Consider the following 72,089-nt stretch of genomic DNA (forward strand, 5'->3'; position numbering starts at 1 on the left):
AGAAGAATAGGAAGGTATAGTTTACCTTTGCCATAGGCATGCAGGACATCATTAATGTCTTTGGTGACAGCTGTTTCAATACTATGTCAGGGACGGAAACTATCAGCAGAGATTAAAATATCGATCTCTGGAAATAATGAATGGGATATTTGGGATCTGAAAATATACTCAATGACTTTGGAGAGGAAGATTAGAGATCTGATGGTAGGTTGCAAAGATGGTCACCATCCTCCACTGTCTTTACTCACCTCTTTCTTGTGCAATCATGCATGGGAAGATTTTTGAAATAATTTACTACCATTAAATTCGCAATAATTAATCCCCCGTCAGCATTTATTCTTCCTTGACAAGCATTTTATTCCTTCATCATTGATAATTTGGTGGGAACTTCATGACAAAATACAAGATCAAACAAAATGTAACCTAATCTATAAAAAAGATCAATTATGCTTCCAACAAGTACTCACTAACAAGTTATAACTTAATCTAATGAGGTGCAAAGGATTATTTAAATACATTATCCTAGTTATTAAAGTTAACTATCTTGTTCATGCATGCCAAAATAAATGAGGGGCTGAATTTATTTTGAAATACTGTAATGACAGAAAACTCATTCAACCAATGCCAAGCGTGTTGTATTGATCATTCTTTGAAACACCGCTCTATTGACACTGAAGGTTTGTCTATAAAAGAATCACAGTCTTCTTTGGAATTTCAGAACTTCACCATTTCAAAGAAGGGTTCATAGAACAGAATAGAAAATGCAGAATATAATGTTATAGCTACAGAGATGGTGCAGAGAAAGATCAGCTCAAGTATAAAAGATAGTTCACAAGTTTGATAACAGAGGGGAAGAAGCTGTTCTTAAATCTGTCAGTATGTGTTTTCAAACTTTTCTATTTTCTGCCTGGTAGAAGAGAGTGAAAGAGTGTATAACCAGAGTGGGAGGGGTCTTTGGTTATTTTGGCTACTTTCCTGAGGCAACAGGAAGTATAGACAAAGCCAATGGAAGGAAAGCTAGTTTGCGTGATGAACAGGGTAATTTTTTGGGCAGAGCAGTTGTCATACCAAGCTATGGTGCATCCAAGTTGGATGCTTTCTATGGTCCGCCAGCTCGCGGACGCCTCCTCTTATCGCCCCCTTGACCACGACCCCACCTCCCACCACCAAACCATCATCTCCCAGACCATCCAGGACCTCATCACCTCAGGGGATCTCCCATCCACCGCCTCCAACCTCATAGTCCCACAACCCCGCACCGCCCGTTTCTACCTCCTGCCCAAAATCCACAAACCTGCCTGCCCCGGCCGACCCATTGTCTCAGCCTGCTCCTGCCTCACCGAACTCATCTCCCTATACCTCGACACGGTCCTGTCCCCTTTAGTCCAAGAACTCCCCACCTACGTTCGGGACACCACCCACACCCTCCACCTCCTCCAGGATTTTCGCTTCCCCAGTCCCCAACGCCTTATTTTCACGATGGACATCCAGTCCCTGTACACCTCCATCCCCCATCACGAAGGACTCAAAGCCCTCCGCTTCTTCCTTTCCCGCCGCACCAACCAGTACCCTTCCACTGACACCCTCCTTCAACTGACTGAACTGGTCCTCACCCTGAATAACTTCTGTTTTCAATCCTCCCACTTCCTCCAAACTAAAGGAGTTGCCATGGGCACCCGCATGGGCCCCAGCTATGCCTGCCTCTTCGTAGGATATGTGGAACAGTCCATCTTCCGCAACTACACTGGCACCACCCCCCACCTTTTCCTCCGCTACATCGATGACTGTATCGGCGCTGCCTCGTGCTCCCACGAGGAGGTTGAACAGTTCATCAACTTTACTAACACCTTCCATCCCGACCTTAAATTCACCTGGACTGTCCCAGACTCCTCCCTCCCCTTCCTAGACCTTTCCATTTCTATCTCGGGCGACCGACTCAACACAGACATCTATTATAAACCGACTGACTCCCACAGCTACCTGGACTACACCTCCTCCCACCCTGCCCCCTGTAAAAACGCCATCCCATATTCCCAATTCCTTCGTCTCCGCCGCATCTGCTCCCAGGAGGACCAGTTCCAACACCGCACAGCCCAGATGGCCTCCTTCTTCAAGGACCGCAGATTCCCCCCAGACGTGATCGACCATGCCCTCCACCGCATCTCCTCCACTTCCCGCTCCTCCGCCCTTGAGCCCCGCTCCTCCAACTGCCACCAAGACAGAACCCCACTGGTTCTCACCTACCACCCCACCAACCTCCGCATACAACGTATGATCCGCCGCCATTTCCGCCACCTCCAAACGGACCCCACCACCAGGGATATATTTCCCTCCCCTCCCCTATCAGCGTTCCGCAAGGACCACTCCCTTCGTGACTCCCTCGTCAGATCCACACCCCCCACCAACCCTACCTCCACCCCCGGCACCTTCCCCTGCAACCGCAGGAAATGTAAAACTTGCACCCACACCTCCACACTCACTTCCCTCCAAGGCCCCAAGGGATCCTTCCATATCCACCACAAGTTCACCTGTACCTCCACACACATCATCTATTGCATCCGCTGCACCCGATGTGGCCTCCTCTATATTGGTGAGACAGGCCGCTTACTTGCGGAACGCTTCAGAGAACACCTCCGGGCCGCCCGAACCAACCAACCCAATCACCCCGTGGCTCAACACTTTAACTCTCCCTTCCACTCCACCGAGGACATGCAGGTCCTTGGACTCCTCCACCGGCAGAACACAACAACACGACGGCTGGAGGAGGAGCGCTCATCTTCCGCCTGGGAACCCTCCAACCACAAGGTATGAATTCAGATTTCTCCAGTTTCCTCATTTCCCCTCCCCCCACCTTGTCTCAGTCGGTTCCCTCAACTCAGCACCGCCCTCCTAACCTGCAATCCTCTTCCTGACCTCTCCGCCCCCACCCCACTCCGGCCTATCACCCTCACCTTGACCTCCTTCCACCTATCCCACCTCCATCGCCCCTCCCCCTAGTCCCTCCTCCCTACCTTTTATCTTAGCCTGCTTGGCTCTCTCTCTTATTCCTGATGAAGGGCTTATGCTCGAAACGTCGAATTCTCTATTCCTGAGATGCTGCCTGGCCTGCTGTGCTTTGACCAGCAACACATTTACAGCTTTCTATGGTGCATCTATAAAAATTGCTAAAAGTCATTGTGGACATGCCGAATACAGACAAAGGGTGGTAGATGCTTGGAATTCTCTTTCACAAACAGGAGTGGATGCAAGACCAGTTATTAATTTTATTTCTTAGGTGAGATAATTTTTTGTTAAGCAAAGGTATTAAGAGATATGGGCTAAAGGGAGGCAGAGGGAATTAGGCCACAGATCAGCCATGATGTCATTGAATGTTGGAACAGGCTCAAGGGGCTAAATGGCCTACTCCTGTTTCTATGTTCCTAACATTTCCACATCTACCCAGTCAGGCCACCTAAGAAACAGACAACAATTGCTTCTTTTAATATATAAAAACAAAAGAGGCTACTGTAAATATAGGCCCCTTAGAGAATGAAGCTGGGGAAGTAATAATGGAGAATCAGGAAATGGCAAGAGAACTGTATAAATGCTTTGCACCAATCTTTACAGTAGAGGGCACACACATTTAAAAATACTAAATAATCAAGAGGTTAAAGAGAGGAGGAAATAAACTACAAGTCAATCATTAAAGACAAAGTATAAAGGATACTAATGGGGCTAGTGGCCAATAAGTGCCCTGGACCTGATATTTTGGAATGTAATTTTTAAAGTAAGGAGCTACAGAGATAATGGATGCTTTGGTAGTAATCTTCCAAGAATCTTTCAGACAAATGGAAAACATGCCAATGTAACACCCATATTCTAAATAGGAGGGAGACAATACATATGGGTCAATTATTTCAACATCTGTTGATAAGAAAATGTACAAATCAATGAAATACAAATAAATAGATCACCCTTGCTTTGTTTGCATATCACTACATCTGTGCCCTCTTGTGCTTTGTTTTCTTTTACAGTTTCTTCTTATCTATTCTATTCTGCCCACTCATGATTTTGAAAACCTCAGCCAAAATTCCCCTCAGCCTTCTCCTCTCCAAGGAAAACAGTCTGAACTTCTTCAATGCATCCTCATAACCAAGTTTCTCATTGTTGGAACTATTTTCGTAAATCATTCTGCACTCTCTCCAAAGGATTACATCTTTCTAATAATGTGACACCCACGGCTGTAGACAATGCTCTAGGTAAGGTCTAACGCATGTCTTGGTACAAGTTCAACATCTCCTTACTCTTGTACTCTATTCCCTGATTAATAAAGATGAGAATACTCTATGTTTTATGAATTGCTTTCTTTGCAATTTTGTTTATTACCTGCAGTTTATATTCATTGCATTAATTCATAACATAAAGCTAATGACTAATTCAGTGAAGTTGAATTGTGATGTCCATAACAAACCCACGGTAACTCCATGGGATACTTTCCAGAGTGCATTTAAATCAATAAGCAATTTTGCTCGCTGGTAGAACAGTTCAATGATTCCAGTAAGAAAAATGTCAGGATTGCTCTAATATTGTGGCATTTTACTCAAGAGGAGATTGGAGCTGCCAACACGTAATTCAGCAAGATCTGCTTATTTACATCATTTCATAGAACCCCTACAGTGTGAAAGCAGGCCATTCAGCCCACTACAGGCAATTTACCACAGCCAATCCACCTAGCATGTACATCTTTGGTCTGTGGGAGGATACCAGAGCACCCAAAGGAAACCCACGCAGACACAGGGAAAATGTGCAAACTCCACACTGACAGTCGCCCATGGCTGAAATCAAACCTGGGTCCCTTACATTGTAAGGTTGCAGTGCCAACCACTGAGCCACCATGTTGCCCAATTTGAATGTGCCTCGTCTGCTTTTTCAATGAGCAGAAGCACTCAATAAATGGAAAAGTGCAGAAATGAAGTGAGTAGCAACTTTTAATGCAATATTATTCTATTAGGTGCAAATTAATTTTAAAAGCAGATAAAGGGAAGCATGGCAAACATGACAGGAAGAGACATGGGTAACGCAGGTACCTCTCAGGCTGAAATTACATCTACTCAACTCAACCCCAGCTAACCTAAACAGCCCTCGACACTCTTAAATAAGTGAATAAGTAGAAAATGGTAAACAGGGGAAGCAAACCAGTGCAGGTAGTCAATGTGCTGGATCACATCGTTACCCGGCATAAAGAGCTGCAGAGAAACAACTGAAGAATTGAGAAATACTCTTATAAAATTTCAGTATTTGGAGTCCAGTTGCACCATTCTAGTGTCATAGAGTCATAGAGATATACAGCATGGAAACAGACCCTTTGGTCCAATCCGTCCATGCCGACCAGATATCCCAACCCAATCTAGCCCCACCTGCCAGCACCCAGCCCATATCCCTCCAAACCCTTCCTATTCATATACCCATTCAAATGTCTCTTAAATGTTGCAATTGTACCACCCTCCACCACTTCCTCTGGCAGCTCATTCCATATGCATACCATCCTCTGCGTGAGAAATTTGGCTCTTAGGTCCCTTTTATACCTTTCCCCTCTCACCCTAAATCTATGCCCTCTAATTCTGGACTCCCCCACCCTAGGGAAAATACTTTATCTATTTATCCTATCCATGTCTCTCATAATTTTGAAAACCTCTATAAGGTCACCCCTCAGCCTCCAACGCTCCAGGGAAAACAGCCCCAGCATGTTCAGCCTCTCCCTATAGCTCAAATCCTCCAACTCTGGCAACATCTTTGTAAATCTTTTCTGAACCTTTTCAAGTTTCACATCTTTCCGATAGGAAGGAGACCAGAATTGCACACAATATTCCAACAGTGGCCTAACCAATGTCTTGTACAGCCGCAACATGACCTCCCAGCTCCTGTGCTCAATACTCTGACCAATAAAAGAAAGCATACCAAACGCCCTCTTCACTATCCTATCTACCTGCAACTCCGGTGTTGTTATAATGCCAGGAGCCAATACTGGACAATCCTTCTCCACCAAGGTTCAACTGAACACAGTTTATATCTGTTTTCATCATCAATTACAACTTAATGCTACTACTTAGGCAAACGACACAGCACAATGGCTTCTGATGGGAATTGTGTTCTTGTCTAATAAATGAATTGCAGAAACTTGGCATTGTCCTTTTAAAGACAGTAAAAAATATGTGTTCATTCTGCGTGGAAGGTTATCTTGTGCATTGTTTATGTGTCTCCCGTTTCTTAATCAAGGCATCCTGTATCTTTGGTGTGTATGTTTTAACACCCCAGCTAGCAGCTGGTCCTGACTGACTTTTTTAAGATTAATCCAAATTTTGCACCTTCACAGCTCTGTCAAAAATCTGTCATTGAGGAAAGCAGACTGCTTACACCATCTGCTGTGGTGGGCCCCCCAGAACATTATTTGGATGTCTGGATTAACAGTCCCATGATAATACCACCAGACCATTGCCTCCCTATTAATAACGTCAGAAGTAAGGATGTTGACTAATGGCTGGTAATGTTCAGCACCATTCCTGACTCCTCTGATACTGAAGCAGCCCAAGTTCAAATGCAACTAGATCTGGATAATATCAGGTTTGGGCTGACAAGTGGCAATTAACATTCATATGGCCAGGGAGGACGTAATGAAGGGAAAGTACCCAGTGAGGAAGTTATGGGTGGAATTGAGGAACTGTAAAGGAATTAAAACCACACTAGGTGACATATATAGATCATCTGATACCAGCTCAGAAGTGCCTGATTGTGTAAATGCTGAAATTAGGCAGCTATGTAACAAAAGGGAGAGTCATTTAAATGGAGGATTTTAGTCTTAACATGCACTGGGAGAGATAGACAAATGCCTGGTTGTGAATTTTTCGAGTGTGTCCAGGATTGTTTCCAAAAGCAACTTGTCTTGGTTGCAAAAATGGAACAAACAATATTAGATCTAGCAATGAGCCTGATTTAATGAGTGATCTAGTTGTTTATGAACGTTTGTCACATAGTGATCATAACATGATCGAGTTTCATGTAGTTTTTGTAAGAGATAAGCCAAGACTGGATAGTGAATTTTGGAATTAAGTAAGGTAGACTCTAATAGGATGAGGCTGCAACTGCACACAGCAAACTGTGAAGTTCTCCTAATAGGTAAAACAACTGAGGAACAGTGCAGGGTGTTCAAAGCAACATTTAATTCCATTCTGAGGTGGTTCGTATTCATGAGAAGGTAAAGCTCCAAATCACAGAAGAAATACAGCCATGGAAAAATAAAAATGTAGAGGACAGCATAAAGTTAAAAGAAAGGGCTTATAAAATGCAAATAACAGTACAACTCTCTCAGAATTGGACAAATACAAAGACTAACAAGGGCCACAAAGTGCCTTATATGAGCAGTTAAAAAGGATTATGAAAGGAAACTTGCAAGGGACCCAAAAGATAATAAGTGATTTTATATTTACATCAAGGAAAATCAACTAGTTAAGAACGCTACTGGACCAGTTAGGGAGGGGAAATTGTTACTGACCATGGGGAAGTGGCAGGCATGCTGAATGCTGCTTCAGTATTCACAACACAGAAGTCCCAAAGAAATGAACAGAGGATCAGGGACAGGGTCTAAATAAAATTAGCTTAAATAAATCATCAATAATGGAGAAATTAATGGAACTGAAGAGTGATAAATCCCCAGGATCTGAAGATTTCCATCTACGGGTGTTAAAGGAGTAGGAGAGCACATTCTGATGCCCTTATCCTGATCCTTCCCAGTTCCCTTGATTCGGGAGTTGAACCGTTGGATTGGAAATTTGCTCATGGCACTGATGCCTGACAAACTTCAGAGACATTTTTGAGAAGAAGTTCATCGAATCCCTACAGTGCAGAAAGAAGCCATTTGTACCATTGATCTGCACTAACACTCCTCAGCATCCCAACCAATTATCAATATCCCACATTTACCAGGAATAACCCATCTAGTCTATACATCCTCGGTCACTATGGAACAATTTTGCGTGTACAATCAACACTACCTGTGCATCTTTGACTTGTGGGAGGAAACTAGAGCATTCTGCAGAAAACCACACAGACACAGGGAGACAGTCACCCAAGGCTGGAATTGAACTTGGGTCCCTGGCACCAGGAGGCAGTAGTACTAACCACTAGGTTGGGATATCTGCTCAGCATGGATGAGTTGGACTGAAGGGTCTGTTTCCATGCTGTACATCTCTATGACTCTAAGTATTCAAATTGGCAGGATGTGACCAATGGTATCCTACAGGGATCAGTGTTGGGGCCTCAATTATTCACAATATTCCTTAATGACTTGGATAATAGCATAATTTTGGGTGGCACGGTGGCTCAGTGGTTAGCACTGCCGCCTCACAGCGCCAGGAACCCGAGTTCAATTCCCACCTCAGATCACTGTCTGTGTGGCTTTTGCACATTCTCCCTGTGTCGGCGTGGGTTTCCTCTGGGTGCTCCAGTTTCCTCCCACAGTTCAAATATGCAGGTCAGGTGAATTGGCCATGCTAAATTATCCATAGTTTTAGGTGCATTAGTCAGGGGTAAATGTAGGGTAGGGGAATGGGTCTGAGTGGGTTACTCTTCAGAGGGTCACTATGGATGGGTTGGCCAAATGGCTTGTTTCCATACTGTAGGGAATCCAATCTAATCTAATGATATGTCAAATATGCTAATAATACAAAATTGGGCAGTATTCCCTCCATTACTGATGCTCAATAGTAACAGACACCCAAGGCACAACCTTCCAAACCATCACCACTTCCATCAAGAAGGACAAGGCAGCAGATAAATGGGAACACCACCACCTGCAAGTTCCCCTTCAAGCCACTCACTATCCTGACTTGGAAATATGTCACTGTTCCATCAGTGTCAAAATCCTGGAATCCCCTCCCTAAGGGTATTGTGGGTCACCTACAGCACATGGACTGGAGTACTTCAAGGACACAGATCATTACCATCTTCTCAAGGGCATCTCGGGATGGAGAATAAATGTTGACTCAGCCAGCAGTGCCCACATTCTCTGAGTGAGCAATTGAAAAAAATACCATTATCAAATCTTTAACTATCGTTGAAGTTAGCCTTGGCAGAAAATTGACTGGACCTGTCATATTAGTACTGTGTCCATAAGAACAGGCCTTAGGAGTGATTATGAGATGGTAGGATGTTCATGGTAAATTCAGCTGGTGTGGGAGTTGAACTCAGCAGAAAATTGACTGGACCTGTCATATTAGTACTGTGTCCATAAGAACAGGCCTTAGGAGTGATTATGAGATGGTAGAATGTTCATGGTAAATTCAGCTGGTGTGGGAGTTGAACTCATGGTGTTGGTATCACTCTGAGTTGCCAACAATCTTGTCTAGCCAATTAATCTAAGTGACCATCTCTTCCTCCCATATCTTCAAAATGCACTGCAGCAACTCAGCAAGATTCCTTTGACAATACCTTCCAAATCTGCAGCCTCCACCACCTGGAGGAGTAGGTCAAGAGCAGTAGATACATAGGAACGTCAGCAGCTGCAGGTTTGCCTCCAATACATACAACATTCTGACTTGGAACTTTATTGCTTGTTCCTTCATTGTTGCTGAGTGAGAGTACTCCTTTCCCAACAGCACTGTGAAAATACTGATACCACATGTACTGCAGTTGTTCAAGAAGGCAGCTTACCATCACATTCTCAAGAGCAATTACACTTGGAAAATAAAAGTTGATATATCCAACAACACCCATGTCCTGTGTGTAAATCTATGGTATGCTATGACCAGGTGAGCAGGGTGAACCAGCTTCTTGCTTTTCAGCCTCCTCAACTGGCAACAATAAAGATTTTGAATTATTTTCAACTCTCAGCTCACTCCATTTAAAATCCATCAGAAACAATAATGAGTGACTTACAGGAATTTCTTGAGTATAAAAGATAAGCATCGTTAGTACTTGATAATGCCATGAAAAATAATGATTATGTCAGCTCAAACAGACCACACAACAGCAATTAGAGAAGTTAAAAAGGAGATGGTGTCTGGGTACTAGAAGAAAGAGAGTAGTATATACAGTTTAAATTCTTCAGAGTATCTTTTAAGATGTCAGATTTTAACTTGAGACCCCTGTTGGTCAGAAATGTTCTGGATGCATGGCAGCTGCAAACACCAGAGATACTTTTGAATTTGGATTGTTTCTCCAATTTGCCCCATCACTAGTTTTGCCTTTCTTGAAAGAGACAGAGAGCCTCCTCCCGTTTCAGTCACAAACTGGATAAATGTGAGGTGATACACTTGGGCAGGACAAAAATGGAATGGGAATTCATGAATAACGATAGGACTCTGGGAAGCACTGGGGATCAGAGGGACTTTGGTTTGCATGTCCATTGACCAGGTAGACAGGGTGGTTAAGAAACCATGTGGGGTACTTGCTTTTATAGGCTGAGGGAGGAAGTTTAAGAGCACAGAGTTTATGCTGGAACCATATAAAAAAGTTGATAGGATACAGCTCGAGCATTGTGTGCTGTTCTGTAAGTTGCATTATATGAGGAATGTGATTTCACTGGAGAATTTGCAGAGCAATATACCAGAATGTTGCCTGGCCTGGAGACTTTTAGTTCTGAAGTGAGATTGGATAGACTTGGATTGTTTTCTGTGGAACACAGAAGACACTGAGTGGGGACATTATTAATACATATAAAATTATGAGGGGCATAGATAGATTGACTAGAAGAAACTTTTCCATTGTTGTAGGGATCAATGATGAGGGAACTTGAATTTTAAGATAAGGAGCAGGAGATAGAGAGGGACTGTGAGGAAAAGTTTTCACCCAGAAAGTGATAGGTATCTGGAACTTACTAACTGCATGGGTATCAGAGATAGACATTTTCTAACATTGAAGAAATATTTAGATATGCACTGGCAATGCCAAGGCATTAAAGGCTATGAGTTAAGTGCTGGAAGGTGGGATTAGAATAGTTGTTAGGTGGTTGTTTTGAACTGGCATAGACTTGACAACTCAAAGGGACTTTTTTCTGTGCTGTATGACTCTACAAACTATCTCCTTCAATCTGCCAAAGTAGTTCCTTGAAATACAACTCACCTATCTATTCCCACGTCTTAGTTCATTTTTATCATGCCTGGATAATTGTAGGCAATCTTTTATGTCCAACATACACGTTTCTCATTCAGATGTAAATCAGTTGGAGATATAGGTTTCTTCGTGCCTGACTGACTACACTCTTTTTAAGATGTCAGTTTCAGTTCAGACTGTTATTTTTTATTGACAATTTCATGAAGTTTGTCTCAACTTATGGTCAAGTGATTATTGCATTTTTAAATCAATTTGTTTTCCTTTTTGAACCCACTTCAGTCCATCAAAGTCCCAGGTATAAAGTTTAGTTGATGGAATTTGAAAATCAATAACCAATATTTTATCACAAACATCACAATTCAAACACTGATTATTGCTACTTCAAAACCAATAATCACACCCAAAATACTCACAAACCAATTTTTTCTAAAAGCAATGGTTCATGAAAAGAAATTGAAAGTTTTCTTTTTGGAATAATAATACAGACAAATAAAACTTTTCTATGTGGGCAAATGCTTTTACAGTTCAATGAAGTGAATGATGTGCCATAAGTAATGTAGCTCTCCTAAAGGTATTGCAGGGTGTAACTTGTCTGTTGTAAACCCTGGCAGTTGTCAACATGTCAGTAGAGTTTTTATGTTTTCCTATGCATGAGAAGCAAGTTAAAACATTTGGCATCACTACCAGAAGGATGTGGATGCTTTGGAGAGGGTACAGAAAAGGTTTACTAGGATGTTGCCTGGTATGGGGAGTGGGGGTGGGGGTGGGGGGGCAAGGTTTAGCTATGAAGTAAGACCGGGCTTGTTTTCACTGGAATGCAGGAGGTTGAGAGAGCAACCTGAAAGAAGTTCATAAGATTGTGAATGTCATGGATAGAGTGGAAAGTACAAGGCTTTTTTTCCTAGGGTGGAGGGGTCAATTAGTCGGAAACACAGGTTCAAGGTGCGAGGTGGGAATTTTAAAAGAAATGTGTTTTTCGTACAAAGGTAGGGAGTCCTTGGAACCTGCTGCCAGAGGAGGTGATGGAAGTAGAAACGATAACAGCATTCAAGAAGAACCCGGACAAATACATGAATAGAAAGGAAATCGAGGAATGCAGATCCTGTAAGTGAAGACAGTTTTTGTACAGAAGGACAAAATGTGTCGGCGCAGGCTTAGAGGGCTGAAGGAGGAGTTCCTGTGCTGTATTGTTCTTTTGTTCTTTGATAGCACAGAAAAACATCATTGATCGGATAATGCAAATTATTGATTGAATTAGTAGAACAACCCCTAGTTGTACCACTGTTAGGCAAAGTAGGCTAAATATTGCTGCTCTTAGGCTTATTAGATCAACTGGATACAGATTATAGAAGAACAATGGGCAGTTTCTTCCTTCAGCTGTACAAAGGAATAGTTTTGACCATGTTTCTTCTATCCATTGATTACAAAAGAAATAAAAAAACGAAAAAAAAACTGCAAAAAAAGATGTAAAAGAGATGCTGGTTTGTCATCAGTCATTTTACAGTCATGTGCCGAAGTCCAATTCCTCTATCTGGGCCAAATGCAAAAACAGAAAAATTATATCCATCATAGATTACTTTGCACAATTCATTGAATGTAATGGAATTTCAAACCTGTTTAGAAAGAATACGGTTATGATTTTGTGACTTCGCACACAAAGGAAATTGTCCCTTATGTGTGATCTTGACATTGAAACTAAACATTCTGCATCTGCTCCTTGGAAGTAATGTTCCTTCACAGTCTTTAGTTAAATATTAAAGAAAAGAGCTGTAATCTTCTGAACCAGATGGAACATTGACACAACAACTAGTAATGAAAATATGATGGGTAGCACTGCACAATCCTCAAGGCATATTAAATCCGGTGTTTCTGCCCTTCGACACAGACCTTATTTACATACAGCCGAAAGAGGCAAGATTATATAAGAACACAGATGTCCATGAAATGTGTCATCCAATATGGTGTCCTTCGCAATCCTCAGAAAAAGAGCAATGTACTCATCCACTATTATGCCCAATTCCTCCTTCCTCTTAGAAGGACTCTCAAGCCGGATAGAACATACATAGATAAAGAGCTTTTGTGGTGCAGTGGTAGTGTCCCATCCTCTGAATCAGGAAACCTGGATTCAAAATCCTACCTGCTCCAGAGATGCATTAATAACATCTCCGAATGAGTTGAAAAGAAAAACATACTAGAAACATGACAGGTTATCTCCATAGATTCTTTCATATAGTGACTGTAGTTCAGATTATTGAATACAGCGAGAAGGTTTCCTCCAAGTATCTGATGGTTTTAAACATAAATTGACCATTTTGTTTTCTTGACTGGAAGTCAAAAAATTGCATTATTCTTTCATGCTACAATGTTTGATGAAACATGTAAAGACACATCCTTGAAAGCAGTTATAGATTATCTTTCTGCCTCATTCTACTCATCAAGTGTTATTAAACCTAGTAGGTTAAATACTTTAAATCATAATAACATTTGCAATGAATATAGATAGAGATGCTGAAATTATGGCTCTTTAGGTATTCATATCAGTGCAGCATTTCCAGAAGCTATCTCAACCATCCTTCATTTTTACTTGCTGATGTTTTCCCAGAACGATTTTTTGCATTATTAGATTAGATTAGACTAGATTAGATTCCCTACAGTGCGGAAACAGGCCCTTCGGCCCAACCAGTCCACACTGACTCTCTGAAGAGTAAACCATCCAGACCCATTTCCCTCTGACTAATGCACCTAACACTATGGGAAATTTAGAATGGCCAATTCACCTGATCTGCACATCTTTGGAATGTGGGAGGAAACCAGAGCACCCAGAGGAAACCCACGCAGACTTGGGGAGAATGTGCAAACGCCACACAGACATTTGCCCGAGGCTGGAATTGAACCTGGGACCCTGAGGCAGCAGTGCTAACCACTGAGCCACCATGCACAACTTATGCACAACTTGTAATTGCCCCAGGAATAACTTTTTCAAAACCTGAACCTTTAGAATCGGCTAAACATTGGTGATCAAAATCCAGCTGCAGGTTAAATAACTTCTGTGTGTCTATTCTGTATAGCTTAATGTTTATACATAAAATTCTATGCATCCATGCAATTTCTAACCATTAAAAAAAGTCAGAGCCCACATTTTTGCCACATGTTTTAACATCATGATCCCCTGTTTCCAAGTTTGAGTGTTGCTTATAAAATAACTTGCCATACTATAGCAATACCTCACTGCACTGGAGTCACTGCAGTATGAAGCTATCATTTTGGACCCCTGGTGGACAACCACTGATGTTGAGCCTACCTTGTCCATCTAGCCTGATGAATTTGGGAGTTTGCTTGTTGGTGTCTATACACTTGTATTCCCTTTGGCCCCAGAATCACTATCATGCTCAATCGTAGAACATTTTTTGAAAGGCTGGCCTCAGCAAAAATGTTCAAATCTCAAAAGGTTCAGAGAAAGATATATTAGGTGGAAAGGAATGGTAACAAATAGAAATTAAAGGGGTATGGTTGTCAGCAGATTTTGTAAGGATCCGGGGAAGTGGAGTGAGGTAACTGGGATGTTGGGAGGGGAAAATCACAGCGAGAGGGACAAAGAGCACAATGAGGCTGGAAGCTGCATATTTTAGGGTAGGAAACACAATGGGATCATCGTGGGGAAAGAAAGAGCATGTGTTTGAACAATAGATGATATAAGGCTCAGGCTGGGCATAACAATCAGAATGGGAACAGAATTGGAGGAAGAAACTGGAATATTAAAGGAGGTAGAGAAAGGGCAGATAGATAGATAAACAGGAGACTTCAAGAAGGACAGCAGAAGAAAGGAGAATGTATGGGAAGGAATGTGGAGTGAGAAGGTATGAATGAAAGATTTTTAAAAAATCCATCTCCTAAGTCATTGTATAAGAAATCCATACAGAGAATGCACAGTACAAATGGGAGGGACCAGAGATCTACCTGCACAAGTTCCTGCACAGAGCAAACATATCCAACTGAGGAAATTGAAACTGAAACAGAAATATACTGTTACCTGAGCACTCAGTTAATGGCTCATCATTGAAAAGAAGCACTCACTGCAAAATAAAGGTGAAAAAGCACATTCAGCTCTTAACGTCAACATTCCAACCATGTCCCATGATTCATTCCTTCTGAGAAGGGCTCACAGGATTTGTCAGTAGTGGTAATAATGATGGTGTTGGTCGTCAAGGTAGGGGAAATGTTATTCCATGTGCAGCCATGCAGAAGCATTCACAGACTGAGACACCTGAAAGTTAAGAACATGGTGGGGTGGGGGGTGGGGAGTTGTTGAAACCATTATACATGCTGTGGATTCCAAGGTTGTAGAGGTGCATATGGATTCTGAAGGCCACTAAGAGTCAGATCGAGTTGCTTGCTGCATACATAACAGCAGTGTAAAGGTGAAGGCTACAAGCATTCTTACACATGGCAGACATGAATGGAGATGTCAGTATTGGTCTAGGGTGGACAAATTTAAAAGTCACACCACACCAGGTTATAGCACAACAGGTTAATTTAGAAGTACAAGCTTTCAGAGTGCTGCTCCTTTGTCAGGTAGCTAGTGGGTTAGAGGAAGGGGAAAACCAGGCAAGGATCATTGAAGACACACCTAACCAGGTAGAGATGGCCAAGAGCAGGTTTTCAGCCAACACATGAGGAACCTCATAATGGCCCAAAGGGCAGCTTGACTGAATCAAGACCTTAAAAAGGAAGTAGAAAGATCTCATTTCAGATCTTTCTTGACAAAAAATAACTTCCATGCGTGTATTTGACCAAATTAACCCAGCAGCTGTACTAGCAATCCTGAGGTTAAGAAGGAGGAGAAGAAGAAGGAGATATGCCCAGCACCAACATAAGCAGAGACACAGGGTTCAGGGACTCCAGCTACAGAGGAATAAGAAGTGCTTGAAGTGAAGCTCCAGGGTTTTCAATGCCATCAAGCAGTGCATCAAGCGACAGTGTACTGACAGCGTTACTGCTACCTGCAGATGGGTGAAATACAGTACGGGAGCCATCCTCACATGACTATGCATGCAGTTACCTATATCTTCCATCCCCTGCAGATTGATCTGCAGTCACATGGCTTTAGAAGCTATGTTATGCCTGAGCAACTGAATAACAGAATTGTCACAGCATAAAAGGAGGCCATTCAGTCCATCATGTTTGCACGGGCAGTCCAAATATGCATCATCATTTAGTACCATTCTCCTACCTTTTGCCCATATTCTTTTACATTGCTTCTCTTCAAATATTCATCTGATGTTCTCTTGAATGGCTTGGCATATCCTGCCTTCTTCATTCCTCTAGGTAATGCACTGCAGATCTGAATCACTTGTGTGAAAAAGATTTTTTTTTCCCCTCACCATAGTTGCTTCTCTGAAAAAAACTCTTTAAATCCATACTCTCTCATTCTTCATCCTTTTATGAGCAGGGTCTGTTTATCCTCACCAACTCTATCCAGCCCCTCATGATTTTGAGAACTTCCAACAGATCTTCTCTTCTTCTCTCCAAAGAGAACAGCCTCAGTCTCTCCAACCAATCCTCAAAACTGCAGTTACAATCAAATTCTAACCTAAAAAATGCTCATAAAAAATTTTGAATATTTTTAAAAATACAATGTATTGAGAAATGACAGATTCGAGGAACTTTAACAAGCACATTTGCAATGGGGCGGTTTTGAGTTCAAAGGAATTCTAATCTGCCAATCCCTTCAGAAAATTTAAGTTAGAAAGCAATTTATTAAAATATATCCATGAGTGAGTTATCATCTATACAGAGAACTTCACACTCTGCAACATACTGAAGGTATATTGAATGTCATTTTGCTAACTTACATGGATCTTGTCTGCCCTCAGCTGGACTTGGAACAATGATTTATTCAGCAAAGGTTTGCTCTCTAACCAGTTAATCAGGGATATCAAATTGGAATTGCATAGTAATGGTCTGTCATGTCAGTATATTGAAAGTAGTCTGAATTGGGCGATAGTTTGGAAATATTATTAACATGAACTGAAATTGTGGCATTTGGATTGAATGTGCCCATTTTCTAATGGAAAATTGGTGCATAAGCATACAAGACCTGTTTTCTTATTTAATGTTATGTTATCTGGAAGGAAATAACACTTTGCTCATCATTGGTGTCAACCGTGCTTATAAGTAGAGTACAACAATAGATGGCATATTTTATTAATTTCTCCACACCAACCATTTTCTAAGATGGTCAAAAAAAGTTAGAAAAGTCACATAACTAAGGTCCAGAGCATCTTGCTCTGGTCATTATTAAGATTAAGAAAACAAAATGATTGCTATAGAACAGTAGAAAAAACAAAACAAACATGATCATTTCACTCCACAAATCTAAATGCCACTCTGGATCTTTGTTATGACGTCACCCAGAATAGCCAGCTGATTAAGTGAGAGTACCATTTCAATTATTTAGTTGCAGTAGTGTTCTTTTTCATCATACTTCAATAAATTGTGTGCATATGTTAATTTTATGTTGATACATCAGTAAGGAAATTTCACAAATAGTGCAAGTTGGAGAGTTTGAATACTTCTTTTTCTACAACCAGTGCAATCACCAGATAGAATCATAGAATCGCTACAAACATGACCTTCAGACCAAGAGCAGCACGGTGGTCAGCACCACTACATCACAGCGCTAGGGACCCAGGTTCAATTCCAGCTTTGGGCAACTGTCTGTGTGGAGTTTGCACATTCTCCCTGTGTCTGCAGGGTTTCCTCCCACAGTCCAAAGGCATGCAGGCCAGATAAATTGCTCACAATGCTAGGTGCATTGGGCAAAGGGAAATGGGTCTGGGTAGGTATCCTTCAGAGGGTCAGTGTGCTCCACGTTGTAGGGAATCTAATAGGTCCACACAGACTCTCTGAAAAGTATCCCACCCAAACCCATTACAGTACCTTTTACCCACTAACTAACACATCCCTGAGCACTATGAGCAATTTAGCATGGCCAATTCACCTAACCTGCATGTCTTTGGACTATGGGAGGAAACCAGAGCACCCAGAGGAAATCCATGCGACACAGGGAGAATGTGCAACCTCCACACAGACAGTCACCCAAGGCTGGAATTGAACCCAGATCTCTCGTGCTGTGATGCAGCAGTGCTAACCACTGAGCCACCGTGCTGCCCTAGATGGTGAGGAATGAATTTGCTTCCTCTTCTTAGTCACTTCAGTTGGTTACAACACAGATTCTTAATTCTTTTCAGTACATAGCTATATTATTCTTCAAAAAAACATATTATGAGTCAAAATAGAGACACTTGAAAGGTTTAATTGCATGAAAGAAATGGAATTTTGAAATAATAATAAGTGGGGCATCAAACAAACACCAGACAAACATAATGTCTTGTACAAAAAAGCAAATCAAGGATAGTTAGTTAATAATGTCCTTAGAGTCCTTGACGCAGTAGAGTCACAGCCATAAAGCATAGAAACAGGCCCTTCAGTCCACAACAAACACCAAACTGCACTGATCCCATTTACCTGCACTTAGTCTATAGCATATTGTGTCCTGGCATTTTAAGTACTCATCCAGATGCTTCTTAAATGTTGTGAGAGTACCTGCCTCCCCCAGTCTCCAATTTCCATATTTCTCGAAGTGAAAACATCTTCTCAGATTTCCTCTAAACCACTTATTCTTCACTTTAAATTTATGCCCTCTGGTCTTAGGTATGTTCACCACAGGAAAAAGATTCTCATAGTCTACTCTGTGTCTGCTTCTCATAATTGTGTATACCTCAATCAGATCGCATTTCAGACTCCTTGGCTCCAATGAAAGCAAACTTGGCCTATCCAGTCTCTCCTAATAACTGAGACTTATTGCAAGCAACATCCTGGTGAATTTCTTTTGTATCCTTTCCAGTGTAACTACATCCCACTGAGAGCGTGGTGACTATAACTGCATACAGAATTCCATCTGTGCCCTCACCAAAAGCTGTAACAAATTCTCCATGTTCCTATATTTCATGCCCTGGTTAATGAATGCAAGCCTCCTGGATGCCTTCATCACTACCTTGTCTACCTGTGCTGACACATTCAGGACTTTATGGATTGTATTCCAAGGTCCCTTTGTTCCTCACTACTCCCTAGGAACTAACCATTCATTGTGTATATCCTTTACTTGTTGGACTTCCCAAAATTCATCACTTCAAACTTAACAGAACTAAATTCCATTAGCATTGCCCTGCCCAATTTACCTGCTGATCAATATCTGACTGCAGTCTGAGACCATTCTCCTCACTATCAATACCATTAATTTCCATGCTATTTGCAAAACTGACAAATTATGCTTTCTACATTTACATCCAAGTCATTATTGCATATAAACAAGAGTGCCAGAGCAGGAGTCCCAGACCCAATCCCTGTTGGATATTACTGATCACTGGATTCTAAATACAGAAACAATCTTTCACAATTACTCTTTGCCTCCTATTTGGAAGCCAATTTTGGATTCAGTTTGTCAACTTGTCTTGGATGCCATGGGCTCTTAGCCTTTGGGCTAGCTTTCCATGTACGACCTGGTCAAAGGCCTTAAAGATGTTCATGCAAATCATTCAACCGCATTACCTTCATCAATATATTTAATCACCTTCTCAAAAACTTCAATTAAATTAGTCAGATCAGATCTCCCTATAACAAAACTGTGCTGGGTATCCCTGATCAATCTCTGCCTTTCCAAGTGTTAATTAATTCTGCCCCTCAGAATTTTTCCAATCATTTCCCTACCACTGACATCAGATTAACTGGTCTATAATTACCTGACCTATCTTGAACAATGAAACCATCTTGCAGTCATCTGGTGCTTCATTTGCGACTAGTGAAATATTAAATGTATCAACCAGGGCCCTAGCAATCTCCTCCCTGGTCTCCCATAGCGGCCTGGGATTTATCTCATCAGGGGGAAAGTGAGGACCGTAGATGCTGGAGACCAGAGTCAAGATTAGAGTGGCGCTGGAAAAGCACAGCAGGCCAGGCAGCATCCAAGGAGCAGGGAAATCGACATTTCGGGCAAAAGCCCTTCATCAGGAATCCTGATGAACAGCTTTTCCCCGAAACGTCGATTTCCCTGCTTCTCAGATACTGCCTGGCCTGCTGTGCTTTTCCAATGCCACTCTAATCTTGACATACAGCTCATCAGGCTCTGCGGATTTATGCACCTTTATGCCTGCTACAGCTTCTACCACTGCCTCCATATTAATTTTAAAGTGTTCTAGAACTTCAACACCCCAATCAAAATCCCTAGTTACAATGTCTTTCTCCGTTGGTTGAGAGGGTTGAGAATGTCAAGTTCCTTGGAGTGACAATAGCTGACAATCTGTCCGGGACTTCCCATGTAGAATGCAACAGTCAAATAGGCACAACAATGCCTCTTCTTCCTCAGGAAATTTGATATGTTCAGAAGGACTATCACCAACGTTTACAGATGCACAATAGAAAACATTTTCTCTAAGTGCATAACGGCCTGCCCAGGTCCGTGAGAAACTACAAAGGTCATGTGCACAGCCCAGACCATCATGGAAGCCAATCTCCCATCCATGGATTCCATTTACACTTCTTGTTGCCATGGAAAGGCTGCCAACCATAAAAGTCCCCTCCCACCCTGGTACTGCTCTCCTACAACCTCTTCCATCAAGTAAAAGATACAGAAGCTTGAACACACACACACACACCAGCAGCTTCAGGAACAGCTCCTTTCCAGCCGTTAACAGACTGATGAATGGACTTTCTCATTTCAAATAATGTTGATATTGTTAATGTTGATCTTGCTTCATGCAGCTCTTGTACAGTGTAACCTGTATGCCTCACTCTGTCCAAGCACCCTATGATCTGTAAGTCCTTGCTTACTATGATCTCCCTGTACTGCTCGCAAACAAAGCCTTTCATTGTCATTAGGTATATGTGACTACAATAAATCAAATCAAATCATTGTGGACACAGATGAGAAGTATTCATTCAATATCTCAACGACATCCTCAAGTTGCTCCTTTGGTCTCTAATAGGTCCCTTCTTTCTCTAGTAAGCCTGTTCCTCTTAACATACTAGACAAAGCTTTAAATCAGAGTTTCTTGATAGTATCTGCCAAAGATATTTAAAGGTCTCTGTTTTCCCTCCTAATTTATTTTTTAAGAAACCCCCTACACTCTCCATACTTTTGAAAGGCCCCTCTTGTTTTAATGCACTGTACCTGATATATGCTTCCTTCTTTTTCATTATCAAATTCTCCATGTCCCTAGATATCCAGGTTCCATAGACTTGTTGCCCTTGTCCTTCCCTCTTGGAAGAACATGCAGCCCTCAATTCTCACTATACTGCTTTTAAAAGATTCCCACTTTCTAAATAAAGACTTATCTGCAAGTAGCTGCTTCCAGATCCTGGGAGATTGTCAGATCCTCTCTCATGATGTTAAAATCAGCCTTTCCCCAATTGAGACACTTAATTTATACAATAGACTTGTCCCTTTGCATAATAACTTCGAAACTCACAGATTTATAGTCAATATCCCCAAAATGCTCAAACTGAAACTAAACTACTTGACCAGCTTCATTCCCTTGGATTAGGCCTGGCACAGCCCATCTCTAGTAGGACTATCTACATTCTGGCACAGAAAGCTGTCCTGGATGTATTGTAAAAATACCACCCAATCTAATTCTTTCACACTAAGGTGATCCCAGTTAATGTTAGCAAAGTTGAACTCATGTACAATTATAATCTTGATACTCTAACACTTCAATGTGATGTGCCTACATATCTGCTCCCCCATCTCCCCCTGACTGTTGGGAGGCCTGTCGTATAATCCCAGTAAAGTAATCATGCTGGTTTTATTTCTTAGCTCAACCAGATGCCTCATATGAAGATCCTTCTAAAAAATCCTTCCTCATGAATGTTGTAATAATTTCTTTTATCAATAAAATAATGCCCTACCTCTCTTACATGCCCCATTTTGCCTGAATCTTCTGTAGCCTGGAATGTTGAGGTGCCAGTTCTGTCCTTCCTTCAACCATGTCCCAATGGTTGCACCAAGATCATATTCCCACATGTTGGTCAATGTTACATAGAACATAGAACATTACAGCGCAATACAGGCCCTTTGGCCCTCTATGTTGCGCCACCCTGTCATACTAATCTGAAACCCATCCTAACTATACTATTCCATGTACGTCAATATGCCTGTCCAATGACGACTTAAATGCACTTAAACTTGGCGAATCTACTACCGTTGCAGGCAAAACATTCCATATCCTTACTACTCTCTGAGTAAAGAAACTACCTCTGACATCTTTCTTATACCTATCTTCCCTCACTTTAAAGTTGTGTCCCCTCGTGTTTGCCATCCCCATACTTGGAAAAAGGCTTCCCCTGTCCACCCTATCTAACCCTCTGATTATCTTGTATGTCTCTATTAAGTCACCTCTCAACCTTCTTCTCTCTAACAAGAACAGCCTCAAGGCCCTCAACCTTTCCTCGTAAGACATTCCTTCCATACCAGGCAACATCCTAGTAAATCTCCTCTGCACCCTTTCCAAAGCTTCCACATTCTTCTTATAATGCGGTGACCAGAACTGTACACAATACTCCAAGTGTGGCCATACCAGAACTGCAGCATAACCTCCTGGTTCCGGAACTCAATCCCTCTATTAATAAAGGCCAAAACACTGTATGCCTTCTTAACAACCCTGTCACTCTGGGTGGCAACTTTCAGGGATCTGTGTACATGGACACAGATCTCTCTGCTCATCTGTATTCCCAAGAATCTTATCATTAGCCCAGCACTTTGCATTCCGATTACTCCGGCCAAAGTGTATCACCTCACACTTGTCCACATTAAACTCCATTTGCCACGTCTCAGCCCAGCTCTGCATCCTATCTATGTCTCTCTGCAACCTACTACATCCTTCATCACTATCCACAACTCCACCAACCTTAGTGTTGTCCGCAAATTTACTAACCCACCCTTCTAAGCCCTCATCCAGGTCATTTATAAAAATGACGAACAGCAGTGGACCCAACCCCGACCCTTGCAGTACGCTACTAGTAACTGGACACCAAGATGAACATGTTCCATCAAGTACAACCCTCTGTTTTCTTTCAGCAAGCCAATTACTGATCCAAACTGCTATGTCTCCCACAATCCCATTCCTCCGCATTTTGTATAATAGCCTACTGTGGGGAACCTTACTGAACGCCTTACTGAAATCCACATACAGCACAGTAACCGGTTTACTTTCATCTACTTGTTTGGTCACTTTGTCAAAAAACTCAATAAGATTCGTTAGGCACGACCTACCTTTCACAAAACCATGCTGAATGTCCCTGATCAGATTATTATTTTCTAGATGGTTATAAATCCTATCTCTTATAATCTTTTCCAACACTTTACAAACAACTGAAGTGAGACTCACTGGTCTATAATTACCAGGCTTGTCTCTACTATCCTTTTTGAACAAACGAATCACATTTGCTATCCTCTAGTCCTCAGGCACTATTCTGTAGACAATGAATGATTTGAAGATCAATGCCAAAGGCTCGACAATCTCTTCCCTTGTTTCCCAGAGGATCCTAGGATAGATCCCATCCGATCCAGGGGACTTGTCTATTTTTTACACTCTGCAGTATTTCTAATACCTCTTCCTTGTGAACCTCAATCTCTTCTAGTCTAGATGCAAGTATCTCTGTATCTTCCTCGCCAACATTTTCATTTTCTATTGTGAACACTGTCGAAAAATATTTATTTAGTGCTTTCCCTATCTCCTCTGACTCCACACACAACTTTCCACTATTTTCCTTGATTGGCCCTAATTTAACTCTCATCATTCTTTTATTCCTGACATACCTATGGAAAGCCTAAGGGTTAACCCTGATCCTATCTGCCAACAACTTCTCATGTCTCCTCCTGGTTCTTCTGAGCTCTCTTTTTAGGTCTTTCCTGACTTCCTTGTAACCCTCAAGTGCCCTAACTGAGTTTTCATATTTTGTCCTAACATAAGCCTTCTTCTTCTTGACCAGGGATTCCACTTCCTTAGTAAACCACGGCTCACGTGTTCTATATCTTCCTCCCTGCCTGACAGGTACATACTTATCTAGGACACACAGGAGCTTTTCCTTGAATAAGCTCCACATTTTTAATGTGCTCATCCCCTGCAGTTTCCTTCCCCATTCTACGCTTCCTAAATCTTTCCTAATTGCATTGTAATTTCCCTTCCCCCAGCTGTAACTCTTGCTCGGTGGAGTACACCTATCGCTTTCCATCACTAAAATAAACCTGACAGAATTGTGATCGCTGTCTCCAAAGTGCTCACTTACTTCCAAATCTAACACCTGGCCAGGCTCGTTACCCAGTACTAAATCTAAACTGGCTTCGGCCTGTCTACATACTGTGTCAGGAAGCCCTCCTGCACACATTGGACAAAAACCGACCCATCTATAGTACTCGTACTGTAGTGATCTCAGTCAATATTTGGATAGTTGAAGTCCCCCATGACAACTACCCTGCCTCTCTCACTCCTATCGAGAATCATCTTTGCTATCCTTTCCTCTACATCTCTGGTACTATTTGGAGGCCTAAAAAAAACTCCCAGCATGGTAACTTCTCCTTTCCTCTTTCTAACCTCAACCCATACTACCTCAGTTAACGAATCCCCAAACATCCTTTCTACAACTGTAATATTGTCCCTGATCAACAATGCCACACCTTCCCCTCTTTTACCATCTCCTCTGTCCTTACTGAAAGATCTGAATCCCAGAACCTGCAACAGCCATTCCTGTCCCTGCTCTATCCATGTCTCCGTAATGGCCACAGCATCGAAGTCCCAGGTACCAACCCACTCTGCCAGTTCACCCACTTTATTTCCAATGCTCCTCGCATTGAAGTACACACACTTCAAACCAGGTTCTCGCTTGCCAGTATCAGATACTTGATTTTGGAACTCCCTACTCTCACCGTCTTCTGTACCTGTCCTACAATTTTGGTTCCCATCCCCCTGCTGTATTAGTTTAAATCCACCTTAATAGCTTTAGTGAATTTTCCACCCAGGATATTGGTACCCCTCTGGTTTAGATCAAGACCATCCTGCTTGTAGAGGTCCCACCTACCCCAGAAAGAGCCCCAATTATCCAAAAACCCAAAACATTCCCTCCTGCACCATCCCTGTAGTCATGCATTCAACTCCTTTATCTCCCTATTCCTCACCTCACTAGCACGTGGCACAGGCAGCAAACCAGAGAAAACAACTCTGTTTGTCCTAGCTTTAAGCTTCTATCCTAGTTCCCTGAATTTCTATCTTAAATCCCCATCTCTCTTCTGACCCATGTCGTTGGTGGCTATGTGGACCACGACTTGGAGCTGCTCTCCCTCCACCCAAAGGATCCCAAAAATACGATAAGTTTATCCTTCTCACAGGTCAAGCCCCTTGCATTTAAGTAGATGTAATCTAGCTTTCCAGACCTCCCATGTGCCTTATCCTGCCCATGCCTACTTCACCTGTTGGTCTGTTCTAGCAGCCCTTCTATATCTGATTGGACCATGCTCCCAAACCTACATCTACTATGTGCCCTATCCTCCTGCCAAATTAGTTTAAAACCTCCCCAAAAGCATGAGCAAACCTTTGAGCAAGGATATTGGAGCCATTTTGGTTCAGGTACAACCCATCCTACTTGTACAGGGGCCCCACCTACCACAAAGGCTGTCCCAATTATTCAAAAATCGAAATCCCTCCCTCCTATACCACCTCTTTAGCCATGTGTTGATCTGACTATCTTCTTAATCCCATACTAATGCATGGAAGTAATCCTGAGACTACAACCTTGAAGGTAGTCCTTCTCTTTAACCTACTATCACCTCTCTAAATTCAATTAAAGGATTATTTTAGTCCATGAAAACGTCCCAATTTTAAACTCAAATGTTTGAAGTTGAAAACTGACAGGTGTTTTACACCAGTTTAAATCAATTTCATTTGGGTAGGAATTCAATCAAAACATTTAAGCTTTTTTCTTTGTATTTACAATGTACCACATTCTTAAAATATCAATTTTAGAATGAATACAAAGCCAGATACTCTATTTTGAGGTAAAGCTGATCAAAATATTTTACAAATAATTAAATGAACATCAGATCTATATATATATATGTCACTATTGATAGCCTTAACCTTACAGCTTCCCAAGAAAGGCATCTAGGCTTCTTCAATGTCATCTTCCAAACCCATGAGCACTTCCAGCTAGAAGGACAAGTGCAGCAGGTATGTGGGAACACCACCACCAGCAAGATCCCCCCCATACCACTCACCATCCTGACTTGGGGCAATATATCACCATTCATTCACTGGCTGGTGTAAATATATATATATATAAACACACTTAACTTACCTGGAAAAATAACTTGTCGGGCCTGGGGGGGGCGTGTCCTTGGCTCGGAGGTCACGTGGTCCTCCAATAGTTGGGCATGGGGGCGTGTCCTCGACTCGGAGGTCACGTGATCAGCCGTTTCGCGCCCCGGAAGTGGGTGAGACTGCCATTTCGCGCTCGAAAGGAGGCCGCATGGTGGTCCTTTGTCTTCGAAAAAGGGAAGGTCCCGTGAGGTCAAACAGCCGGAAATGCGAGCAGGCGGGGAATGGAATCGGAGCAACGGCCAATGAGAAGACAGTTTCACTTGAGTGATGGTATGATGTTTTGTAGAGTATAAAAGACTGTGGTAGGGAGAGAGAGGGGTCTTTTCTCTTTGTGAACTGACTGACTTAGTAGTTTGTCAGGGACGGAAAGGTTTAGACCCAGAGCTCTGTATACTTTATCCACTTATTGTTAGAATAAAACTAAAAGTGCAAGATTAAATGTTTTTCCTTACTGCTTTATTTTAAAGAGCACGCAGGACTTGGCTCATACATAAAAGATAATAAGTTTGTAGGTTGAGCCAGTAAAGTCCACACTGGTTAAAGGTCCTGGAACCCCTTCCCTAACAGCACTGTGGGTGTACTTACGTCAAGTGGACTGCAGCAATTCAAGAAGGCAGCTCATCACCATCTTTACAAGGGCAACCAGGGAATGGACAATAAATGAAGGCCAGCCATTGAAGTCCATATCTGCTAAATAATGTGTAAAAATGTTACTGTGTTTTGATGATGGGCTTGCATTTAACATACTGTCATATGAAGTAAAGAATGTTGTACTCAAATTGCATCCTTTTTGACCTCATGATGTCCAAAGTGAAGTATTTTGAAGTGCAGTCATTGTTGCTGTGTATGGAAATATAACAGGCAAAAGTGAGGACTGCAGATGCTGGAAATCAGAGTCTAGATTAGAGCGGTGTTGGAACAGCACGGCATGTCAGGCAGCATCTGGGGAGCAGGAATATCGACGTTTCGGGTAAAAGCTCTTCATCAGGAATGAAGGCAAGGAGCCTCCAGGGTGGAGAGATAAATGGGAGGGAGGTTGGGCTGGGGAAATGGTAGCAAAGAGTACAGTAGGTGGATGGGGGTGGGGTGGAAGGTGATAAGCCAGAGAGGAGGGTGGAGTGGCTTGGTGGGAAGGAAGATTGGCAGGTAGGACAGGTCATTAGGATGGTACTGAAATTATATATATATATTATATATATATATGCATGGAAATGTCAACTAGTGCACCTCAAAGCAGCAGAGATAATAATCCGATTCAATGTATTTCATAGAGAGGAAAATCTTAAGTAGGATAACAAAATAAATCCCTTGTTCTTCTTTGAATAGTGTCATGGAATCCTTTACATCCACTTAAGAAAGCAGCTGAGGTCCCAGTTTAATATTGTAATCAAAGACAGAACCTCAGGTAGTGCAGAATATCTTCCGTATTACACTAAAATGTGGACTTTAATTATGGGCTCCAGGACCTGATTTTTGCTACAAAGGTGTATAGATCAAGTTGGAAAATTTCCTGATTCAGCAGATCTGTTTAAGTTTATAACAACCCATCAAAACCAATGCTTACTCCAGGAGAGTGAACCAGAACAGAATGCAGCTCAACAGTCTTGGAAACTGATCATAAGTGGCAAGGGCAGAGAACAAATGGGTGACAGGTCAGCTAGAAGGCCGAAATTAGATATCTATGCCTTTGTCTCAGTTGTTTTAGACTAAGTGTCTTGCTAGGTCATTTTAGAAGGCAGTTAAGAGTCAATCACCTTATTGTGGGTCTGAAGTCACATTTTTTTCTTAATTAGCCTATATTACAAATCAACCTGTTCAGAGATGCTATTAAATATCTCTGGAGCAAATGAGAACTGACTTAGGCCTTTCATTCCAGGAGTAGGGACACCACCACTGTGCTATAAGAGGGCTCCCTGACAGAAAGAAAGACTTGACTAAATCAGGTAAGGATGACAGACTCTTTCCTAAAAGACATGTGTGAAGCAATTACTTTTTAATGACAATCAACAATGGTCACATTATTGTCATTAGGCTGGCTTTCATTGCAGATTTTTTTTTTAAATTGCATTCAAATTTCACCATCTGCTGTTTAAGGTTCAAATCAAAACCTCTTTGCTGTTATCCTGGGTCTCTGGATTGTTTGTCCAGTGTTATCACCACTGAGCTACCGTCTTTGGTGTCTGGGCCTTCCCCCATCATTTTTAACGATCTCCAGTATCAGTCTGACTCCATGACAATCTGGATGCTAGTCTCTGAATGGACCGTTAAACACACAATTTTGAGGTAAGTTTCTGCCATTGGGGCAAGCCTGAAACTTTCTATTATATTGTGTAGGCAAACATGAACTAAGCAGGGGTGATGAATTGACCATTTATGTGCATTAAAAAAATGAGCGTTGAAATGTCATGAAACAGTCGGTGGAAAACAAAACAAGAGAAATAGCTGTAATTGGAGTTCATCAGAAATTCTGAGCATGTTTCTCTGCTGTGGATCACTGAACTGAGAGAGAGATAAGGATCTGCAGCTGTGCAATCAAATCACTCAGGCAGCCAATGAACGGAAGGGAGCAGTGATGGGAGAGTTCAATTATCCACTTAAAAGGTGGACAAACGTGTATAAGAGATGGGAAGCATTTACTGCAGGAAACAAAGAATCGCTCCTAAATTAGAAACTGAACATTTGCACTAAAATAGACAATGTTTGAGGTTTAACCTTCAGTATTGGGTCACAGCTGTTAGCTAACCAAAACAAGTGATAAAGTATTACTTTCCGGTTAAATAATGGCTTGGAATACAGAATTTTAGAAAAATTAGCAGTAATTGTCAACCATTCTTCAAAATCATCAGTTTACATATTTTAAAAAAAATATATTTCATGGCAGATTAATAGTAAAGGATGCTGGTGAGATTAATTGCAGCAAAAGGAAATTCATTTGTAAAGATGTACATTTCATCAAGGACTGAAGTCTCATAAATTCCAATGAGAAAAAATGTGAAATGATGAAGAAAGCTGCGGTATGTGGATATCTAATTCAGGAATTTCTGCTGAAAAATGTTTGTAAAACCTGAAAAAGGAACATAGTTGTTTTTCAAACCATGGATAACATAGCAATCAATTCGTGCTAAATTTTGTTTAGGCAAACCAAGATAAATAGGATAAATACAGAAAATAAGAAGAAAAATAATCGAGGAACATGAGTAAATTGTTTTTAAAATATATTTTCAGAATCAGACCGGTTTGAGAATGATTATTGCAGGGTGACTTGACAGGAGATGTTGGAACAGTTGAATTTTGGCAGCAAGCTAACTGCCAAGTTGAGCCAGTTTGGGCGAGGCGGCAGGGATTTAGATTCCCCCCAAAAATGTTGGTGTTTCAAATCTGACGTGATCCTACATATTACTGCCGTTCACTGGGAATTTTTGAAACATTTGGTTTTAACAGCCCGTGCAAGATTTTCCTAAGCTGTGAGGAACTTTCCAGGGTCAACAAGGAGAGAGCGGAGCACAGACTCTCTGGAAGTCAAGGACCTGAACTGTACAACAGCCTCGTTGTCTAGATATGAAACTAAAGCTTTCACATGTTGTTCTGAGTTTTCAATACTTTGTGGATGAGTTTCAGTGGGCCAGGTGTGCATGCATTGCCATCAAGGTCACCACAGCTCTGGCACTGCTTGTCTTTCAACTCCTCCTTCAAGTGTCGTAATCTGCTTTTGACAAAAAGCAGTTTCCCCAGGATTTTGTAATCTGTTTCCCACAAAAGAGATGCCCAGCTCACCAGTGTCATGGTTGTATAGGTTTCCACTTACATTCTTTCTGTTACTGATGAGATCAGCCAGACACAGTCGGCTCTTGTATTTGTATGGTATTTGAATGCAAACAGGTACAAGGAGACTTTGACACTATCCATGTGACTTTCAATGTGCCCTCTGTACAACTAGTTGTCTTATCAATTGAGCAGGATTAAACTCCTCAGTTAGTATAAGACCACAAGAAGGTTTTTATGCATGTCCTTATGTTATTATTTGTATGTTATAGATGTTACTTTAAACTGCCATGATGCTTCTATTCATCACCAATCAAATCTTTTACACAGTGCTCGGGTAGCTTACTCGAGGACACAAGGGAATCCTCTAAAGACGTGGGTGATGCGACCCAATGAGGAGCCCTACATATAATGCAGAGGAAAGATACAACTGGAGCCAAATAAACACAAGTACATTCATCGTGAAAACCATTGTGTTTCTGAAGTGGTGTTTCAGTCCCTGACCCAGCTGAGATTGAATTGAGTATGGACAAGAACGATGTCGCGAATAACAGTTGTATGTTCTGTACTACACAGAGGTAGATAACTGCTTGATTTCCAAAAACATGAAAGATCATTTGAGATACGGAGGGGTATAGAGTTGAGGCTAAAATCAGATCAGCCACAACCTTATTGATTGACAAAGCAGGCTGGAAGTGGTGAGTGGGCTACTCTTGTTTCTCGGAGATACGTTTGGAGTTGTATGTGGAAAAAGGTGATAATGACTTAGCATTTTCTGAAGAGGGTGAAGACAGGCAGGATGAGGAGGAGCATCGTTTGCCTGGGTCGTTTATATCTGCTCAGCCAGCTGCCTGAGCCCTCTGAACTTATTCCGGCACAGTTTAGGTTAACTTGTATTCATGAAGCCTAAAAGACAGCCAGCCTTCCTACCCTTCCAAACAGAAATCATTCCCTTTGTCAAAACTCCACCCTGCTCTCTCCCACTCACTCATACCTATTGTTTGCACATCATCCATTCTAGTCATTCCACTCCCATGAAGGTGAATATTAATTTGGAATGTGGACACAATATTGGAGCTGACTGAACAATATAGATTTGAAACAAACTACATTATCCATTTTCCTTTTTCAAATCATGAATACAATGCCATTTTAAATTCATCAAATTGAATCCCCCTTCTTTCCTTTTTTTTATTTTATCACACAACGCTACCTTTGTGACTTTAGCAGAGGTAAAGACCAGTTGCTCTGACTGCTTGTGATGCCTGTGGCTGATGTCTTCTGGGTTTCAGATCTTTTGATGCCCTGCCAAATGCAGCCCAGCTGCACCTCTTCAGAGGTAGACTCAATCATAAGGATAAGAGGACATATGGAATTGTAAGGCTTGAGTTTGGAGTAGATGAGTAGGCAACAGAGAGAAGTGGGAATACCTCAGAGTCCCATTTGTATGCTAAATAACCAAGGTGAGTGTTTCCTCCATTCTACCTAATCCAGCAGATTAAATGTTAAATCCAGTATGTTACTCAGCTACATGCAGTCTCTGACTATCCATACATTTAGCCAATCTTTCTGTGGAGGTGACAGTAGTGTATATGTCTGACACATCATGATATTACGTTTGAAATAGATTCCTCCAAGGATATGCAATGCAGTTGAAAATGCCGACAGGACCTCATATTTTATGCTGCTGTTCTAGATTTCTGCTTTTTGTGGACAATCATTGTAGAACTCAGCATCTGCATCCAGCTGGGCAGAGCTTGGACTGACTTATACCTTTCAATATGGATTCTCCAATGCTCTTCCTCTTCCCCATACCCGCTCATTTAAGGTGTGCATCTCACCATGTGGCAACCTTGGGGTGCCCAATGAAGCATATATATCTGCATTGGTGTGTGCATATGGTATGTAGTAATGTTTCTTCAGTGTGCCCAACTTCTTCTGTGGACTGCTCAGCCTCCTCCCTTCCAATCTCTGTACCACATCTGAAGGACTCATAGGAGATGAAAGATATGAATTTGAATAGACATGGGATTAGGGTAAAAAGTCAACATTGTGCAGAGTCGTCATTTCAGTTAGATGTGACAACAAATTGTCCTTAGCAATTGTTAGGTGCAATGTGGCAGTGTGAAATGTAATTTTGTTACCAAATATCTTGGTGTCTCTGATATCCAAGTAGTAGCCAAGCTCTCCATCACCTTAATAATTTTCATGGTGATCTCCATTGCTGTGGTTCCCACTGAAGGGTCACTCTTGTTATTTGTCTCTCACTATGTGCTATCCGACAGCACAGACAGAAAGAAGACTGAAGAGTGTGAGAACTAGATTGCGTGGAGAGGAAAGCATTACAATGTTTATGGACAGTGACGATGAGGGATGGCTGTGAGACAGCAAAAATATCAGAGTGAGTTGAATGTTGGTTATTCAGACAGGAATTTGAGGAGGAGCCTCTTTCCTTATTCTCTCGTGGGATGTGGGCTGGCAAGCATTTATTGCCCATTTCTCATTGCCTTTGAGAAGGTGGTGGTGAGCTGCCTTCTTGAAATGCGGCAGTCCCACGTGGTGATGGTAGACCTACATAGTGTTAGGGAAGAAATTCCAGGATTTTGACCCAGCAACAGTGTAGGAACTGCAATGCATTTCCAAGTCAGGATGATGAGTGGCTTGGAGGGGAACTTGCAGTTCCCATATATCTGTTGCAATTGTCCTTTTCAACTGGATATGGTCATCGGTTTAGAAAGCACCACCTTATGAGTTTTGTTGACTTTCTACAATGCATCCTGTACATAGTGCTCATTGCTACTACTGATAACAAGAACAGTTTACAGCTGCAATAGTCTAAGAGTTGTTCAGAGGCAGAGGAGTTAAACAAATATTTTGCATTAATCTTTATAGTGGATATACTTCCAACATTCTGTTAATACTAAAGAATACAGGGTGGGAATTAAGTTTCATTAACATCAATAAAGGATTAATATTAGACAGTCATGGGGATAAAGGCACATAAGTCCCTGAAAGGTTGCATCCTAAGATCCTAAAGAGTACCTATAGAGTTAGTGAATGTATTGATTGTAATTTTCCCAAAATCATTAGAATCTGCAGAAATACCACAGAGTTGAAATACTGCTAATGTTCAAAAAGGGGAGGAGGCAAAAAGCCAGTAACTGTAGGCTGTTAGGATCACCTAACGTCTATTGTAAGAAAAATATTGGAATCTATTACTAAGGAAGCTGCCTGAACTGCTGTGCTCTTCCAGCACTACTCTAATCCAGAATCTGGTTTCCAGCATCTGCAGTCAATGTTTTTACCTCTTATTTCAAACGGGTTGGAGTATAAGTCTTACTGCAACTGTGTGAGGTATAGTTTTGGTTGCCTTATTTAAGGAAGGATATCACTTCACTCAGGGGGGTTGGGGATGTAGGAGGAGGTTGCTTATAGAGCTTAGGGCAAGAGCCAACATTATGCATTCACTCTTCTAGCTTCTGAAGACTCAGGAATCAGCCACTCTTACTCAGGCCAGTATCTCTTTAAATAGACATCCTCTATTCACACGGTGTTGATTATCATTACATTTTTGTTCTGTGATTGGCCATGAGATGCAAGTCAAATGATAATACCGTAGTTGAGTTAAACAGCCATTGTGAACAAAAATTAAAAATCGCACACCAGGTTATAGTCCAACAGGTTTATTTGGAAACACCAGCTTTCGGAGCACTGCTCCTTCATCCGGTAGTTTTGGAAGAGGATCCAAATAAACCTGTTTGACTATGACTTGGTGTTGTGTGATTTTTAATGTTGTCCACCCCAATCCAACATCAGCTCCTCCACATCATGGCAGCCATAGTGAAGCATGTTTTCTCACAATTAGATTCCCTTGTTGTCCCTGCCAAATATCAACACCATAAAAATCCTGGATAAAGATCCGGTCCCGCATGTCTGTGTTTGAACATGAGGAGAATAGATCAATATTTTCCGCAGCAGATGAAATTGAAACTCCAATAGGTTACGTGTTCAAAAGAAATGTTGCAGATGGAAATGAACGTAAGGGAAAACAGCGGGGTCAGATTTAAACTATGTTAAGTTACAGAAGGAAATACTGAGTGAAGCCCTCATAAATATTTTCAATAGTTTTTTGAAAAGTGCTAGATGAAGGTGTCGGAGAGATCCGCATGTGATGACTTAATTGAACAAATAAGGTTAAAAGCTACATCTGAAAACTATAGATCCACAAAGTTAACCCCCTGTGATGACACATTACTGGAAAGCATTCTTAATGATGCTATTGATGATTAGTTTGAAAGTTTAATGTTTGTTAGAGGATTGTTAACATGACATTAAGGAAGTTTAAATAATGGCATCCTCTCTCAGTACGATGGGGGGGGAGGGGGGGAAAGCTACGTTTAATCTAGAGAAGGATGAGAAGAAATTTTATTGAGACATTTCCAGGTCCTTCAGGTCCTTGACAAGTTGAACTTTGAGAAATGTTCACCGTGGTCCTGGGAATAACAGCAGGGGAGGCATCAAATTTTCTTTTTGTTTGGTCTGATAAAAGGTCAAGATTGACATGGGACTCTGGCGGGGATACCAGATGAAGTCAAGAACGTTGAAGTTGAGTGGATAGATCAACTATAACTACTTCACATAGAAGGTGATGAAAATAAATTCAGAAAGGACTGCTCAGGGAGCCATTTGTGACTGATAATATCAGTAATTTTAAGGGACTATTAACCAAGATAAGAAAATTGAATGGCATAGATAGTGCACTGTACATTTGTTTTAAACTCTAGGTAGATCTAATAGCCTGAACTCTTTGCTTTTAGCCAAGTCATCTGATGTTTTAGATTCTATTCTTTTTCATCTGTTCTTCCTTTACATAAACTAGATTCCATTTAAAGAGGCTGTATAGGGTGTTTTCCACAAACAGAAAACTACAACACTTTTTTGTTATAAAACAGACACAGGAATTGCTGGAAAAACTCAGGTGGTCTGGCAGCATGTGTGGAGAGAAAGCAGAGTTTATGCTTTGGGTGCAGTGACTCTTCTTCAGAATTGAATATTTCTGTTCTGCTTATGCCAATAAAGTTTTAACCGATTCCAATCCCTTGCTGGAATTATAATAGGGAGATGCTTAATATTCCTATACATTCTTTGCAGTATTCTGAGCATAATACATTTTACTTTTTATATTTTATTTTTGCAGCAACTCTCCGCAGTCACCTCTCACCAGCTCATCCCTCACCCATCTAAAAATATACCTTTCTGAAGCCAACGTCTTTGTACTTATCCTTTTTTTCCCCATTGTGAATCTAGCTTTAAACTGAACTTAGTGCAGTCACTGTTGTCAAGGTGTCATCAGCTCGGAGTTATTCTCCCTTGGGTTGATTGGTAGTCATCAGGTCTAATGGTGAATTACTGCAGTACATCTTCTAGATGATCAAAAACGTCAATTGTTGGAGAACTCAGCGGATCTGATTGCATCTGTAGAGAGAAAGCAGAGTTAACGTTTTGGGTCTAGTGACCCTTCTTTAGATGGGGCCAGATGATCCCATTCAGTCATACAGCACAGAAGTAGAGCTTTCGGTCCAACCATGCTGACCATAATCCAAACTAAACTAATCCCACCTGCCTACGCATGATCCATTTCTCTCCAAACATTTCATATTCATGTACTTATCCAAATGTCTTTAAACATTGTAACTGTAGCTACATTCACTACTTCCTCTGGAATGGAAGTTCATGTCACACACTAGCAAGGGTATAATCTTGAGATGATCCGCACTGCTGCCATTGTGCATTGATGACAGAGGGACTGAATGTCAAAGTTGGCACATGGCTATCATGCAGACAAGTAGGCAATATTCCATCACACACCTGGCTTGAGCTTTGTATATGCTAGGGGATGAGTTACTCGCTGCCAAATTTCAAGCCTCTGACCTGCTTTTGTAACCACAGTAGTTCCAGCTCAGTTACTGGTCAATGTTAACCTGCAGGGTGTTATATTAGGGGATTCAATGATGGTAATGCTATTGAATTTTAAGGGGACTGTACCTCCAAACTAGTTAGATATTGTCTTGTTACAACTGGTATACCTGGCATTTGTGTATTGCAAATATTAGTTAACTACTAGTCAGCTCGTGCCCTGCTGTTCTCCAGGTCATTCTTCAGTATCAGAGGAGTTGTGAATGATGCTGAACACTATGCAAACACCAGCAAACATTCTCACTTGCATGAGAGGCTCTCATCAGTGCTATGATGAGGGCTCACTGCTGCTCTGTCCTCCTTATCTGATATTGTCCCCGACTTAAATGCATGACATTTTTGCCAGCTTTCTTACAGTGATGGCACTGTCAGCCCTGAGACAGAGAATTGCAATAATCAAGCCCCATTTCAGACTTGGCAGATATTTTGGCTGATATTTACATTTCATAAGAGGTTGAGTACTGATGTTTGACTCCCAGTAAATCCACAGTCAGAACAAATTGTTTTAATCATTCATGCACCAAATTTAATTTAATATCTTAAAAAAAACTAAATTCAGTTGTGCATGACAATTGTCATAATGTATAGCTCCAGACTTATGATCAGCTCTGCTGGTCCATCTGCCACTCTGTTCCGTATTCCACATACCCCTTGACCCCACTTGATCCAACTACACCCAAACTATCTGATCTGAAATCTGGAAATATACATAATCCTGCACAACCCTGGTTCCTGAGGGGACCAGACTTGAAATACCGTTCCTTTACTCTGTTGCTGGGGATGATTTCCCCTTGGATTTTTAGGTGCGAAAGAACCTCTGCGTTGGCTGGGGTAAGCTCTTAAGCTGAAACATCAGTTTAGTCTGTGTTAGTTGAACATCTCTTTATTCAGCAACACTCCCTAGGACCGTACCATGAAATGTATAAGCTCTAAGATTTGCTTTCCCAAAATGCAGCATTTCGCATTTATCTGACTTAAACTCCATCTGCTACTTCTCAGCTCATCGGCCCATCTGGTCACGATCCTGTTGTAATCTGAGGTAACCTTCTTCACTGTCCACTACACCTTCAATTTTGGTGTCATCTGCAAACTTACTAACTGTATGAGGGTGGTATGGAATGAGCTGCCAGAGCAAGTGGTAGAGGCTGCTACAATTGCAACATTTTAGAGGCATTTGGATGAGTATATGAATAGGAAGGGTTTGGAGGGATATGGGCCGGGTGCTGGCAGTTGGAACTAGATTGGGTTGGGATATCTGATCTGCATGGACGGGTTGGACCAAAGGGTCTGTTTCCATGCTGTACATCCTCTATGACTCCATAAACCATTTTGGTCAAGGAATTAAAGTTTAAAATAGGAACGGCCACCAGGAGGAGCATTAATGGGCTACTTACCACTTAAATTCGCATTTGATCTAATGGTATAAACAAGTCAATACAGAAATGTTTCTGCCCCTTTTATAGTATTTATGTCTGAAATTTGAATATGAAATCATGTCACAAGGATCTTGTGCTGCAGTGATAGTGTCTTTACCTCTGAGGCAGTACGCTTTAGGTTCAAGTCCCACCTACTCCAGAGCTGTGCCATGATATCTCACTATAGGTTTATTGGAAAATATCATAAAGTTCTTGTGATCATTCCCCTTATGTTCTGGACCCAAAGTTCCAGTTTAAAGTCATACCTAAGGATGTAATGATCATGGTAGTATGCTGCATTGCATTCGTACAGATTGATTAAAAGTAAATTTGGGAGATTTATGGGACGCGGTCTCAAGTCTTAAGCACTCTCCCCATCCATCCAAACAGTAATCAACCTCACCCACAGTCAAAGTAATCAGCCCGTCTCCTCCTCCTATCACTATGTTAAACTCTTATTGACAACCTCCTCAGATTTGGCCCTGCTCAGTAATGTTGTCAGTGCCTGTGACCTGGGAAGCAGTTATTATCTTGGATAAGAAGTCTGACCAACTGGCAAGAGTAGAAACAAAGTTTGGAGGTGCCATTCTCCTTCTCAGCCACGTGACCTCCTTTTTGTTCCCATACAGAGTCAGTTCCTGCCCACTGCCTGTTGCACCAACTTGGTGCACAACTCCATCCTGTACCCACTTGGCATTCACCAGTAATAGCTACTCTTGGGAGTTAAAGAAGACTTTGGGCTCACCAGCCATCCTTTGTTGCTTGGCAGCAAGCAGCGAAAGAGCCCAGAGCTCTCCTGCCATTCCCCTCCTCTCCACAGTCCCCAGTTCTGCCTCAAGAGGAAGGGTAGGTCAACTCCAAACACCATTTGTGACCCGATGAGGAGAGCACCCACGGTTTACAAACCCCCGTCTTATCAGTTGTTGCTTACTAAACCAGCAGCTGATTGGTTTAGCAGGTCCACCCAAGTTCGAATTATGGGAATCTGACATTTAGGGGCAAAATTACAATTAGATTTTTGACTTGACTTATCTCACTAGCACAGCATCCAATTAGCATCTGTTTTCATCCTTAAACTCAAAATAAACACTATTGTCTTTTGAATGAAAAATGAAACTGAGACTTTCTCAGTTGGAAAAGTAAGACCCCATGGAACTATTTGAAGGTAAACTGAGAATTCTCTCCATATCCTTGCCGATGTCTGTCTTAACACCCACCAATGAAACAGATTATTCAATTATTCATACATCTGCTGTTCACAGAACCTTGCTGGATATAAATTGGCTGCCACATTCGCCTACACAGTAACAGTGATTACATTTCAAAAAGAAGTCATCGCTTATGCAATGTCTTGAAAAACTTTCAAGCAGTTCTATCCCTGCAAGTCCTTTCTCCTTCTTGCAGAACTGATCTTGATCTGGACTGAAAGGATCACAGGCCCTCCAGTCAGATCACAGGGGCTGCAAGTTTGGCATTTGCTGTATGCAATCTGCTCTCAAAGATGCTATGAATCTCTGGCTCCAATTCCCACCAGGAACTCTGGATTACAGCACAATAAACTGATTGTATATGAATGGGGCTCCTCCACTACCAGTAAAATGCAGTTGAGGCCAAACATTTGCTGTTGATTAGGGCCTTAATTACATAAACTTGCTATGGTGTTTGGAATCCACATTCCTGCCCATCTCCAGGAAACATCCCCAGTAGTGGAAAAGTACTAATAGCTATCAAAATACAGATTTCTTCTATTTTTCCACTTGCAAAACAAACAAGATCAGAAACATTCTACATACACTGCATAGAATTGCACAAAAAATACAAAATATTAAAGCCAATCATTCTTTATAAATGATCCTTCATCCAAGCAGCAGTCAGTGTTCTAGGTGCCCTCGCTGTTCCCATTTCCCCTCTATTTCCAACATCTATCAAAACTAATTGTAAGTTCTGAGGCATCTTACCCATGATGCTTCATGCTGCCACTATGCAATGATGACTATGGAATGTTTCAACAACATATTCTAATAAAAGCAAAACACTACAGATGCCAGAAATCTAAAGCAAAAACTCAGAATGCAGAGATACTCAGCAGATGTGGCAACATCTCTAGAGGGAGAAACCGAGTTAATGTTTTGAGATATCATGAAAGAAGAGTCACACTACATTTAAAATGTTAACTCTCTTTTTCTCATCATAGATACTGCCAGATCTGAGTTTCTCCAGCAATCTCTATAGTTGCACTCTGCCTGTAACAAATTTGAGAAATGAATTTCAGTGCTGATGTAATGTCAGCTCTGCTGATGGTATGTCCCAGTAACCAACTGATTTAAATATCATGTTTCTCAGGCTGTTTGTAATAGGGTAAGAACAAATAATTGCAAAACCCAAAATAAAATATCTACTGTTAGATGTGGTCCTGTAATTGGGAAGCATTTATAGAACAATCGTGATTTCCCTAATAGATACACTAACAATTTCAGATAATCAATTGAGCGAATTTACATTTAATTGCTAGAACTAACATGCATTCATATTCAGAAGTCCACTTTCTGCAATCAAAAGAATATGTTAAGCCTTTTTTGAATTACTGGTCAACTTGGAAAGCCTATAGATTCCTATTGCTTTATCTCTGGCAACACCTTAAACAATCAGAGTTGACTACCAACCACTCTGCTCTCCTTTTCCCCTGCAGTATAAATTATTATGATTGTTAGAAATTTGACATTTGTGCACTTTTCCTGATGAATGGAGGTCAAAAAGCTTCTGTGTCATGCTTCGTTTATTCAGCAATGTTCTTAAATGTTGACAGGGTGTTTTTATTCAAATCTTTAAATGCAGTCAGATATTCCAAGGTCATAACCCTCTCCATAGAAAGTTTCTCCTCCTGGCTGTCCATAATTTTCATACATTCAACCTTATACCTATATTTCACTGTTCTGAATATTTGAATAAAGAGGCATGCGATCAGAAATTTGATACAAATTTCCAAAGTTGCAAGGAGTCATGAGGAGAATGTTGCTCTTACACAAGTCTAACAAAATTGGTGTAAATTGCTTTTGAGCAAGGCTGTCTGGTTTTGTGCTGGGTAATGAAGACAATTTTTAAATTTGATGTGAACAGTGTGCATGTTGTCAATACTGTTGCATTTGCTAAGAAATTCTAATCCAATCCTTTTGTCAGGCTTGCAAATATCTTGCCCTCCCAGCACTTTCCCCACACCTTTCCGCAACACCTCTCCCCCCCCCCCGTCCAAGGCCCCAAAGGAAACTTTCACATCCATCAAAGCTTCACCTGCACTTCCACACATATCATTTACAGTATCCGTTGCTGCCGATGTGATCTCCTCTACATTGAGGAGACAGGACACCTACTTCAATTCCCCCCCAAATCCACCAAGGACATGCAGGTTCTGGGACTCCTCCATTGCCATTCCCTAACCACCCGACGCCTGGAGGAAGAACGCATAATTTTCTGCCTCCAGATCCTCCAACCCCATGGCATCATGTGGATTTCACCAGCTTCCTCATTTCCCCATTCCCACCTTATCCCAGATCCAACCTTCCAACTTGGCACCGCCCTCATGACCAGTCCTACCTGTTCATTGTCCTTCCCACCTGTCTGCTCCACCTTCCTCTGACCTAGCACCTCCATCCACCTATTGTACTCTCGGCTACTTTCCCCAACCCCCACCTCACCCCAACCCCCTCCCATTTATCTCACCATCCCCTCAGCTCACATTCTCATTCTTGATGAAGGGCTTATGCCCTAAACATCAATTCTCCTGCTCCTCAGATGCTGCCTGCCCTGCTTTGTTTTTCCAACACTACACACTCAACTCTGATCCCCAGCATCTACAGTCCTCATTGTCTCCTTGCAGATACCTATCTCTGGGTTGGTCTTGAAGCATCACAATGCCACAAGGTATCTGCACTGCAAATGGAAATTGGAAAAGCCTGTGGCTATTCTGCAGTATCTGAGAGCTAGTTCAGCTAACCACACTCTTAAGAATTCAATTCCTTCAATGAGGGTTGGGTTTGTGTGATGACTGAGAATAGAGCAGTTCTAACAGAAATGTCTCCCAGGTTGATGTGGGATGAGGCCCACATAAATTGATGCCATAAACAAAGACGAACCACTCACTTTCAGAGGCTACATGAACAGACAGATTTACTGAAAGTTTAGTGGTATCATCAATCGTATTGCTGAAATGCTTCTGTTTCTGTATAAGTTCCATACTGCCCAGCAACCATTCATTAATCTTTGAAGAAAAAAGTGATATTTATATCACATATATTTAAGACAGCTTGTGTTACTTCACAGGAGCAAAAACAGATGGACTTTGACATTGAACCAAAGAAGGATATTTCAGGAGGGGTGAATAAAAGTTTAACCGAGAGTTAGAAAAGGGACTAAAATACCTAGAAAAATTATATCACCTGACAGGGCCAAGAATCAAACCTGCCAGAGGCTAGTGCATACGTACATAAAATAGAAATCCAATAAAGCATGTTGAAACTTTCCAATCTATACTTTAGTATAGTTCGTAGTCATCTGTGCTCTTCTGATCTCTGCTTAGTGTTCCTTACTTGCTGTGCACAGTGTGCATGCACAGGCATAAGGGGTGCATCACTACAATCAGACTGGTTGCATATATCTGCCATTTTCCTTGAACAAAGCTGAACAGATTTAAAACATTTCTGGGAAGAAGTGATGGGAATAGTTCTTTTTTACTTTAAATCTGAACAATAATGTGTATTGAAGTGTAATCCTCTGGTGATATGCATTATCTGAATAAAGATGCATTCACCAACCAACTTGAATAGATTCATTGCTGTGCCATTGTTAGAGTGAGCTGAAGATGTGGCTAGCTGATATCCAGTAAAAGGTTCACACTGATTGGAATGCAATAAAACCTGACAAGTAAAATTAAGCTGCTTGCTGTGCTACTTCCTCACAGAAAAGTGCTTTTCAAGCCTGCAGATGTGCAGCTTTATGGTCAGGCTTATAAATGAAAAACATTTTATGGCTTGAGCATTATATACCTATTGTGACAATTGTTTTCCAGACAATTACTGTACAGAACAAAAAAAATTGTTTGAATGAATACCAATTCAGGACATTATTGCATAACACTTCAGGGCTGATTTTATCGTGCAGGGGATCCTGGATTTAGGAATGGGATTGATTTGGTTAAAATCAAGGAAATTTAAATCGCGTCAGAAAACTGGTTCCAATCCTACAGACTTCTGCAATGAACTCCAACACATCAGACTGTGTGGGCGCAACCTCCTTAGGAGATCCAGGTTGCCAATTATCATAAGTTAATTGCCTAATTACAGCTATATTTACACACACTTTTGAGTTTAATGTCAGGTCCGCAGGTTTCCTGGGTCTCATCGGTGAAAGAAAGATGAGAGCACAGCAGCAACTGAGAGGAGTGAATCAATCTCAGGAAAAAGGATCAGCAGGTACTCCGTATTTGTGTCTAATTTTCTTGCCTGGTTGTAGGGTGGGGTTTGTTCATTGCTGTTTTGCTGAGAAGCTATACTGCACACTTTAGAGGTTACTTTCTACAATTTGGAGGTGTATTCCATCCTATCAGGACAAGTATTTCCTCATAAGGCCATCCATCAGATGTAGGAGTAGAAATTTAGGCCATTTGGCCGATTGAATCTGCTCTACCATTCTATCGTGGCAGGTAAGTTTCCATTCCCGATGAAGGGTTTTTGCCTGAAACATTGATTTTCCTGCTCCTCTGATGCTGCCTGACCGGCAGTGCTTTTCCAGTACCACACTCTTGACTCTAATCTCCAGCATCTCCAGTCCTCACTTTCACCTGATAAGTTTCTCAAATCCATTCTCCCGCTTTCTCCCAGTAATCTTTCTGGTCCGTTTGGCAATCAAAAGTCTATCTATCTCTGTCTGAAATATACTTAGTAACCTGGCCTCCACAGCCTTCTGTGGCAATGAATTCAATAGAGTCACCACTCTCTGGCTGAAGACATTTCTCCTCATCTCCACCCTAAAGGCTCTTTCCTTTACTCTAAGGCTGTGCCCTCTGACATTAGTCTGTCCCACGAATGGATGAGAAAGGGGAATTAAATTTGTTAAACTGACTGAGGCCTTAAATAATGATTTTGTCAGTCTTCACAGTGGAAGATGTGTCTAACATGGCAAAGAATGATGTTAAGGAAATGATGGGAGGTGAGGACCTCAATTCAATTGTTATCACTGTAGGGGTAGTGTTGAACAAAGGTTGATAAGTCTTCTGGTCCTGATGAAATTCATTACAGGGTGCTGAAAGAAATGGCAGAAGTTATGATAAACGTGTTAGTGGTAATTTACCAAAATTCACTGGTCAATGGGCAGGTCAAGGTGGACTGGAAGACTTTGAATATCACACCACTGTTTAAAAAAGGGTGTAGGCAAAAGGCAGGTAACTACAGGCCAGTTAGCTTAACATCTCTAGTCAGGGAAATGCTGGAGGCTATCATCAGAAGTGTAGCATATTCAGGTATGTTGATGACACTAAATTGAGTGGAAAGGCAAACTGTGCAGAGGATGTGAAAGGTCTGCAGAAAGATTTAGATAGGTTAAGTGAGTGTGCAAGGATCTAGCAGATGGAGTCTAGATTAGAGTGGTGCTGGAAAAGCACAGCAGATCAGGCAGCATCTGAGGAATAGGAAAATCGAGGTTTCGGGCAAAAGCCCTTCATCAGGACTGAAAGACATCAGCTTGTTGTGCTTCTCCAGCACCACTCTAATCTAGACGCTGATTTCCAGCATCTGCAGTCCTCACTTTTGCCCTGTTGGGTAGATGGAGGACAATGTTAATAAATATCCACTTTGGAAGTAAAAATAGTAGACCAGGGTTTTATTTAAATGGTGAAAGATTGCAGCATGCTGTTGTGCAGAAGGATTTAGGACAGCTCATGCATGAATGCTCGGTGAAACATTCCCTTAGTTTACGTTCGATCTCCCTGATGTGGAGAAGCCCACATCAGGTGCTCACCGACCATCTCAGCCAAGCCTGCAGGGGCTGACCAGACTGCCCAGTCACTGCCCATTTTAATTCCCCTTCCCACTCTCTTTCTGACATGACCATCCTTGGCCTCCTCCATTGCCACAACGAATCAAACCGCAAATTGGAGGAGCAACATCTCTCTTCCGCTTGGGCAGCCTATAGCCTGGAGGAATCAACATAGAGTTCTCCAATTTCAAATAACCTCTCTTCCCATTCCCACTCCCTTTCCAAGCCCTCCGCCTCCCTTCCATTCCTCCCAGCCACCTACTGGATTCATCCCTCCCTTCAACCAACCAGGTTGTACCCATTCTCTGTCTCTACCTATCCCCACCTCACCACCTACTCCCCAACCCTTTTAACTGCAGCTCCCCTTACACCCACCCCCAGTCCTGAAGAAGGGTTACACCCAAAACATTGACTTCTCCACCTATTGATGCTGCCTGGCTTGCTGTGTTCTCCCAGCCTTCTCCTTGTCTACCAAAGAAGCAGTGGAGGCCACTTCATTTAATGGGTTTTTGCATGGCTGGGGAATTAAGGGGCATGGTGATAATGCAGATAGGAACAGCAGAAACAATGCTAGATCAGCCATGATCTTAATGAATGGCAGAGTAGGCTCGATGGGCCAAATGGCCTACTCCTGCTGCTATTACTATGAAAGCTGGCAGGAGAGGTGAATAAATCACTTGGACCAGGTGGACTACACCCCAGAGTTCTGAAAGAGATGGTTGAAGAGATAGTGGAGGTGTTACTGGTGATCTTTCAGGAATCACTAGAGTCAGGAAGGGTCCTAGAGAACTGGAAAATTGCTAATGTAACCGCCATGTTTAAGAAGGGAGTAAGGCAAAAGACAGGAAATTACAGGCCGATTAGCCTGATCTCTGTCCAAGGCAAGACTTTGGAGTCCAGTGTGAAGGATGAGATTTCTGAGTACATGGAATAGGGAAAAGTCAGCATGGCTTTATCAAGGTGGCGGGGGAGGGGGGGCATGCCTGACAAGTGTGCCAGAATTCTTTATGAAAATAATGAGCAGGTTAGACAAAGGAGAGCCAATGGATGCTGTCAACTTGGATTTCGAGAAGGCCTTTGACAAGATGCTGCACAAGAGGCTGCTGAGTAAGATAAAGCCCATGGTGTCAGAGGTATGGTGCTAGCATGGATTGAATCTTGACTGTCTGGCACAAAGCAGAGACTGTGGATAAAAGGATCTTTCTCAGGTTGGAAGCCAGTGACTAGTGGTGTTCCACAAGAGTCAATGTTGGGACTACTAATTTTCACTTTATACACTAATGATCTAGATGAAGGAGCTAAGGGCAAAGATAGATTGAGGAACATGTAGTGTTGAGGAGGCGGAGAGACTGCAGAAGGCTTTGGAAACACTTTTCCAATGTCCACTCTGTCTAAGCCTTTCAATATTCTATAAGGTTCAATTAAATCCTCCCTCATCCTTCTAAACTCCATCAATTAAAGGCCCAGAGTCCATAAACTTTCCTCATGTATTAAGCCTTTCATTCATAGAGTATAGAGACATAGAGTCATAAAGCAGGGAAACAGACTCTTCAGTCCAACCAGTTCATGCCAAACATAATCCCAAACTAAACTAGTCCCCACTTGCCTGCTCCTGGCCCATATCCTTTTAAACCTTTCCTATTAAGGTACCTATCCAAATGTCTTTTAAACATTGTAATTGTACCCATATCCATCCTTACTAGAACTTTTCCTACCTGTTTTTATATTCTGTGCTAGTTTGCATTCATAATCTAGCTTTTCTTTCTTTATTGCTTGCTTTGTAGTTTTTTGTTGCTTTTTAAAGTTTTCCCAAACCTCCTGTTTCTCACGACTCTTGGTTATTTTGTAATCCTGAGCTTTTAATTGGATGCCCTCCTTTATTTCCTTAGTTATCCAAGGCTGGCTCTTCCTACTCTTGCCATCTTTGTTTTTGACCTGTTTATACTTTCCTCGAGCCCTGTGAAGAATCTCTTTGAAATCCTCCACTGTCCCTCAACTGTTCCACCATATAACTTGTGTTCCCAATCTAATTTAACTAACACCTTCCTCATCCCATTATCATCTCCCTTGTTTAAGCTTAACACCCTGGTTTTAGATGACACTATTTCACCCTCCTTGTGTATCTGAAATTCAATCATACTGGGATCACTCTTTACGAGAAGATCCTTAACCAAGAGATCATTAATTTTAGCTGTCTCATTACACGGGACCAGTTTTAAGACTGTAAGCTTCCTTGTAGGTTCAGTAATATGCTGATCAAGAAAGATTTCATGGATGAGTTCTGTGAACCCTTCTTCAAGACTGCCTCGACCAACTTGATTCAGCCAACCAATGTGCATGTTTAAGTCCCCTATGACTACTGCTGTTCCATTCTTACATGTTTAAGATATTTCTTGATTGCCTGTGCCACTATAGCATTATTTTTGGGTGGTCTATAGGCTCCTCCCACCAGTGACTTCTTCCCCTTACTATTCCTGATCTTCACCCAAACAGATTCAATGTTTTGCTCCATAGATCCTATATCGTCTCGCCCTATCACTGTAATCTAATCCTTAATTAAGAGTGCAATCCCACTTCCTCCACTTCCTCCCTATCCTTCCTAATTATTTGATACCCTTGAATATTTAATTCTCTGTCATCACCATCCTGCAACCACATTTCTGTAATAGCAACTAAATAGACTCCTTTGTACTGATTCACACAATAAGTTAATTGACTTTGTTTTGAATACTACAGGCATTCAGATAAAGTGCCTCTATACTCATTGTCCCTTTAGAATCTAGCAACATCCCTGCATTTTGTATGTGATTCTGTCACCCAGTTTTACTTTCTCCTTTTCTAACTTTGGTTCTGGTCTCTGCATTGCTTCCTTCTGCCTTTCTGCCTAGACTCCTGACCTCTTGCCATTTTAGTCTGCCCTTCCTCACAGTCTCTCTACTCATTGCATCTACCTTAACACCAACTGCTGTATCTTCTGACCTCATGCTCTGGTTTCCACTCCTGTGTCAAACTAGATTAAAGCTTCCCTAACAGCTCCAGCAAACCTGTTCACAAGGATATTATTCCCCCTCACGTTCACCTGTAACCTGTTCCTTCTGAACAGGTCATATCTTCCCCAGAAGGGAACCCAAAGATCCACAAATCTGAAACCCTGCACCAACTATCCAGCCACACTTTTGTCTGCCATGTCTTCATATTCTTGCCCTCATTAGCTTGTAGCACAGGCAGCAGATGAGGAGCAGGTATTGATTAGCAATGGCACCGGTGTGTGCAGTAGCCTACTGTTCGTAAGATTTGTAACTGCATGGGAGAGAAGGAACCAGCAAAGACAGGAGCAGCAGAAAAGGAAGCTTCAGAGAAGTAGCAAAACAAGACAAGGAACTGACAGAAGTAACTTAAAAGGAGTCGGTATGAAACAGGATATATAGGCAGAAGGGGAGTTACTTGAGTTCTGAAAATAAGTACCTCAGGAGGCTCAAAAAATTCAATATTCAACTGCACAGGACTCCAACTCCATCTTTGTTCAGCTAATATCTAACCAGAAAAGATATTTTTAAAGATGTGCATAAGAATCTCAGTCAGCTTTCCTTTCTCTGTCATTATACACTCTCCCTGAGCTTTTCAACCTCGAATAGATTTCTCGGTTTGCTATGCAATGCATGCATTCCCGTCTCCCCTCTAACTCCAAACTCCAGGCCCATTCTTACTCGCTCCTCTAACCCTGTAAGCCTTGTTACACTTACAATGAAATGTCATATTTTTATGTGTTGAATAAAAAATGTTACCCAAGAAGTGCTGTCATTGTTTCATTCTCGTAAAGCGCTTTGTGTTTTGTCCCATTAGAGGTAACAGTTTTGGACAAATGGTAATACAGGGTTAATATGGTAAGTGAAGGGATTACAAAAAATTGTTAATGCCTTTTTGAAACATTTTTTTGCTTCTTACTAAAAACAATCTGAAAGTTATGCACACCGTAATATAAATTCCTAATCTGATATATAAAGATATTGAGTTACTTAATACAGACAACCAGGTCAAAAGGTGTGGCACTGGAAAAGCACAGCAGATCAGGCAACATCGAGAAGCAGAAGAGTTGGTGATTCAGGCATAAGACACTCCTGCTCCTCGAATGCTTCCTGACCTGTTGTGTTTTTCCAGAACCACACGTTTTGACTCTGGCCTCCAACATCTGCAGTCCTCACTTTCTCACAGACAACAAGGTGATGAACATAAACAACGATCTAACATGCTGGAAATTGGAAACAAAAACATAAATCGCTGGAGAAACTCAGCAGGTCTGGCAGCATCTGTGGACAGAAACAAAATTAACATTTTGAGTCCAGTGACCCTTCATGGGAACCCTGATGAAGTTCTGATGAAGTGTCACTGGATGTGAAATGTTGACTCCTCCCCATAGATGCTCCCAGACCTGCTGAGTTTTTTCACCGATTTCTGAGTTTGTGGAACAGGATGAGAAACTAGCTAATAGTTTTTTAACACCTCAATGGATCAGAGAAAGGATCATCAGATGCTTTCATTTTTTTTTGTCATTCCTTTGCTCAAAGCTGTTTTGCTTGCTAATTGTTGTGAAATGAATGCTTTTCTCTTTAGAAAAATTAAACAGCACCTTGATTTTTTAATACAAAAGTACTATTCGGGCAACTTGACAATTCCACGCAGAATCAGTATTAAATACATTTCAGTTTTTAATGAATCACTTATCTCCTTGATCATCTTAAAAGTTTTCAATACTTTGAAACAAATTGCAATTATTTGGTTTCCCATCAAGGATAAATTATACAGCATAAATAGGATCTCTTTACTTTTTCTAGGTAATTTGTAATCAACCTGTTCAGAGAGGTTACCAAAAACCTCTAGAGCACATAGGACTTGAATCAAGTCTAACCCATAGAGAAACACTACCACAACACCATGTGAGCCCATTCCAGTTGCTTTTCATGAATGATCCTGTGATTAATTGTTATCATATTTAGGATTTCCCAACTTTATTCTCATCACAATTGGTTCCTTAGCTATGTCATATTCTACATTCTATCTATTCTACACTGAACCATTCAAACACCTCAACTTCCCTTTTGCTTGCAGAATAAATGAGAATAAATAAATTAATAAGATAATACAATCTTGGTCATTTGGGTTCACTGTTATAATTATAATTGCTACATGTTGCAATTAAAAAAGTATTAGAATACAGTCAGTGGGGCCATTGATTTCTCATGGAAGATTATAAACAGGAGTTGCACAATTGTCTGAATTTGAACCTCCGCGACCTCCGTGCTCAATGGTAAACGGTGGGGTTGGTTGATGCCATCTGCAATAGTCAGCTGTATAAACACTGGGGATCATAATGACTTTGACAACCACAGGCAGAGTGTTTTTTTAGATTAGATTACTTACAATGTGGAAACAGGCCCTTCGGCCCAACAAGTCCACACCGACCCGCCGAAGCGCAACCCACCCATACCCCTTACCTAACACTACGGGCAATTTAGCATGGCCAATTCACCTGACCTGCACATCTTTGGATTGTGGGAGGAAACCGGAGCACCCGGAGGAAACCCACGCAGACACGGGGAGAACGTGCAAATTCCACACAGACAGTCGCCTGAGGCGGGAATAGAACTCAGGTCCCTGGTGCTGTGAGGCAGCAGTGCTAACCACTGTGCCACCGTGCCGCCCACCGTGTTCTGGTGGAAGGATCCAAATGTAGCTGAAGCAGATGAAATGGCTTGGTGACAGCCTCCTTGTTGAAACAAAGACACCTCAGAAGATCTTCTTTTGAGAAGCAAAGGAAGGACAAGTTCTCCTTGAAGATCTGCTGTGATATAATCATCTGTGCAGTGCGTTCCTCTCTCCTCTTGCTGCAGTTTCCTGTCTTCCTTGCTGCTATCTTCATCCTTCTGCCTCAAAACCACAAACCAGACAACTTATGATTGGTACAATTAATGTGAAGTCAGATCAACAAAAGTCTTTTTAACTAAGACCCTTACTTTAGTTACCATTTTTAATATATCTGGTGTGTGCCCGAGTAAGCCAGATTGCCTTGCCTGCTCACCATCACCAACCAGGCACCTTTTAAATACCAAAAGTGATTTCACTTTCCCAATATCTAGCTCTGTCATATTGCAGATTTACCCTGATCTAACTTGATAAATCCCCAGGACCTGATCAGGTGTACCCTAGAACTCTGTGGGAAGCTAAGAAAGTGATTGCTGGGCCCCTTGCTGAGATATTTGGATCATCGATAGTCCCAGGAGAGGTGCCAGATCACTGGAGGTTGGCTAACGTGGTGCCACTGTTTAAGAAAGGTGGTAAGGAAAAGCCAAGGAACTATAGACTGATGAGCCTGATGTCAGTGTTGGACAAGTGGTTGAAGGGAATCCTGAGGGACAGGATTTACATGTATGAGGAAAGGTAAGGACTGATTTAGGGATAGTCAACATGTCTTTGTGCATGGGAAATTGTATCTAACAAACTTGATTGAGTTTGTTGAAGAAGTAATGAAGAAGACTGAGAGCAGAGCAGTGGATGTGATCTAGATGAACTTCAGTAAGGCATTTGACAAGGTTCCTCATGGGAGACTGGTTAGCAAGGTTAGATCTCATGAAATACAGGGAGAGCTAGCCAATTGGATACAGAACTGGCTTTAAGGTAGAAGACAGAGGGTGGTGGTAGAGGGTTGCTTTTCAGATTGGAGGCCTGTGACTGGTCGTGTGCCACAAGGATCGGTGCTGGGTTCACTGGTTTTCATCATTTAAATACATGATTTGGGTGTGAACATAGTGGGTATAGTTGGTAAGTTTGCAGATGACCCCAAATTTTGAGGTGTAGTTGACAGCAAAGAAGATTACCTCAGAGTAGTACTAGATTTTGATCAGATGGGCCAATGCTCTGAGGAGTGGGAGATGTAGTTTAATTTAGAAAAATGTGAGTTGCTGCATGTTAGGAAAGCAAATCTTAGCAGGACTTCCACACTTAATGGTAAGGACTTGCAGAGTGTTGTTGAACACGGAGACCTTGGAGTGCAGGTTCATAGATCTTTGAAAGCAGAGTCACAGGTAGATAGGATAGTGAAGAAGGTGTCTAGTATGCTTTCCTTTGTTGGATAGTATTGACTTCAGGAGTTGAAAGGTCATGTTGTGGCTGTGGAGGACATTAGCTAGGCCACTTTTGAAATATTGTGTACAATTCTAGTATCCCTGCCATAGGAAGGGTGCTGTGAAACTTGAAAGGGTTCAGAAAAGACTTACAAGAATGTTGCTAAGATTGGAGGATTTACGTTATAGAGAGACTCTGCATAGGCTGGGGCTGTTTTCCCTGGAGCATCGGAGACTGACGGGGATCTTATAGAAGTTTATGAAATCATGAGGGGTATGGATAGGATAAATAGACAACGTCTTTTCCCTCGGGTGGAGGGGGACAGGTGGAGTTCAGAACTAGAGGGTATAGGTTTAAGGGGAAGAGGGGAAAAATGTGTTTATGGAACATGCTGCCAGAGGAAATGGTGGAGGCTGGTACTATTACAGTATTTAAAAAGCATCTGGATGGGAACATGAATAGGAAGGGTTTGGAGGGATATGGGCCACATGCTGGCAAATGGGACTAGATTACGTTAGGATATCTGGTCAGCATGGATGAGTTGGACCGAAGGGTCTGTTTCCATGCTGTACATCTCTATGACACTTTGATTCTATAACTTCAAGCAAACCTAAATCATTGAGGAAGAATCAATATAATGATTCACTTCTATTCCAAAAAGGCATTGATTTACAGGCTGGCTACTGGAAGTCCTCTTCAAAAATGGCTTGTGAATTCTTAGAACAATTGAAGAACTGTTCTCTAACAAGAGTCATGCTAATACTCAACCTACCATCAAATAATGATGCTGAACTCAAACAGCAGTTCTGCAGCGTGGACCATTCATGAGGACTAAAGGCGAAAGTAAGATTGTTGTACAGGCTTGAATAGGAATGCAGGTTTGGGGTCTTTTCAATCATTTACCATCATGAGGGACAAACCTTCAGTACCACCTGAGAAGCAAGAAATGTAGAAGGAAGAAGATATTCCTGATTTGCTAGAGATGTCAGTGAATGTAAAGTTGTGGTGGGGCTCACATTGAATGTTTCCTAACTGTCAATATTAAAAACACCTTTTATTGTCACTCTTGAATATTTAAACACTGCATTCCCATGCTAGCCTTTCTTTTTAATTATTTCAAGTCGGTAACAGCACATAGGTACAGGGTACCTTGGTTCAGATACTTTAATATGGTGCTGAGAGGCAACATTACAAACTTTTCACTGCACTCATTAGAGTGCAAGTGACAATTAAAGCTATTGTTGCAAAAGAAAATTTGGATAAATATGTTTTGCCAATCAATACGACTGTGTATACCATGGTAAAAATGCCCTATATCATTATATTCTTCAAGTATTCTGAACATGTTAACAGCCCAATTTCTTTATATAAATTGCAATTTATCTCAAAATACTATTCTATGAAAAGATAAAGAAAGCTGTGTGTGCAAAACAAAATGAAATTGGTTTAAACTGGATTTATTATCCATGATTACTGCCAGATAAACTGGCACTGTCACATATAGCTTTTCTCTGCCTTACTGAATAAATTTGACAGCTATTGGTTTATAATTATTGCATTGCTTAGTCACTTTGTTAACTAAAACTTAATCAGAACCTATTGATTTTAAAATACAATCACAGAAGAAATAAATGAACATCTTAACTACTAGCAAATAGTCACTTGCAACAATTATTAAAGCCAATAATTAACTTTCATTATAAAACAAAGATACTTAAAAATTCTAATATTTCAGACCATGTCAGAGAGCAAAACAATAACCATGTCACTTTACTAAATCATCGTGACACCTTTCAGAAACATCTCAAGCGTGGCACTGCTGTGGTCAGATGCGTGGCTAAACCTGATAAGTCCAACAAGGCTTATCTCAACAAGAGGTAATAAAAACTAAAAGGACTGATAAGGCTAATTTATTTCCATGCAGAGCATAGAGGGAATCTGCAATTCACTGATGGAAAGGGTGGTTGATTAACAAACTCTTGCCACATTCCTGCAGTATTTAGACATTCACTTGCATTGCCACAGCCTTCAGGCTATGGGCCAAAAGCTGAAGTTGGGATTAGTGTGGTTTGAGCTTTGTTAACTGGCTTGGACATGATGGGCAAAATGACATCCCTCTGTGTTGTAAATATCTGAGTCTATGACTCTAAAAACAAAATCCAGAGATAAAATGAAAGCTAAAGCTGAATACACTGCATTATTTAACACAAAGGTATCGGACAAATTAGTCAGTTATTTGTCCTGCCAATGGCTGCTAACTGATGTCTTTAATCTATAAACAATTATTTGGTTCCTTTGAGTTTGCACTGTCGGTAGTAATTTCACATGCCAGTTATACACATCAGCAGATCCATTAATTGATTCAAAATTGAATATGTCTACCATGTAATGTATAAAACACAAATATTTGGCAAAGTATGAGACATAAACAATTATAACAAGTAGAGAATTTGTGCTTTCAGGAGAAGAGGAAAAAGTTAAAATGCGTGATAAAAATTGTTTCTGAACAAAGTTAAACTCACTGTAATTATCATTATTCAAGGCTATAAAACACATACTAATTTATTACCATGAGCTAGTTCATTAGTCTGACACCACCAAAAAATTGTAGGTTATTGACAGTGGGAGACACAAATGTTCAACTTTTTAGTCATTAGCATTGAACGTGAACCAATGCAGACTTTAAATCACTTCAGAGAGAGGCAAGTGATGCCTTCCCAATTCAGCCAATTAATTTTATACAACACAGCTTTTTTGAAGTATAGCTAATTAAGTCACAAAGGAGCAAAATGATTTCAAGTCACAACAACAATGGCGGTTTATGTAAGATGGAGCACTATCTTTGGGAATAATTTAAATAACGGTTCAGAGTAAATTGAGGATAGTATAAAATATGGTTTCACACTGTGAATTATTTAAAATTTAATGATCTCCAACGTGTAATTACATGTAATCATAAATTAATTGTTTTTCACGGAATCATATGCTACAGCATAGAAGGAGGTCATTCAACTCATCATGTCCTTACCAGCTCTCAATAACAGCAATTTAACTAGTCTTACTAACCAGCACTTTGCCTGTAACCCTGCGTTTTCCCTTCTGTTGCTTATTCAATAGCCTTTCAAAAGACTGAATCTACTTCCAGCAATTCTTATCAGTACCTCATTCCAAATCAGAAACACCTGCTACATATAAAAAGTTTCTAATCATGCTATCTTTAATTTTTCTTTCAATTACCTTAAATTCATGTTTAATGGTTGTTGATCCTCTGGACAAATGTTCTAGTTTCTCTCATCTAGTCTGTCATGACCTTTCATGTTTTTGAACACATTTGTCAAATTTCCTCTCAACTATATCCCTAAGGAGAAAACACAATTTATCCAAACAATCCACACAGCTATCCATCCTCAAATGTGCAAGCATTCTCATTAATCTCATTAATCCCATTCTGCTCCTTCTTCAAAGCCTTGACATCTATCCTAAAGTGCAAATTTTATTTTAATGCTGGTCGTTCTGCTCTTCATAAAGAGTCAGAGTGGATTTCCAGGCATATTTAAAATGATGTGTATTAACAATATGTACATGATGGTAAGGTTAAAGAGCTCTATGTTCTGAACTAAGTCCTATCATGTGACTACTGAGGTCACAGTTCAATCACACCATACCTCAGAGACTTATCTACATGATTATTAAACCCCATTTCTACTGAGTCCAGAATTGGCCATTATTCCAGTTGAGGCTGAATCAGTGTTTCATAAATGTTCATGATAATGTCTTTACTTTTGTATTCTTTGTCCGTAGTTTTGAAGCCCAGGCTTTCGCATACTTTTCTTAACCCCTTAAACAAACTGCCCTGCCACCCTCAATGATTTGTGCTTGAATACTCTCAGGTTTCTCAGTTCCTGAACCCCCTTTAGAATTGTATCCTTTGTTGTATTGTTTCTTATTGTTCTTCCTACAAAATGGATTTCTTCAAACATTCTACACGCTTCACGCCATAAGTTCAACCTTTCACCAGCACCCCTATAGTTCCCTCTCTCCTCTACAGACTTATGGTCTGTCACAAACTTCCACATTATTTACTATGCGTGCAAGTATTGTGTCATATGAAAATTTTGAAACGGTACCCTTAACACCTAAAGACATTATTCGCTTTGTGAAAAGGTGATACAAATACTGAACCTGAGAACCTTCATATTGCCGAAAATGTGTTGTTAGAAAAACGCAGCAGGTCGGGCAGCATCCAAGGAGCAGGAGAATCGACGTTTCGGGCATGAGCCCTTCTTCAGGAATGAGGAAAGTGTGTCCAGCAGGCTAAAATAAAAGGTAGGGAGGAGGGACTAGAGGAAGGGCCGTTGGAAATGAGATGGGTGGAAGGAGGTTAAGGTGAGGGTGATAGGCTGGAGTGGGGGTGGGGGCGGAGAATCAGGAAGAAGATTGCAGGTTAGGAAGGTGGTGCTGAAGGGCTCATGCCCGAAACGTCGATTCTCCTGCTCTTTGGATGCTGCCCGACCTGCTGCATATTTTCAGCTCTGATCTCCAGCATCTGCAGTCCTCACTTTAACCTTTATATTACCCTCTAGTTAAAAAAAAACTGTCCATTATGTTATGACACAGTGTAAACCAGTTAAGTTAAACCAGCAACACAGAAAAGATTCACCTCGTCCTGTAATCTGGTCAAATTTGAGAGGTAAAGAGATATCCCAGAGATAAAGTTAAAAATCACACAACACCAGGTCATAATCCAACAGGTTTGATTGGAAGCACTAGCTTTCAGAGCGCCACTCCTTCATCATCACAACTACCTGATGAAGGAGCGTCATTCTAAAAGCTACGGCTTCTAATTAAACCTGTTGGATTATAACCTGGTGTTGTGTGATTTTTAACTTTGTACACCCTAGTCCAAGCTGAAAACGTGTTGCTGGTTAAAGCACAGCAGGTCAGGTAGCATCCAGGGAACAGGAAATTCGACGTTTCGGGCCAGAGCCCTTCATCATTCCTGATGAAGGGGTCTGGCCCGAAACGTCAAATTTCCTGTTCCTTGGATGCTGCCTGACCTGCTGTGCTTTAACCAGCAACACATTTTCAGCTCTGATCTCCATCATCTGCAGACCTCACTTTTTACTACACTCTAGTCCAACACCGGCATCTTCAAATCATAACTACTATCCCAGAGATAAATATTTAAAGTAAAAATTAACAACTTTATTCTTTAAGTCTAACACAGACTATTAAAACTAACAACTATTTACAATGTGTTTTTCTTAAACCTAGCTTTTACCGACATTCTACAATGTTATTCCGATAAAAAAATCCCAATTAAGATTTACAAAAAAAAAACGTTTCAAAACTAGTCACCTTTGCAGAACTTCCTCTGTAGATTTTCCTCTAGACTGTCGCCAGGTCAGTTTCGATGTTTTGCTGTGCAAACTCCTTCCCCAGAAAGGTACCTCTCAGAGAGATCTTAAACTAGCGGTCTACATCTGTTGGTCTTTTGACAGTTTTCACTCTAGCTATTCAAAATGTCCAGTTTTATACCCCAAAACATCCAATCATTTCATTGGTTTTAATATTATCAAAACACTAAATTCAAACTTGGTTGGAATTTGGTATCTTGGGGCATAATTTAAACTGATTGGCCAAATTTGATTTTGTTTTTGTCTCACGGGAACCCAGCTACACTATTTGTGTCAACCATGTGTTATATTGTTACCTTGTTCAGAATATTTTGTGTTGTGTCATGCAGTTTTGCTAGCTTTTTAACTCTCTTAAAGGTACAGTACTGCTATACCTTCATAACAATTACTACTCTTTCCTATAATTCAGCCAACTTCATATCCAGGCTCCGACTAGCCCTTTTAATCCACATTGCAACTTGCCAAGTGACACTTCATTATATGTCTTTTTTGAAGTCTCATAAGTGCATCAATTACATCAAAAAAAATTGCAGATGCTGAAAATCAGAACAAAGCCAGAAACTGCTGCAAAAACTCAGCAGGTCTTTGGAGTGAAAGCAGAGTTAATGTTTCAGGTGAGTGACCCTTCTTCAGAACTATATCAACTTCACCCATCCTTGAATCTCATTACCCCATCACAGAACTCACTTCAGTTAGCTATAAGTATTTTACTTTACAAATTAAAGCTTTTCATAATGAATTCAGACTTTTCCAAGTGACAGCTTATTTCCTCCCAGGTCAGAGAGGAGGGTAGTGCAGATAGGGGGGAAGGAAGGTAGACAGGTGGGACAGGTCATGGGGATGGTGCTGAGCTGGAAGATTGGAACTGGGGTAACGTGGGGGGAGGGGAAAGTGAGGAAACTGGTGAAGTCCACATCGATGCCCTGTTAACTACTGAGCCACCATGCTGCCCTCAGGTCTGTGGTTCCTTCTGCTCCCATGTGTAAGTCACCTTTTTAGTTCCCCATGCCTCACCCCTCCCCTTTCTTTGTCATTGGAACATTGGAACCTGTTCTGGGAGAAATGCATGGATAGGATAAATAAACAAAGTCTTTTCCCTGGGGTCAGGGAGTCCAGAACTAGAGAGCACAGGTTTAGGGTGAGAGGGGAAAGATATAAAAGAGACCTAAGGGCCAACATTTTCATGCAGAGGTGACCGTGTATGGAATGAGCTGCCAGAGGAAGTGGTGGAGGCTGGTACAATTGCAACATTTAAGAGACATTTGGCTGGGTAATTGAATAGGAAGGGTTTGGAGGGATGTGGGCTGGGTGCTGGCAGGTGGGGCTACATTGGTTTGGGATATCTGGTCGACATGTACAGGTTGGACCGAAGGGTCTATTTCCATGCTGTACATCTGTATGACTCTATGATTCTAAATAGGAGTGGTAAAGGCAGACATGAACGGAGTTGGAGCCAATATTCTGGAAACATGGTTAGCTAGTATTTTGGGGAGGGTTTAAAGTGAATTCGAAGGAATGATAGAAGCAGAATGTAATGTTAGATCAATGAAACAAGAGGAACAAAAAAAGATTGTGAGAGGCAAATCGTGCTAGTATAAGTAATTAGGTGGGTCAAAATAAGAGGAACTTCATATGGCCTAAATTAAAATTATTGATTAAACTTGAATTTACCAAACATTCAATCTTTAGAATTGCATCCTTTATTTTATATTGCTTTCCCTCTCTTTACTCCTTTGTTTGCCATGTTTTAGTATTTATACGCCCATAGGAGGCTTTAAGATTCCTGGTTATATTGACTGTCAGCTTCTTCTCTTAGGCTCACTTTGCTGCTCTTATTTTTTATATCAACTCTTCTTTCACACTCAATTGTCATGTCCACACCTAAAACAATCTGTAAATAGGTCTACAGCTAGGTGTAACACAACCTGCAGAATCACATTGATCAGTTCTCTCAGGGCAGAACCTGACTGTATTTCACATAATTAAGCTTCAATAAAGTTCAGAATGCCACTAGATAAAAGCAGCGGAGGTACATTGTCATGAGTACAGCAAGTCGCATTGGTGTTGTTGGCACTGCCAACAACACACTAATACTAAGCTTTTTCAAGAGATTTCATTTTGCTTCCAGTTAAACTTTAATCAAATAAATACTTTTTGTCCCAATGCACAAACAGTTGAGTTACTAGAAGGATTGTTCCAGATCCACACATTACCAAAATGGCTTACAATGACCCTATTCTTGTTATCCAGAGAAGTACTTTTTAAAATCATGTCATGACATTGATGTTTGCTTGTCTAATTTATTTATAGAATCATAGATTCATACAACACAGAAACTGACCCTTCTGTCCAAGCCATCCATACCAATCAAGTTTCCCAAACTGAACTAGTCGAACTTTTCTGTATTGGCCCGTAGCCTTCTAAACTTTTCCTATACATGTACCTTTTCAAATGTCTTTCCATGTTAAAAATCACATGACACCGGGTTATAATCCAACAGGTTTATTTGACAATGCAAGCTTTCAGAGCCCCACTCCTTTTTCAGGCATATAGTGAGAGAGAATTTATAAATAGAAAATCAAAGGATCATGCAACATATGCAAATATATTGAGCAAACTTAGAAAGGCTATTAAGTCTCTAATCAGTTACAGTGAAGATACAGGTTGCAATTGATTAATATGTAAATTCCAGAATTGCTTTCAACTCACTGCCCCAAGGTGTGAGGCCATGTTTCAAATCTGTTTGTATTTGTCAGACTGGCTTTATTTCCAAAGTAGGAATTTATAAAATGCTACATTGGCTGATTGCCAACAGATTGTGTGCTTTTTGGACAATTAGAATGTATTTGCAAATGCAAATTCACCTCATACACTTATACGTGTGTGTGTGTGTGTGTGTGTGTGTGTGTGTGTGTGTGTGTGTGTGTGTGTGTGTGTGTGTGTGTGTGTGTGTGTGTGTGTGTGTGTGTGTTTGAGAGGGAGTGTGTGAATGTGAGGGAGTACATCTGTGTGAGAGCAAGCATGTGAGTGAGTGTGAGAGTGTGTGTGTTGGAGAGGGAGTGTGCACAAGTGTGAGAGAATGTGAGTGTCAGTGTCTGTGCATGAGAGAGGGTCTGTGCATTTGTGTGTTTGTGTGAGAGAGTGTGTTGTCTGTGTCTGTGTATGTGAGAGAGAATACAGTGTAGTGGGGTCACCATAATGTAACATAGATTCAAGATACCCTTTGAGGCTGTCTATCAGCCTGTGTTCAGCCTTGTTGCATATCCCAAAGTCCACCTTGAAGGATGGTCACCCGAAGACCTGAGGCTGGATGTCCTTGACCACTGAAGTGTTCCCCAACTAGGAGGGAACACCCCTGTTTGATGAAAACCTGACAGTGACTTGAAAGAAATTCTGGGATTAACATATTAGTCAACTGAAACCTGTACCTCTGCTCTAACTGATTAAAGACTTAATAGCCATTTAGGTTTGTTCACGACTTCACATCAGTTGTATGAGCCTTTGATGTTTTACTTATACATTCTGTGTCTGGTGTATTCTCTCTCACTAGCTGCCTGAGGAAGGAGTGGGGATCAGGAAGCTTGTGGTTTCAAATAGACCTGTTAGACTATAACCCGGTGTCATGTAATTTTTGACTTTGTTCCCCCCACCTCCCCCCCCCCCAGTCTAACACTGGCACCTTCACATCATGACTTTTAAATGTTGCAACTGTACCTGTATGTACCACTACCTCCAGCAATTTATTCCACAAAGTAACCACCTTCTGTGTGAAAATGTTGTCCCTCAGGTCCATTTTAAATATTCTCCTCTCAGATTAAATATATGTGCCCTAGTTTTGAACTCCCCTACCCTAGGGAAAAGACTTTAGCTATTCACCTTGTATGTGCCCCTCGTGCTTTTATAAACCTCTATGAGATCATCCCTCACCTGCTCTGTTCCAGTGAAAAGTGCCTCAGCCTCTCCACCTTGTCCTTATAACTCAAACTCTCAAGGCCCTGCAACATTCTGTTAAATCTTTTTGGCACTGTCTCCAATCCAATAGTATCCTTCTTATAGCAGAGTGACCAGAACTGTACACAGTACTTCAGAAGTGACCTCACCGACATCCTGTGCAATCTAAACATGATGTCCCAGCTAGATTCAATGTCTGAGCAATGAAGGCAAGTGTGCTAAATGCCTTCTTAACCATCCTGCCTACTTGTGTTGCAACTTTCAAAGAACGATATACATTAGCCCTTGGGTCTCCCTGTTCAATGACTCTACCCAAGGTACCACTATTAAATTGTGAGTTTTTGCAGCTCAGGCTTATTTACAATCTTAAGGCTGTCTCTCAAAAAGTCAATAAATATAGCACAGGATGCCTTGTTCTCCAATACGTCCTTCCAACGCATTGATGAGAAAAGGTTTCGAAAGTCATAAACCTGCAGTGTTATGACACAGGGTATACCCCTCTGCTAATTTAAACCTGACACACAGAGAAGCTAACCTCCCACTGTAATCTGTTACATTGAGAGGCAAAGAACTATCCCAGATCTCACTATTTAAAGTAAAATTAACAATTTTATTCATTAAGTCCAAAAGAGAGCTCTAAAACAATAATTATTTACAACTTATTTTTCTTAAAACTATCTTTTACCTCCCACTCTACATTACTGCTCTGATAAAAAGATTTTTTTTAAAAAATCACATTTAAAAACCAGGCAGCTTTGTCGATTCTCATTTGTACATTTTCCTCTGTAGATTTTCTTCTGTATTTTCCTGGGTCGTCTTTTCTTTGGTCTTCTGCTACATGACTTTTCTTAAGAACTAGTAGCTTTCAGAGAGCTAATTGGCCAGCAGTCTGTACTTGTGGGTGCTCTTTGCTAGTCTCCCCTTAACTGTTTAAAACATCCGGTTTTATACCCCAAAACATCAGATCATTTCATTGGTTTGATGTCATCCCCAACAGTAAAATGCAAATTCGATGATATTTTGATATCTGGGGCATAATTTAAAGTAATTGGCCGAATTTGAATTTGTTTTTGTTCCATGGCAACGCAATTCCAGCTACTCGTTTTAACCAAATGCTACATTTTTTAAAATTGTTCAGTACATTCTGTACTTTCAGTCAGTTCTTGCTAGCTTCCTATCTCTCTTAAAGGTACAGTACACACCTACACCTTCATAACACCTCCCCTTAAGAAAAAATGAAACATCATAATGAAAAGATGGCTTCATTTTTTTTCTATTCCTTAATCACATTACCATGACATACATATGATTTTAATCTAAGATTGTATTAACATTTTCCCACATATACATAACATTGAATTGATACCAATCTTAACTGTATTTTACCAGTTAAATCCACAATAACGCATCTGTGATTACATTCTTACAATATGCAACATGCACAATTTGTAAATTAAAAGTCTGTAACATAAGACTCTAACAAAATAATTTCATGTTCTTATTTTTAAAGCGTCCCAAGAACGTAAGAGGATCGCGATCCGTGTCCACCACCGTCTCCGAACAGATTGGTCATGACAATCTCATTAAAATGCCGTAAGGCCTGTACCAAACTCAACAGTTCTTTTTCGTTCGTAGAGTATTTCCTTTGGTGGATGTTGAGTTTCTTTGAAAAGTAACCAACTGGCAGTTCAATCCCATCATCTTCCTGTAGGAGTAGAGCTCCGACACCTATGTCACTAGCGTCGATGGCAACTTTGAGAGGTTTCAAAACGTTTCATGTCACTAAAACTGGTTAATATTCCTTTGAAATGGTCAAATGCCTCCTGGCATGGTTCTGTCCACCAAACTTTTGTCTTCTTCTTCAGCAAATTGGTCAACGATGCCACTACACTGCTGAAGTCTGGAACAAATTTCCAATATTATCTGCTTAGTCCCAAAAATTGAAGCACTTCTTTCTTTAAGGTTGGCCATGGAAATTCCTTGATAGCCTTCATCTTTGCGTTCTGTGGGATCAACCTTTCATGACCGAAGTTATCTCCTAAGAACGCCACTTCCGCTTTTGCTTATTCAGTTTTGTTTAAGTTTATCACCAGTTTTGCTTCTCATAGTCATTCAAAGAGCTCTGTCAACTGCACCAACGTGACCTGCCCAAGACTTACTAAAAATCACTACATTGTCCAAATAGACTGCATAGTTTGTTCACCCAGTCACAACTCTGTTCATAAGTCTTTGGAATGTGGCTGGTGTGTTCTTCATTCCAAAGGGTATGACTTTGAATTGATATAGTCCATTTGGGGTTACAAATGCAGAAAGTTCTTTTGCTGTCTCTGATAAAGTTACCTGCTAGTAAACACACAGGAAGTCCAACCTGGTGATGTAACTGGCTTTTCCAACTTTCTCAATACAGTCCTCCAATCTCAGTATTGGATATGAGTCTGATTTTGTAAAGACATTGACCATCCAAAAGTCCACGTAAAATTGTTGCATCCCATCTGGTTTGGGAACTAAAACGATCGGCAAACTCTACTTTCTCTGGCTCAGTTCGATGATATCCTTGTTTAGATTAGAGTGATACCGGAAAAACACAAGTGGTCAGACAGCATCTCAGGAGGAGGAAAATCGACTGATGAAGGGCTTTTGCCCAAAATGTCGATTTTTCTGCTCCTCGGATGTTGCCTGACCGGCTATGCTTTTCCAGCACCGCTCTAATCTAAACTCTGATTTCCAGCATCTGCAGTCCTCACTTTTGCCTCGATGATATCCTTGTTGAGCAAGGCCTCCTCCTCTTTCTGGACTTGAAGCACTTCTTTCTTCAAGGTTGGCCATGGAAATTCCTCAATAGCCTTCATCTTTGCATTCTGTGGATCAACCTTTCATGACCGATGTTATGTCCCAAGACTTAAAGGATTTGAAAGGATTAAGCAGATAAAGGTGTTGTTTTAACGGAGCAGTATTCCCTTCATCTACCTCCTGTACAATAGCATTAGTCCTCCCTGTCTGATTCTTACATATATCCTCATACTGCAGTAACAAACCTTGCAACTGTATTCTTTGTTCCTGAGACAGATAGTTTACTAACATATTCCACTCCTGAAGGATTTCTTAATTTTAAAACATATTTTTGAGGCATATCAATTCCCACAACATCTGGATTTGATTCCTCACTCTGCGGGGCAATAGCTAACAACTGTTTCTCCAGTTCTTTCTCTCTTCTAGTTCTCAGGAAGGGACCTACACAATCAATTATAACCTGCATGTAAGGTTCTTCAAATGTGAGAATTGGCAACAAAGGGGCTGGTTTTATTACCGTCTGTGGCTTACCTACCATTTGGCATGTATGACACGTATGGCATAAGTTGACTACATCCTTGTGCATTCCAGGCCAATAAAAATGTTTTTGTACCTCAGCCTGAGTCTTTCGTACCCCTAGGTGACCTCCTAGAGGTAGTTCATGTGCTACCCGTAACACCACCTGTCTGTTTGCTACCGCCAACACAGTCTGGTGCACTTCGGCCCATTTCTCCTCTGCACTAACCTGCCATGGTCTCCATTTTCATCTTAGGATTCCACCTTTCAGATAATAATCCTCAGGAATATTCTCTGCCTCCTTTTTGGAGTATGCATCCACAATCTTTTATTGCCTTGTTTTTCTATTGCATGTCCCTTAGCCTTTCAGGAATAAACACTTCTGTCTGACCCTCTGCCTGTTCAGGTTTTTCCTCCATTACATCAGACAGAGTATCCGCTAACTGAACCTCAAACCCTTCATCCTTCTCTTTAGTTTTTGCTTTGTGCCGTGACTTATGATAGTGGGATTTTGTCACTACACAGTCTGGGAAAATACCAGAATATTTTTCTTTTAACTCATCAGTTTCTTGATCTTCCTTGGGCTTCTCCATAACAACGGGTGTCACTCCCACCTTCAATCCTACCAAATCATTCCCAAGAACAAACTGAATCCTGGAACTGACACTCTGTCAATCACTGCCACTGTAACTTCCCCAGTCTTGAGTTGGCACTCCAACCTGATCTTACATTAGGGAATGCTAAATTTCTGTTCATCTATCCCAAACACTACTTTACTCTCGGATAACAGTTCAGAAAGAGTATAAATTCACTCATCTCTTACTATTAGAGACTGGTTAGATCATGTATCTCTCAAAATCCTAACTTCTTGCCCTTCCCACCCTGTTCTTCCTGAGTAAATCTTACAAACAGAGGCGATTTCTTTATAGAGATCAGGCACTAACGCCATACCCAGCCCCTGCCTAGATTGTACACTCTCCTGCAACTTCTTGGGTTTTCTTGGGGTTTCCTTTACTACTTTCACTAATGCCTCTGGCCTAGCTTCTTTTATCACATCTTATTCCACAGTGCCTTTCTTTAATGACCAGCAAGGTGATATTACATGTCCTTCTTTCTGGCTGTGAAAACACCTTTTCCCAATGCCCTTCTTGAATCACCAGCACTGTAATTCACTGTGTACCACTCCATTACAGGGAAAATACCTCAGGCCTTTTACCTCCTTTTCACCCTCTTGGACTTCTTTAACCTGTAGTAAATAATTACCAGTGTTCTCTACTCTTTGTTTCATAGTATAGGATCTCCCCTTCTCCCATCTTCCATCCCTCACAGAATGAAATTCTGGCCAGAAGCCTGTCCTATGCACCTGCATGTACTCATCTGCTAATGCTGCTGCCCTTCTCACTTTCTGTTCATCCACTTGAATTCTTATTATCTCTGGAAGTGAGTGTTTAAACTCTTCCAGCAGAATAATCTCTCAGAGCCTCGTAGGTCTTATCTATCCTTAAAGCTCGCACCATCTATCAAAATGACTATGTTTAATTCTTTCAAACTCAACATATGTCTGACCTGGTTTCTTATTTATGTTTCTGAACCACTGTCTATACACTTCTGGCACCAATTCATAAGTACTCAAAATAGCCTGTTCGACCTCTTGATAATCTGACAATACAGCAAATACCTCACCAGCTCTGCCAACCAGTTTAGTCTGAACTAGTATTACCCATAATCCTCGGACCACCTCTTCTGCCTAGCCAATTTTTCAAATGAAATAAGGAAGGCTTTGACATCCTTCTCATCAAAATTTGGCAGAGTTTTGACATATTTATTTATATCACTATCTTCTCTTTTAATCTCCATCCTGTTAACTTGACTTTGCTGACTAAGTCACAACTTCTCAGGTTCAAATTCTCTCTTTTTGCTCAGCTAAGAATCTTCCCTCTGGGGGGAAGGTAGCTGGGAATGTGATAGGTAGATGAAGGTGCGAGGTGATGGTGATAGGATGGAGTAGAGGGTGGAGAGGATAGGTGGGAAGGAAGATGAAAAGAAGGGTAGGACAGTTCAAGAGGGTGGTGCCAAGTTGTAGGGTTGGATGTAGGATAAGGTCAAGCAAGGGGAAATGAGGTGTGGTTGGAGGGTCCCAAGGTGGAAGATTAGACGTTCTTCCTCCAGGTGTCGGGTGGCTAAAGTCGATGGAGGAGGCCAAGGACATGCATGTCCTTGGCTTAATGAGAAGGGGAGTTGAAATGTTTGGCTACAGGGCAGAGGGGTTGGTTGGTGCAGGGAGGTTTGCTGAAATGTTTCACAAGTTGACATCCTGTTTTCCTAATGTAAGGAAGACCACATCGAGAGCAACGGACACAGTAGATGATGTGTATGGAAGTACAGGCAAATCTCTGTCAGATGTGGAAGGATCCTTTGGGGCCTCAGATGGGGTTGAGGGGAGAGATGTGGGTGCAGGTTTTGCACTTCTTGCGGTGGCAAAGGAAGGTACCGGAAGTTGTGGGGGGCCATTTCCGCTACCTACATACATCACATCATCCTCTGCCATTTCTGCCACCTACAAACAAACCCCACTGCCAGGGATGTATTTCCCTCCGTACCCCTATCTGTGTTCTGCAGAGACCATTCCCTCTGCAACTCCCTTGTTAGATCCACACCCCCACCCCCGTTGCTCTCATTGTGGTCTCCTCTACATTGAGAATACTGAACGCCAACTTGCGGAACATTTCAGAGAACATTTCTGGGACACTAAGCAACCCACCGCCCTGTGGCCAAACACTTGAACTCCCTATCCCACTCTGCCAAGGACATACAAGTCCTTGGCCTCCTCCATCACCAAACTCTAGCCACCCAACTCCTGGAGGAAGAACACCATATCTTCCGCCTTGGGACCTTCCAACCACACAGGATCAATGTTGATTTCACCAGCTTCCCCATCTCCCCTCTCCCCATCTTATCCCAGATACAACCCTCCAACTCGGCACTGCCTTCTTGAACTGTCCTACCTTTCCATCTATACACTCCACTCTCCTATCTGACCTATCACCACCTTCATCTACCTATCAAATTCCCAGCTACCTTCAGCCCCAGCCCCACTCCTTCCTGTAATCTCTCAACCCCCTTGTTCCCCTCCCCATCTCCCAATTTCCTGTTGAAGAGTTTATGCTCAAAACATCAACTCTCCTGCTTCCCGGATGCTGCCTGACCAGCTGTGCTTTTCCAGCACTTTTCAATTATGAAGAATCCATGTTTTGGAGATGTCGGTGTTGGACTGGGGTGTACAAAGTTAAAAATCTCACAACACCAGGTTATAGTCCAACAGACTTATTTGGAAGCACTAGCTCCTTCATTAGATGGTTGTGGAATCAATGTCATCCTTTTTAAAAGTAATTTGAAGATTCTGCTACCACCATTTTTTGAGTAATAGAGTTCCAAAAACTCACAAGCTCTGAGGTAAACCTTAATAGTGAAGCAGTAACTCCTAGTTCTAGATGCTTCCACCAGAGAAAATGCCCTTTCCACATCCATTACAAGCCCCCTCAAGAATTTTGTTAGCTTTAATTGAGTTACTATTGAATCTTCTAAACTCCAATAGATAAAAGCGTAACATATTCCTTTTATGAAAACAAGGAATAGCTCTGTGGGATCCTTCATGGACACCCAGACACTCTGTGCCACCATACGCTCTGCTCGGAGTGGCTGATAGGTACAGTCACACACCTCCTCCTGGAATGCACCTTTGCAAAGGAAATCTGGGAAAAGATGCAGTGGTTTTGGTTGAGATATGTACTGAGCAGCTCCATGAAGTGGGACACTGCTCTACAAGCTATTCACTGGGACACACACCTAGACAAGCATAGTGCACCTTGAAGGCCATCAGCTCAGTAAAAGACATCCTTTGGTCTGCCCAAAACTTCCTATTATATTGCCAGGGAAGTGCAACTCTGCAATGTTTACACTCAGCTGAGTATTCAGCCTGGGTAAAGATGATGCTGGTTCAAGGGACGCTGGTCTATTCCACTATAAACGGCGAGTGGTGAGTTGTTCTGGTTATTGCAAGTAATAGGGTATGAGGATAAAATAGAATATGAGGTGTGTTGTAGATAGTTAATGAGGTGAATTTGGAACAATATAGTGAGAAATCTTAGAAGGCCTTATAGAGAGAAATTTCCCATGAAGCTTGACAAAATTGACAATGTATAGTAAGATCTAGCCTCATATGCTTCATTGTTTTTAATAAACCAACCCACACATTTAATCAATTCTCTTAGTACCAATCGATTATTAGACCATTATCCCTAACATGACAGCCATTGGAAATTTGAAATCAACTTGATTTCTATTTATTAACATTGCTTTTTACTATTAATAACTCTTTGTTTCTCACAAAATAATTAAAGTTCTGTCTCAGTGGAATGATTAGATTTATCTCACGGACTGCACACATTTGATGAATTGCAACCAAACGTTGTACTAATGAGTTCAATTTAATTGCCTGACTTAAATCAAATGATAAAAGTGTAGAAGTTTGAAAGTCCCTATTTAACTGTTAGACAAACTGATTACAGCACTTCAATTTATTTAATGTGTAGAAGGATGGGTGCTTGGGGCAAAAATAATTTATACAAATGAGACCAAATTACTGTGGAAGCATTCTTGCATGAATGATTTTATAATTGATAATTATACAAGCGGTGATTTTTAAAAATCATACTTTGTATAATTATTATGTATTTGATTATAGCTGATAAGAGAGAAATGTTGCTAAAACTTTAGATTAATGTACATTTATTGCTGGAGTTAGAATTGGATCATAAATTATCAATAGTTTATTTGATCAATTATGCAAAATGTATTAATAATATCCTGATATTGTGCAGAAATCTGGCTCAGGTTGGTACTTTTCACAAATAAAGAATTATCAGAACATGAAGAAGAGAGGAATATGTATCCCTCCAGGCCTGTTCTGCCAATCAGGATGATCAAGGCAGGTTTTCTTCTTTGGCTCTACTTTTTCATTTTCTCATATATTCCATGATTCCCTAAATCTCCAAAATCCACCAAGCTCGATCACCAATCTCCACAATGAGTTGAATTGTTTCTTCTGTAGTAGAGGTTTGCTATCAGTCATAGAAGTGATTGGCACATCCTCTTAATGATGGGTTGACTTTTCACTGTGATTATGTAAATATACAAAGAACATGGCAAATCCTGTGGTAGGGGAGAACAGGATGTCATCATCCCACCATGATTTCACAGTGTTCAAGATCCAGGTGCCATATTTAATGTACACCTGAATAGCCAAGTGCATCAATTAGATTGGTCACTGCAGTTACCATCACTATTTGCTGGCACCATAGCAAATAGAAGTGCTGATTCGCTTGTACCAGCCTTGTGTTCATGTGAGCAAATGCTAGAGATTGTGCCACTCATCATTTTACTTGCATCTCTCCCTTTATCCCTGCTTTGTACAACAGCACATAACCTTAAACTCAAACTTCAATGTAGTTTCCAGCTTGGCTGGGATCTCAAAGCTATGAGACTCCTGAGTGATGGAGCAGAATTATTGCTTCTCCATTGAGATGAGAGCACACTTGAGGATGCTCATGCAGTTGCCTAATTACTATATGGGTTTATCTTTAGTCAGCCCATGTATCTCTTCTTACCTGCAAAACCTTCATCTTCAACTCTTCAGTGAGGAATGCATTTTGTAGAACATAGAACAGTACAGGCCCTTCGGCCCACCATGTTGTGCCTAGCATTTATCTTAATCTAAGATCAACCTAACCTACACAATCCTCAATTTACTGCCATCTATGTGCTTGTCCAGCAGTCACTTAAACGTTCCTTATGTCTCTGACTCTATTACCACTGCTGGCAGTACATTCCACATACCATCTCGGACACCTCCCCTCACTTTCTCACTCACCATTTCTATCTCCATTGACAGGCTCCAGATGGATGTTTACTATAAATCTACAGACTTCCATAACTACCTAGACTACATCTCCTCCCACCCAGTATCCTGCAAGAACTCCATCCCATTCTCCCAATTCCTCCACCTTCACCGCACTGCTCAGACATTCCACTCCCAAGCATCCTAGATGTCCACCTATTTTGAACAACGTGCTTTTCCTCCCTCTGTCATCCAGACAGCCCTCTGCTGCACCACCTCCATTCCCTGTTCCACTGCTCTAAACCCCCCTCCCAATGTAATAATGACAGAGCCCCCCTTGTTCGCACCTACCACCCCATCAGTCTCCACTTCCAATGCATCATCCTCAAACGCTTCCGTCAACTCCAACCGGCCTCACCACCAAGAACATCTTCCATTCCCACCCCACTCTGCCTTCTGCGAGGACCGTTCCCTTCGACAGTCCTTGGTTTGAACTACTCTCCCCACCAATCCCCTGAACCCAGTTACCTTCTCCTGAAACCAGAAAAGATGCAAAACTTGCTGGTACACCAGCCCCCTCACCTCCATCCAGGGCCCCAAACAGTCCTTCCAGGTGTTAGGAAGCATTATTAAGGGTAGGTTGTGTTCAGAAACTTTATTGTTAGGTAGTGCTCACGTAAGGTAGTACTAGCAAGTCTGGAAACTGTTAGCTTCACTAGACAACAGTAAGCCATTATGTTACACTAAGAACAGACTGAAACACTGATGGCATAATGGGGCCACAGGGAGGGTGAACAGATAACAGGACATTGAAACCGTGTTAGATTGCACGTAGCTCATACTGAGGTAACTGAATCTTATCTCTTCTGGAACCAATACTATTAGAGAATACCGCTTCTTACCAAATAAGGATGTAGCACTGGGATGTGAGGGGCTAAAAGCTAGACAAAGAGAACAATAGATCAGAACGCGCCTTCTCCAGTGAAGAATAAATATCTCACTGCATGTCCTATGTACGGCTCTCTCATTAAAACAGCTTATATTTTGAATCAGATCCTGTGTCTCTCTCCTTCAAATGAACACGGGACGGTAGCCCGTCCTAACACAGGTGAGACCAAGGTTCACCTGCCTCTCTTCCAACCGAGGTTACTGCGTCAGGTGCTCCCAATGTGGTCTTCTCTATATTGGGGAGACCAAACGTAAATGTAGGGAATGGTTCTCCGAGCATCTCAGGCGGGCCCACAGGAGCCGATCAGACCACCCAATCACCACCCATTTTTATTCCCTTTCCCAGTCCCTTTCTGACATGATCATCCTTAGCCTCCTCGATTACCACAAAGAACCACAGCGGATAATTGGAGGAAAAACATCTCATCTTCTGCCAGGACAGCCGACAGCCCAGAGGATTCCACAGAGTCAATGGTGTCACCTTTGGGGAGCTGGAGAATAAATTCAGGACAACAGGAAGGAGCTGGTAAAATATCAATGATGCATACTGTGGAATACTATAGGTTGGGAATTCCAAGGTCACTGGCAGAAAGAGGATGGTCTCATTGTGGGTGCTATGGTCTCTAAAATTTCAAATAACTTCCTTCTCCATTCCCCTAATCCCTTCCCCAGCCCCTCCCCATCCCTTCCACCCCTCCCAGCCACCAACAACTAATCTTAAGGAGAGTGAGGATGCAAAGACCATCGCCAGAGGTGCAGC

Source organism: Hemiscyllium ocellatum, chromosome 1, assembly GCF_020745735.1.
Source record: "Hemiscyllium ocellatum isolate sHemOce1 chromosome 1, sHemOce1.pat.X.cur, whole genome shotgun sequence".
Lineage (NCBI taxonomy): Eukaryota > Metazoa > Chordata > Chondrichthyes > Orectolobiformes > Hemiscylliidae > Hemiscyllium > Hemiscyllium ocellatum.